We start from the raw sequence: 72,089 nt of genomic DNA on the forward strand, positions 1-72,089 counted from the left end.
AGAACTTTATGTTGAATAAATGTCATGAGCCTGGGTATCTTTGAGAAAAAGTGTGCCTTTTACCATTAAGTATGATGTTAACTGAGGCCCTGTCATATACAGCCTTTACTTTATTGAGATGCATTCTCTGTAGATCCACTTTTTGTGAGTTTTTATTATGGATGGATATAAAGGTGATTTTTATTCTTTATTTTATTAATATGCTGTATGATACTGAATGATTTGCATATAGTGAGCTATGTTTGCAATCCAGGAAAATCCCACTTAAACATAGTATATGATCTTTCAAAAAATATTTTTATTTTATTTTTATTGAGGTATATAGCTGACGTACAATTTCCTATCAGTTTCAGGTGTATATCCTTTTGATAGTTTTACACAATATAATCTCCATAATAAGTTACCATCTGTCACCATACAGAGTTATTACATTATTATGTTCACTATGCTGTACATTTTATTTTTTTAATGTTTATTTGTGAGAGAGGGAGACACAGAATCTGAAGCAGGCTTCTGTCTTTGATCTGTCAGCACAGAGCTTCACACAGGGATGAAACCCACAAACTGAGAGATCATTACCTTAGCCAAAGTCAGAGGCTTTACTGATTGAGACATCCAGGAACCCACTTATCACATATTTTAATCCTCAAGAGTTTGCACTTTATAATCCCCTTTGTGTATTTTACCTGTCTTCTAAACTCTAGGAGCCCCCTTCTGGTAACCAGCAGTTTCTTTTCTGCACCTATGAGTCTGTTTCTGGTTTGTTTTTTCAGATTCAAGATGTAAGTGAAATCATATGGTGTTTGTCTTTTTCTGTGTGGCTTGTTTCACTTTTCATGATACTCTCTAGGTCATCCATATTGTCATAAATGCCAAGATCTCATTCTTTTTTAATGATTGAGTAATATTCTATTGGATGGAGAAAAGATAGATATCTCTACATATAATCACACTTTTATTTTTCTATTGATTGATATTTGTTTTCATGTCTTCACTATTGTAAATGCTGCTGCAATGAACATAAGGATATAAACTCTTTGGATTGGTGTTCTTGGTTTTTGTTTTTTTTTTTCACATAAACACCCAGATGAGGAATTGCTGGATCATATGGTGTTTATGTTTTTCCATTTTCTGGAAACTCCATATTGTTTTCCATAGTGACTATACTACTTTTCATTTATACTAACTGTGTACAGGATACCCTTTTCTTCATAACCTTGGGGAACACTTTTTTTTTTTTTTTTTGTCCTTTTTACCAACAGCCATCTGACCAGAGTAAGGTAAGACCCCATTGTGGTTTTGATTTGCATTTCTCTCATGCTTAGTGATGTTGAACATCTTTTCATGTGCCTGATGGCCATTTGAATGTCTTTTAGAAAAACGTCTATTCAATTCTTTTGCCCATTTTTAAATTGGGCAGTTTGATATTTTACTATTAAGTTGTATATGTTTTTATATATTTTGGATCTTAACCTATTATTAGATACATGATTTGCTAATATCTTCTCCCATTCAGATTTCCTTTTCATTTTGTTTATGGTTTCCTTTGTTGCAAAAGTTTTTTGGTTGATATAATACCATTTGTTTAGTTTTTGTTGCTCTTACCTAAGAAGACAGGTCCCAAAAAAACATATTGCTAAGATAGATCTCAAAGAGCTTACTGCTTATGTTTTCTCCTAGGAGTTTCATGGCTTCAGGTCTTAATTCAAGTCTTTGATCCACTATGAAAAACTTACTTTCATATATGGTATAAAATAGCACTCTAGTTTTATGATTATGCAGTTTGCTGTCCAGTTTTCCTAACACTATTTACTGAATAAATATTCCTCATTTTATATTCTTGCCTTCTTTGTCATAGATGAATTGCTTATATAGGCACAGGATTCTTTTTGGGCTATTTATCCATTGACCTATACTTCTGTTTTTGTACCAGTATCATACAATTTTGATTACTATAGCTTTGTAGTATAGTTTAAATTCCAGGAGTGTGGTACCTTCAACCTAGTTTTTTCTCATAATTGCTTTGGTTATTTAGAATCTTTTGTGATTCCATACAAATTTTAGAGTTCTCTGTTCTAGTTCCATGAAAAATGGCTTTGATATTTTGACGCAGATTACATTCAGTCTGTAAATTGCTTTGGGTAGTGTGGAAACTTCTTTAATAATATTCTTCCAATCCACGAGCATGGACTATCTTTCCATTTATTTGTAATGACTTTCATTTCTTTCAATAATATCTTATTATTTTCAGAGTTGTAATAATGTAAGGTTGGTTGGCTAATATTTTTTGAGGATTTTTGTATCTATGTTCATGAGGGTTATTAGCCTGTAATTTTCTTTTCTGTAGTGTTTCTCAGATATTTGTATCCACACAAGGCTGGTCTTATAAAATAATTTTGGAAATGTTTCTTCCTTTCTATTATTTTGGAAAAATTTGAGGAGATTTTGTATTATTCTTTTTTGAATATTGGGTAGAATTCACCAATGAAACCATTTCATCCTGGACTTGTTTGTTGGGATGTTTGTGATTACTGACCAATCTCTTTACTATATCAGTCTTAGTAAGTTGTCTTTTTTTAGACATATAACCATGTTTTCTAGTTTGTCCCATTTGTTGGCATAAAATTGTTTATAGAAGTCTTTTATAACTGATACCACAGAAATACAAAGGATCATGACATCTCTTGTTTCTTATTTGAGTCTTCTCTTTTTCTTGGTGATGGTAGCTAAAAGGTTTGTCACTTTTATGTTTTAAAGAACCAACTCCAACTCTTAGTTTCATTAATGTCTTCTACGATCTTTTTCTACTAATGTTAGGCTTTGTTCATTTTTTAAAAATTCCTTAAGGTGTAAAGTTAGCATGTTTGAAAATTTTCTTTTTCTTTAGGTAGGCATTTATTACTATGAACTACCCTGTTCTGTTTTTGCTACATCATCAAAGTTTTAGTTTGTTGTATTTTTTTAACCCATTGGTTACTTACTAGCATGCTGTTTCATCTCTCTCCACAATATGGAGAAATATTAAGTTGTAAACAGACTTATTTTATATATATTCTCCTAAATAACCTATGAAACCTTCTTGTGAGTCAAAACACTTAACCATTATCCTTTACCATGTTAGAAATGAAATGTTGTAATATGATTAGCTCCTTTCATTTAATGCTGTGTTTTTCTATTTTATACAGTATTTGGTAAATTTTACCCTCAATTTAGCTTGACTTAAATTACTTTACTTGATGTCAAAATGCTATGTGGACTGTAAATATTTTGAAATGGAAGATAGTGGAGTAGAAGAACCCTAAAATCACCTCATCCCACCTTACAACGAGAGCTCACCCAGAATTGAGTAAATAAATATGAGTTATCCAAATACTAGCAGAACAAACTCTACCAATAATGTAGAAAAGAAGCTACATTGAAGAGACGAGGAAGGACAGAAACAGTGGGAGGGAGATGGTTGTGGAAATGGAGAGGGAAAATCAACAGTAAGCCCACATGAGGAAAAATAATTTTATAATGTATGGCCTTGAAAACCAGAGGGATTGATTTTTGTGAATTTGTATAACCAGTAGGACTTGGAGCCAGGACCTTTAAAAGTCAGCTGATTCCCTCTCTCTCTGACCCTCTCCTGCTCACGCTGTCTCTCTCTCTCTCCTAGAAATAAATAAAACATAAAAAATAAATTAAAAAAAAGGGGAGCGCCTGGGTGGCTTAGTCGGTTGAGCGTCCGACTTTTGCTTAGGTCATGATCTCGCGGTTCGTGGGTTCGAGCCCCGCGTCGGGCTCTGTGCTGACTGCCAGCTCGGAGCCTAGAGCCTGTTTTGGTCTGTGACTCCCTCTCTCTCTGACCCTCCCCTGCTCACGCTCTCTCTCTCTCTCTCCTAGAAATAAATAAAACATTAAAAAAAATAAATAAAAAATAAAAAAATAAAAGTCAGCTGATTTACATTGGACAAGCTAGAAGGGCAGTGATAGCTGGGTTCCTACCTTTAAAGAGAATAGCTTGTAGAAGTGACAGCACAACACCAGAGGGTAAATGGGAGGGAGATCTGTTCATACCGATTTCAGAACATGTTGCGAACTTCACTGAGAACAAAGTAATTGACAGGTGCCATTTTCCTCCCCTGTACCCCAGCATAAACACACACAGACAAACTTGATGCCTAACCTGCTAATGGTGTGCTCTACCAGGAGTTCTCCTGAAGACTCATCCACTCCAAGCCTGTTGGCCTTGGATCTGGGCTCAGAGCAAATTTTGTTAACAGCATATTCTTCCCATCCAGCTGCCACCTCCATGTTTCTGGCAGTCACTAAGCTACTGGGGATCCAGCCTAAGACAAGTGGTTCAGTGCAAATTCTGCTAGCAACGCTGCCCCACTCACTGAGCTCTCCTGTGGTCATGCCCCAGGAGTTGGCCTGCTTGGGTCTTATTTACACCACAAAGGGCAAGTACAGTTCCTAACTGGCAGAGAGTCAGTTCAGACATCTGAACTGAAAGCAAAGTGCCTAGACACAATAGCAGGCTGTAAGCAGCAAACATAGGAGATTCGCTGAAGTGCATTGTTCTGGTAAATAGGGGACACTGCACTGTAGTGCACTACAGGTTCTCTTCTTCATAAAAATGCTATTTTCAAGAGCAGAAGTTTTAGTTGACTGTCCTAAAACACAGAAACAGATAAAGAGAGGTAGACAAATTGAGGAAATAAAGAAATATGTCCTAAATGAAAGAACAAGCAGGAGATCTAAGCCAAACAGAAATAGGTAATATGCCTAATAGGAAATTAAGTAATGATTATAAAGTTACTCACTGGATTTCGGAAAAGTGTGGAGGACATCAATGAGACCCTCGAAAAAGAGATACAAAATAACATATCAGAGATGAATAACTCAATAACTGAAATTAAAAATATAACAGATGGAATAAATAGCAGAGGGATGTATCACTAACCTGGAGGATAGAGTAATGGGAAGAAATCAAGCTGAACAGGTAAGAATACTACAAAATGAGAATAGATATAGATAACTCAGTATGTCCATTAAGCATAGTAACATTTGCATTACAGAGATCTCAGAACAAGAAGAAAAAGGGGGAGCTGAAAACGTATTTGAAGAAATAATAACTGAGAGCTTCCTGAATCTGGGGAGGGAAACAGAAATCTGGATTCAGGAGGCACAGAAAGCCCTCAATAAATTCGACCCATGGAAGTCTGCACCAAGACACATAGTAATTAAAATGATGAAAACTAATGATGAAGAAATAATTTTAAAGGTTGCAAGAGAAAAGAAGACATTTACATATAAGGAAAATCTCATAAGGCTATCAGTTCATTTTTAAGCAAAAATTTTGCAGGCTTGAAGGGAGTGGCATGATGTATTTAAAGTATTTAAAGGGAAATTTCTGTAGCCAAGGATACTTTATCCAATAAGACTATATTCAGAATAGGAAAGTTAAGGAATTTCCCAAACAAAAATTAAAAGGCTTCATGACCACTAAACTAGCACTACAAGAAACGATTTTTGTTTTGCATTCACAGAATCCCCCTTAACATAAGAGTGAGAAAAATAGGAAGAAGAAGAAGAAGAAGAAGAAAAAAGTCCATCTGTAAAAATCAGTCAAGAAAGGAATAAGATAAAAGGATTTATAATAATTCAAATATCTAAAACATGGAGGGGAGAGTAGTAAAGAATGAATTCAAAATTAAGTGACCATCATCATAATATAGATTGCTATATGCAGATGATGTTATATATAACTCAAATGGTAACCACAAATAAAAAAAATGGTATGTAAAAATAGAGTAAGAAATCCAAGTATATCACTACAGAAAACTGGTATACTATGAAGGAGAGAAAACAGATCAGAGAAAAAGTATAAAAATAACCACAAGTAACAAAATGGCAGTAAATACATATCTATCAATAATTACTTTGCTTTTAAATGAAATAAATGCTTCTATCAAAATACATAGGGTAACAGAGTAGATTAAATAAAAGTCATATGTATATGCTAAAGACAACTGCAGATTGAAAGTGAAGGGATGTAGAAAAATTTTGTCATGAAAGTGGCTATGGAAAGAAAGCCAAACAAGACATATTTGTATTAGACAAAACAAACTTTAAAACAAAGACTGTAAAAAAAAAAAAGGGACAAAGAATATTATATAAAAATAAAGAAGACAATAAAAAATATAATAAATATAAATATTTAGGTACCAAAAATGGGAGTACCCAAATACACAAAACAGTTACTAACAAACATATAGGAAATAATTGATAGGAACACAATAATAAACATATAGAAGTAATTGATAGGAACACAATAATATCAGAAATCTTTAACACCCCACATACATCAGTGGACAGATTGCCCAAACAAAAAATCAACCAAGAAACAATGACTTTGAATAACACACTGCACCAGATGGATTTAACAGATATATTCAGAACATTCTACTGTAAAACAGTAGAATACATATTCTTTTCAAGTACACACAGGTTCTCTACCTGTTAGAGTAGAAAACAACCATCCACAAGTTCAAGTTGATCAAAGTCAACCATGCTTTTTTTTCTACACATGATGCTATGTAACGAAAAGTAAAACACAAGAAAAATAATCTAAAAGACCACAAATACATGAGGTTCATTAACATGTTACTAAATAATGAATGGGTCAACTAAGAAATCAAAGAAGAAATTAACAAATGAAAATGAAACAAATGAAAATGAAAACACAGTGTGCAAAATATTTCAAGTGCAGCAAAAGCAATTCTAAGAGGGAAATTTGTAGCAATACAGATCTGAGAGAGAAGATTATATCAATACAAAGCTACCTCAAGAAGCATAAATAAATAAATCACAAACAACCTAATCTTACACCTAAAGGAGCTAGGAAAATAACAAAATTTAAACCCAGAATTTTAATTTTGGCAGAAGGAAGGGAATATTAAAGATTAGAGCAGAAATAAATGACATAGAAACTAAAAATAAACAAACAAATAAATAAAACAATAAAACCAACAGATTGTTCTTTGAAAAGGTCAATAAATTTGATAAAACTTGTGCTATACTTATCCAAAGAGAGAGAGAAGAGTCAAATAAACAGAATCACAATGAAAGAGGAGAAAAACAACCAACACAGAGAAATGCAATCAATTGTAAGACAATATTATGAAAAACTATATGCCAACAAATTAGACAACCTAGAGGAAATGGACAAATTCCTAGAAACGTATAACCTACTAAAACTGAAGCAGGAAGAAAAAGAAAATTTGAATAGACTGATTACCAGCAAGGAGATTGAATCAGTAATCCAAAGACTTCTAACAGATAAAGTCCAGGATCAGATGGCCACACTAAAGAAGAGTCAATACGTATTTTACTCAAAATATTTGACAAAAAATAATAACAAAGAAAATAAAACTTCAAAGTTTAACTTATGATGTCGGTATCACTCTGATATCCAAAACAGATAAAAGATACTACTAAAAAGGAGAACTAGAGGCCAATATCCCTGATAATCATACATGCAAAAATCTTCAACAAAATACTAGCAAACCAAAACCAATAAGACATTAAAAATCACTCACTGCCATGATCAAGTGGGACTTATACCTGGGTTGCAAGGGTGGTTCAATATTCAGCAATCAATCAACTTGAAACATCACATCAAAGAGAAGAGATGAAAACTTCTGATTATTTCAATAGACACAGGAAAACCATTCCACAAAATAATTTTCTATTCATGGAAAGAAAAAAACCCTCAAGAAAGTAGGTTTAGACAGAACAAACCTATTTATAATAAATGCCAAATATGAAAAACCAACAACTACCATTATCCTTAATGGGGAAACCCTGAGAGCTTTCTCCCTATGTCAGGAATAAAACAAGATGTCTATTCTCACCAGTTTTATTCAACATAGTATTGGAAGTCCTAGCCATAGCAATCAGACAACAAAAAGAAATAAAAGGCATTCAAATCAGAAAGGAAAAATAAAACTCTCACTACTTGCAAATGGCATGATACTACACATAGAAAACCGAAAGACCCCACCAAAAAAAACAAAAACAAAAACAAAAAAACAAAACTGCTGTAACTGATACATGAATTCAGTAAAGTCACAGATACAAAATCAATGTACAAAAATTGTTCACTTTTCTATACACAATAATGAAGCAGAAGAAAGAGAACTTTAAAACAATCCTATTTACAATTGTACCAAAAATAATAACATACCTAAAAATAAATCTAACCAAAGAGTTGAAAGACCTGTACCTTGGAAACTATGAAACACTGATGAAAGAAATTCAAGATAACACAAAGAAATGGAAATACATTTCATGCTTATGGATTGGAAGAATAAATACTGTGAAAATGTCTGTATTACCCAAAGCAATCTACAGATTTAATGCAATGCCTATCAAAACCCCAAAGATATTTTTCACAGAGCTTGACAAACAATCCTAAAATTTGTATAGAACCATAAAAGACCCTGAAAAGTCAAAGCAATTTTGAAAAAGAAAAGCAAAACTGGAGGTATCACAATTCTAGACTTCACGTTACATTACACAGATGTATCAAAACAATAAGGTACTGGCACAAAAATTGGTATATTGATCAGTAAAACAGAAAACTCAGAAATAAACTCACAAGTATATGTTCAATTCATCTTTGACTAAACAGGAAAAAATAACCAATAGGAAAACTCTTTTTAACAAATGGTGCTGGTAAAATTCAAAATATGTGAGTTATATCCAAAGGAATGAAACTGGACCACTTTCTTAGACCAAACACAAAAATTAACTCAAAATGGATTAAGACTCTAAATATGAGGTCTTAGATCAAGAAAATCCTATAAGAGAACACAGGCAGTGAATTCTCTGACATTAGCTGTGACAACATTTTTTCTAGATGTTTCTCCTGAGACAAGGAGAATAAAAGCAAAAACAAACTATTGGTAATCAATATAAAAAGTTTTTGTACAGTGAGGGAAACAATCAACAAAGCTAAATGGCAGCCTAATTAATGGAGAAGATATTAGTAAATGATATATCTGATAAAGGGTTAGAATCCAAAATGTATAAAGAAATTATAGAACTCAACACCCAAGAAACAAATAATCCAATAAAAAGAAAATGGGCAGAAGACATGAATAGACATTTTTCAAAGATATCCAGATGACCAAAAGATGCATGAAAAGATACTCAACATAATTTAGCATCAGGGAACCTTCCTTCTTTGCTCATTGATTTTGTTTCTTAAATTTCAGTTACTAGGGGCTTAGATTTTAGTCAAAGCAATAGTAAATTAGGGCGCTTTTTGTGACAATTTTAAAAATCACAAATATTTCTATTTATCTTTTTTATTAATATCTATTATTGTCATTTGTGTATCAAACCATTTTGTTCTTTCATTTCCAATATTTTTATCCCTTCAGCATGTTCATTATTTTAAAATATTATATATATATATTTGTTTTTAATTCCAGTATACTGTATGTACAGTGTTTATTACTTTCAGGTATAAAATATGTGATTCAACAATTCCATACATCACCCAGTGTTCATCACAACAAGTACACTTCTTAATCCCTATCACCTATCTCACCAATCCACCCGCCCACCTCCCAACTGGTAACCAAGTTTGTTCTTTACAGTTAGGAGTCTGTTCCTTCACAGTAATTACATTATAATGAAGATTCTGATTCCATCTTTTGATATTTGATTGTTATTTTTGTATTAAGTCTCACCACTCTAAAAAGCCTGACTGCTACCTCATTTAGTGTGGATAGGCGAATCAACCATATAAGTGACTGGGTGCATAAAGAAACCCTAACACTGGTCATAGGCCCTGCAGCACAATTAAACACCAAAATCAGCCTCCTTTTCACATTTTTTCAAGGAATATTCACACCAGCTTTAGAGGCCTGCCTTGATCTCCCCAAGGGGGAAAAAAACATTATGTAAATACACCTTTTCGTAACTCTAGCTGTGTACATCTGTGGGTGGCATCATGAGTTTGAAAATCTGGACCAAATTTTGGGAGGGCTTCCATACTGCCTCTGTAGATAGCTAAACTTCATGTGCAAAAACTAGAGAATAGTATCATTATTTTGTTAAAAAAATACAGAAATAATAAATATTAAATAATAAATATTACCAAAGAATTTTCAAGGTAAATCTCCTTTATGAAAAGTAATGTGCTTTTTACCAACAACAACAAAAAAATTCCAGAATTTTTCTAAATATTTTTGGTCCAGACTTCACTTGTTAGCATTTTCTTTAGAGAAAAAAAATCTAGACTTCCTGAGCAACACTTCTTTTTCTTGAACAATTTCTTAACATTTCTGTTCTTTTGGAATGCAACAGGTTTATGCATCCTTAAAATAAGTTATATATATAATACTCTACAAAGAGTCGAGCACTGAAGGCACATTCATCCTTGCTTCCTATGACACACTTATACTATTACATTTCTGTAACAAATTAGAATTCTAAATAAAAATCATGTTCCACTTATGGCCTAATTATTTCTGATGAAATAAGTTCCAGTTAGACTTTCACATATTATGAGCATATTTAGTACATTTTTCTTCAGCACCTATTCATGTTGCTTTGCACCATTAAATTTGATTTAGCAATTTGGTTCTATCTGACATGCAATGGATAAAAGAAACTGAATGTATAAGTAATTACCAGTAAGAAAGATACTAACATGAACTTGGATGTAGTTCTAGAAGACATATTTTCACAGGAGATAAATCTCCATAATTGTGACAAAATTTTATATGAAAAAATACTTATTTGTTTTGATTCCCTATGGTGGAAATGTAGAAACTGGTATTGTCATGGGCCCCTGAAAATAGTTTCCCCTGAAATTTGGCTCATAGCATTTATCTTGCACTTATATACATGCATTGAAAACAACTTAAAAATCCCTGTTATGTCTTTTTATCAAATTTCTAAGAAACCTGAGGTCATAAAAAAATTAACAGGAAAACTAAAATCTAGAATAGTTGTTTTTAAACTTTAACATGTAAATATACATGAAATGATCTCAAAACTCCAGTGTAAAGCTGTTTATATGAGAGTTAGTTTGGGTGGAACAAACTGAAATTGTACACACAGAGAAAGATGAAACATTGTCAAGAATTCAGTCTAAACATGGACAATTGGTATGTCTACTACTGAGAATATATTAAGAATTTTTGTTACATATGTGTTTTAATGAACCAAGATCTGTGTAGATCTGTGCCTTGCCAGGTCCCTAAAGTTTGAGTTGTAAAACTCAGCCAGCCTGCCTGGGATAAAACACAGGTGCACTGTGCTGTCAAGCATGCAGATGGTCTGGACATAGATAGGGTGAAGGCAAGGATCTGATGGACACATTATCAGAGATTGTTTGCTCTTCTGTGAGGGCTTCCCAGACAGTGGTGGCTGCAAACTCCCCTCTCCAAGGATGAAGGTATGGACTGGCACTATTTCCCATCCCTGCCCCTCAGTATAAACTAACTTCAGTAAGCAGCACAGTGCCAACAATGATGGTCTATTTTTAAAATATTTTTAAGTTTATTTACTTGTTTTGGAGAGAGGGGGACAGAGAGAGAATCCCAAGCAGGGTCCACACTGTGAGCACAGAGCCTGATTCAAGGCTTAAAATCACAAACCTTGAGATCATGACCTGAGCTGAAATCAAGAATCAGATGTTTAACCAATTGAACAGCCAGGCATCCCAACAGTGGTGGTCTAAACTGCTTTCACCAAGCCCCACGCCCTGTGCACTGCAGTTACTACCAAAACACAGCAGCAGTGTGCACACAACATATATCAGAAACACTTCCTGAAGCACCAGCCGCTGGATAATATATGACCTCTTCTTAATAAAACCACTACTCTCAGGAGAAGGAAACTGAACAGACTTTCCTAACACACAGAAGACAGAGACCTAGACAAAATTCCAAGAAGGAGGAACTCATCCCAAAATAACAAAAAAAGACCACAGTTAGGTATTTAAACAAAACAGATTAATATGTCTGAATCAGAGTTTAAAACAATAATCATGAGAATACTAGGCAGGCTTGAGGAATGCAAAGGCAGCACCAAGGAGTCCCTTACTCCCGAAATAAAAGACCTAAAAACTAGTCAAACTGAAATTTAAAAAATACTGTAACTGAGATGCAAATGGATTGGTTGTAGATCACAAGAAAGGAAGAAGGGAATAAACAAGTGATACAAAAGATAAAAATACGGAAAATAATGAATATGAAAAGAAGAGGGAAAGAAAAATATCTGCTCATGAATGTAGATGTGGAGAACACAAGGATCCCATAAAGTGTAACCACATCTGTATCCTAGGAGTCCCAGAAGAAGAGAGGGGAAAAGAAGCAAAAGGTCCATCTGAACAAATTATACTGAAAACTTTCCTAATCTGAGGAAGGAAATTGACATTCAAATCCAGGAGACACAGAGACATCTCATCAAAATCGATAAAAACAGACCAATACCAAGACATTTTATAGTAAAATTTGCAAAATATAGGGAAAAGGAAATAATCGTAATAGCAGCAAGGAAAAAGAAATCCCTAACTTACAAGGGAAGACAAATAAGGTTCTGTTTCTCCACAGAAACTTTGCAGGACAGAGGGAGTGGCATGATACATTTAACATGCTGAATGGGAAAAATATGCAGCCCAGAATACTCTATCATTATAACTGTCATTCAGAATACAAGAAGAAATAGTTTCCCAGACAAATAAAAACCAAGGGAGTTTGTGACCCCTAGGCCAGCCCTGCAATATATATTAAGGGGGTCTCTTTGGGGGGGAAAAAAGACCAAAAGCAACAAAGACTAGGAAGGAACAGAGAAAATATCCAGAAACAACACATTTTCAGGGAATACAAGGGCAATAAATCTTTATCAGTAATCATTCTGAATGTAACTGGACTAAATGTTCAAACCAAAAGATGCAGGTTTCAGAATGGATAAGGGAGAAACAACAAAACAAGACTCATCTATAAGCTGTCTACAAAGGACTCATTTTAGACCTAAAGACACTTCCATATTGAAAGTGAAGGGATAGAGAACCATTTATCATGTTTATTAGCATCAAAATAAAGCCAGAGTAGCCATACTTACACAAGAAACTGGATTTTAAATCAAGACCATAATAAAAGATGAAAAGGTGTACTATATTTTAATAAAGGGGACTATCCAACAAGACGATCTAACAATTATAAATATATATGCCCCAAACATGGGAGTAACCAAATATATAAAATAATAACAAACATAAAGGAACTCATTGGTAATAATACAATAATAATAGGGGGCTTCAACAGCCCATTTACAGTAATGGACAGATCATCCAAGCAGTAAATCAACAAGGAAGCTATGGTTTTGAATGATACACTGGACCAGATGGGCCTAAGAGATACATTAGAAACATTTCATTCTAAAGCAGCAGAATACACATTCTGTTTAAGCACACATGGGACATTCTCCAGAATAGAATACAAATTGTATCACAAATCAGGTCTCAACAAGTACAAAAACTGTGACTATGACATGCAGATTTTCTGACCACAACGCTATCAAACCTGAAGTCAACCACAAGAAGAAATTTGGAAAGACCACAAATTCATTGAGGTTAAAGAACATCCTACTAAAGAATGAATGGTTCAACCAGGATATTAAAGAAGAAATTTTTAAAAATACGTGGAAAGAAATGAAAGTGGAAAAACAGTGGTCCAAAACCCTTAGGATGCAACAAAAATGGTCATAAGAGGGAAATATATAACAATATAGGCCTACATCAAGAAGGAAGAAACATCTCAAACATATAACATAATCTTAAACCTAAAACAGCTAGAAAAGGAACAGATGAAGCCTAAAGCCAGTAGAAGAATGGAAATAATAAAGATTAGAATAGAAATAAAATGATATACAAAAACATAACAGTGGAAAGGATTGATGAAACCAGGAGCTATTCTTTGAAGAATTAATATAATTGATAAACCCCTAGCAAGACTTATCAAAAAGAAAGATAAAAGAATGAAAAAAATAAAATCACAAATGAGAAAGGAGAAATACCAACAAACATGCATATTTTTTTAAAAAATTTGTAAATGTTTGTTTATTTTTGAGACAGAGACAGAGCTTAAGTAGGGGAGGGGCAGAGAGAGAGAAGGAGACACAGTATCTGAAGCAGCTCCAGGCTCTGAGCTGTCAGCACAGAGCCTGACATGGGGCTCAAATTCATAGACTGTGAGATCATGACCTGAGCCAAAGTCGGACACTCAAATGACTGAGCCACCCAGGTACCCTCAAACATGCATATTAAAGAGCATATTATTAAAGATTATATGAGCATTTTATACAAACAATTATAAGAGCATATTATGAAAAAATATATATGACAACAATATGGGCAATCTGGAAGCAATAGGTAAATCCCTATAAACATATAAACTGCCAAAAGTGAAACAGGAAGAAATAGAAAACTTGACCAGACCAATGACCAGCAAAATAATTGAATCAATAATCAAAAATCTCCCAACAAACAAAAGTCCAGGGCCAGATGACTTCCCAGGAGAATTCGGCTAACCATTTAAAGAAGAGTTAAGACCTATTCTTCTCAAATTGTTTCAAAAAGTAGAAACAGAAGGAAGACTTCCAAAATCATTCTATGAGGTCAACATTACCTTGATTCCAAAACCAGACCAAGACCCTACAAAAAATGAGAACTACAAAACAATATCCCTGGTGAACATGGATGTAAAACTCTTCAACAAGATACTAGAAAATTGAATCCAACAGTACATTAAAAGAATTATTCACCATGCTCTAGCAGAATTTATTCCTGGGCTGCAAAGATGGCTCAATATTTGTAAATCAACATAAGTGATTCACCACATTAAAAAAGGAAAGGATAAGAACCACATGATCCTCTCAATAGATGCAGAAAAAGCATTTGCCAAAGTATATCTATTCTTGATTTAAAAAACCCAACAAAGTAGAGATAGAGGGAACATATTTCAGTATAAGAAAGGGCATATATGAGACTCGCAGCTAATATAATCCTCAAAGAGGGAAAACTGAGAGATTTTCCTCTATGGTCAGGAACAAAACAGGGATGTCCACTCTCACCATTGCTATGTAAATAGTACTGGAAGTCCTAACCTCAGCAATCAGAGAACAAAAAGAAATAAAATGCCATCAAATCAGCAAGGAAGAAGTCAAATTTTCACTCTTCACAGATGACATGATATTCAATGCAGAAAACTTGAAAGACTCCACCAAAGAATTGCTAGAGCTGATACATGAATTAAAGTTGTAGGATAAAAAAAAAAATCAAATTACAGAAATCTATCGCATTTCTATACACCAATAATGAAGCAACAGAAAGAGAAATCAAAGAATCCATCCTATTTACAATTGCACCAAAAAGTGTGTGTGTGTGTGTGTGTGTGTGTGTGTGTTGTGTGTGTGTGTGTGTGTTGTGTAATGCAACATACCTAGGAATAATCCTAACCAAAGAAGTAAAAGATCTGTATTCTGAAAACTATAGAATATTTATGAAAGAAATTGAAGATGACAGAATAAAATGGGAAAATAGTTCATGCTCATGGATTGGAAGAACAAATATTGCTAAAATGTCTATACTATCCAAAGCAATCTACACATTTAATGCAATCCCTATCAAGATTTCACCAGCATTTTTCACAAAGCTAGAACAAATAATCCTAAAATTTGTATGGAACCACAAAATAACCAAGTAGACAAACTAATCTTGAAAAAGAAAAGCAAAGCTGGAGGCATCACAATTCCAGACTTCACAAGACAGTATGGTGTTGGCACAGAAACAGACATATAGATCAATAGAACAGAACAGAAAACCCAGAAATGGACCCACAACTATATGGCCAACTGATCATTGACAAAGCAGGAAAGAACATTCAATGGATGTTGTTTGGAAAACTGGGCAACAATAAACAAAACAAAACTGGACCACTTTCTGACATCAAACAAAATAATAAATTTAAAATGGATGAAAGATCTAAATGTGAGACAGGAAATCACCAAACTCCTAGAGAAGAACTCAGGAAGCAACCTTTTTGATCTTAGCCACAGCAACTTCTTACTAGACAAGACTCTAGAGGCAAGGGAAACAAGAACCAAAATGAACTATTGGACTTCATCAAGATACAAGCTTCTGCACAGTGAAGGAAATAATCAACAAAACCAAAAGGAAGCCAGTAGAATGAGAGAAGATATTTGCAAATGGCATATATGATAAAGGGTATCCCAAATCTATAAAGAACTTATCAAACTGAACACCCAAAAAACAAACTACCCAGTTATGAAATGGTCAGAAGACCTGAAGAGACATTTTTCAAAGAAGATATACAGATGGCTAACACACACATGAAAAGATACTCAACATTACTCATCATCAGGGAAATACAAATAAAAACTACAGTAATATATCACCTCACACCTATCAGAATGGTTAAAATGAAAAACACAGGAAAGAAACAGATATTGGAAAGGATGCAGAGAAGGGGGAACTCTCTTCCACTGTTGGTAGGAAGAGAAACTGGTGTAGCCAGTCTGGAAAACAGTATGGGTGTTCCTAAAGAAGTTAAAATTAGAACTACCCTATGACCCAGCAATTGCATTAGTAGGTATTTACCCAAATATATGAAAATACTGATTCAAAGGGGCAGATGCACCCTGATGATTATAGCAGGGTTATCAACAATAGCCAAATTATGGAAAGAGCCCAAATGTCCATGAACTTAAGAATGGACAAAGAAGTTGTGATATACACACAAAATACAATATTATTCAGCCTTAAAGAAGAAGGAAATCTTGCTATTTGCAGTGACATGGATGGAGCTAGAGAGTATTATGCTAAGCAAAAAAAAAAAAAAAATTACAGAAAAGCAAATACCATATATTTTCACTCAACTATGGACTTAGGAAACAAACAGATGAATTTAGAGGAAAAAAGAGAGAAGGAAATCATAAAATAGACTCTTGGCTATAGAGAACAAATGTGGGTTGCTGGAGGTGAAGTGGGTAGGGGAATGAGTTAAATAGGTGATAGGTACTAAGGAGGTCATTTGCTGGGGTGAACACCGGGTGTTATCTGTAAGTGATAAATCACCAAATTACACCTTAAACTAATATTACAGTATATGTTAATGAAGTATAATTTAAATAAAAACTTAAACAAACAAAAAATAAGTTCGCCCCTTGTTATACTCCCTAACTCTGCTAGGTAGAATTTGTTACTTTTCAGTTTAATAGCAATTTTTTTTCATAGTACTTAGTATTTTGTATTATAACTTATCTTTCTGTCTCCTCAAAAGGACTGACAGATTTGCGAAGAATAGATAGTATATATCTGCAGAGAAAGGGATCCTACTAAAATGATAATAACTATTATCTTTAGGTAGTGAGATTATTGGTGATCTCTTAAATTCCTTTTCTTTCTGTGTAAAAAAATATTAAAGCAAGATTGTAAAACATGTTTCAGAAATACAAACAATTATTTTAGCCGGCACCCAGCACATGTCAGGGATGTATATTAAGACAGAATTCAGCAGACTTGTGTCCAAAAGCCCAAAAGTGGACCGTTGCTTGTCTTTGATTGTCCTGTAAGTTAAAAAGATTTTTAAATTTTTAAATGGCTGAAAAAAAAAAGAATATTTTATATATTTTCTTGGCTGTTTTTCTACTTTATGGTAGAAAACACTCTTATAGAGTGGATTTGCATAATTGGTATAGAAAATATATGACCCACAAAAACTAAAGTATTTACTCTCAGGTTCTTTAAGAAAAGTTTGCTGACATCTATCTTAAGCCTATTGATGACAGAGTGAGAGTTTTAATGTTTAGTTCTAGCCATAAAAGGTGCTAGACTTAGCAAGGTAGCCATCAGCTATAATGTGATTTCTGGCTAGAGTCAGAGTAGAGAGCAAGGTAATTTCAGACATATGATTTTGTTGTTCATAAGAATTAAAATTCTTTTTTTGAAGGAATCTTTTCCTTGTAAAGAGGCCCAAATATTGTAAAAAATATCCTCCATTATGTAAAACAATAGTCATATGAAATGATAATTTAGAAAATGAATGTCTTAATCCAAAAGGTTATAATCAATTAATATAATAATTTCCTTATATATTAAGGCATGCATTAAACATAATAGCACTTCTATACATTTATAGAGGAGTGAAAAAAAGAACTGAAAAACTTTACCTTCATAAATACAATTGATGTAAGAGTTCATGATGGTTTAAATATCTGCTCCAAAATGTATAAGACATCCAGGTTCTAAAAAAAAAAAAAATGGTTACTCTTTCAAAGTACTTTAAATCTCATAGAACAATAAAGAAAAGAAATGTAATAGAAGTTCCAAAAGTTTTTTGTTTAGCATCCTTCCATGCTATGCAGTTTAGCTTTGTATGATTTCCCCACAGCCTTTGTAGAAATGTTATTAACTTCAGAAAATTGTTTCTCCTCCTACATGTTGAGAGAAAAAGCAATTTGAAATGTTTATTTTATGTTTGAAGTTTCTATTCATAAAGAAAAGGCAAAAATATTATTGTTGACTTCAATTTGTTGCTAAAACCACCAAAAGTGCACATTCATGCAATTATTTATTACAGTTTCAGTATGATAAATAAAAGTAATCTTATATTTTCTTCATTGATTAATACACATTGATACAAAAGGTACTTTGCATTTCCATGAAGAGAAAGGAAGCCATTGCCATTTTCATTTTCCCCTGGTGGTGGATTAAATACCTTGTTCCTAAGTGGAGGTCAAGAGAACTATTACACCCTAATAGATTCTAGTAGAGTTGAGATCATGCTCATTTACATTAAATGAACTGAGACCTACTGCTAATTACTAAATTTTTTGTACTGATACATAAACAAAGATACTCTGCAATAAAGAAGTAGATACACTATCTTGCAAATGTCCTTTTATGCACAGCTCAGTGGATGACAGGCTTGAATGGGCAACTGTATGTGGTAAAACGGCTTATTTTGTACTTTAGTATGGTTTATTGGCTAATCAAGTTACATACAACTTATAAAAGCCATTGGCTATTTACACTTTGGTAAACTGCAAACCCAAACACTCTCAATAAGGTAGCAAGTGTACATTTCTACATAAGAGTTCTATTGCCTCAGTAACTATACTCTCTGTGTAATGGCTTACACTCCACTGACCTGATTAAACTTCTAATTATACTGTATTGAATGTGTCTCTATAATGCTCACTCAAAAACAAAATCACACCCTTCTATAACTATAGTTATTAGGATTAAAACAGACTTGAGAAACTCTTCTTTTCAGAATTTATATTAATACAACTAGAAGCGTTTCACTATAAAAACAATGAAGAGGGGTTGTGGTTTGTGGTTCATGATGGTGACATGGGAAGACCCTGAAGTCACCTCCTCCCACAGGCACACTGAATCTATAGCTACAAATAGAAAATTAAAAAAAAAAACCAAAAACTGTAAATGACCTAAGTGACTCCTACACACACCAAGGAAACTAATATATATATTTCACATCAGGGCAGAAAGAAGAGGAGAAGAGAAGCAATCTCAGCATAGACTGCACCTTCATCATGGCCATTTATAATTAGGAAGAACACAAACCTTAGAGCTTCTCTCTGAGAGGTGAAGACCTTCTCCCACCTTGGACACCTCAACTTTTGGGACTTATGCCTGAGAGATGAAACATCTAACTTTGAAAATCAACAGGACCTATGTCCACAGGCTTCTAATTTGGCACACACCTAGAAGACTACTCCAGGGGCAGAGGTTAGTGGATATCACTTTTATGTTCTTCCTCTGCTTCACTCTGTGTTGCTGGTATCTCCTGGAAAGGTATAGTATACTTTTCTGGACTGATTTTTGTGACAGCCACAAACGGGACACATAGCTGGATCACCTGGATATGGTGGCCAGCAGAATTTATGCTTGTCATCCCATAGGATTCTATGTATTTGCATACTTTAAAAGCTGCTGCCTGTGGATCTGGATTATAATTGCTGAGATTCTCCCTTTGGGACACTGACAGGTCAAGGCACACTCACAAATACTGGGAGCCACTAAAATTAAAGTAGGCTGCTTGGGCAGTCAAAATGTTTAAGAGACAACCCAGAGCTAGGGCAGGATGGAATAATAAGGCTTATCTTCTACATGTCCATTTCTTTCAGAATGAGAGAAGTAGCTGTTTCATCTAGGCATAGACACCAATGCAGAGAGGCAAGAGATATAAATAGATAGGAATGTATTCTAAATGAAAGAATAAGATAAACCTTAGAAAAAGTCCTTAATGAAATAGAGATAAGTGATTTGGTGGCAAAGAATTCCAAAATGTCATCATAGAGATGCTTACTGAACTCTCAAGTATGGATGAACACAGAACTTCAAAAAAAGATAGAAAATATAAGAAAGTAATGAATAGTCACAAAGAATACAGTAATTGAACTTAAAAAATACACTAGAGAATTTGAACAACAGATTAAATTAAGCAGAAGAAAGAATACACTGAAAGACACATAAGTGGAAAGCACCAAATTAGAGCAGCAATAAGGAATAAAACATGAAAGAAAGTGAAAATAGCCTAAGAAATTTCAAGTGGCCTAACATTCGCGTTTTAGAGTTTCCAGAGGGAGAGAAGAGAGGGAAAGAAGCTGAAAATTTCCCTGGCTTGGAAAAAGAACTAGACATCTAGATTCAGGAAGCCCCCAGAAAGTTCCAAGTATGAGGAACCCAGAGAAATCCACACCAAGACACATTATAATTTAAATGTCAAAGCCAAGGAGAGACTCTCATAAAACAGCAAGAGAAAAACAACTTGTTATATACAAGGGAGTCCACGTATGACTGCCAGCAGATTTTTCAGCAAAAAATATGCAAGCCGTAAGGGAGTATCACTGTATATTCAAAGTGGTAAAAGAAAGAAAGCAAAAAAAAAAAAAAGGAAAAGAAAAAGAAAAAAATTCTAGACAAGAGTACCCAGCCAGATTGTTTTCAGAATTGAAGGAAAGAGAAAGTTTTCTAGACAAGCAAAAGCTAAAGGTGTATGTCATCACTAAGCCAGGCTTACAAGAAATGTTAAAGGGACTCTTTAAGTTAAAAAGAAAGGGTGCTTATTAGTAACAAGAAAACATATGAGGGGCACCTGGGTGGCTCAGTCCTTTAAGCATCTGACTTCGGCTCAGGTCATGATCTCGTGGTTCATGGGTACAAGCCCCACATCAGGCTCTCTGCTGTCAGAACAGAGCCTGGAGCCTGCTCCAGATTCTGTCTCCCTTCCCTGCTTATGTTCTCTCTCTGTCACTCTCAAAAATAAGTAAACACTAAAAAAAATATGAAAGTATAAACCTCACTGATAAAGGTAGATATGTATTAAAACTTAGAATAATCTAAAGTTAGAAAGGTTGTGTATTAACCACTTATAAAGTTAATATGAACATTAAAGGACAAAAGAGAAAAATATGGATGATCATAAATATAACATTAAAAACAAAAAGTGGGAGGCTCTTGGGTGGCTCAGTTAAGTGTCCAGTTGATTTTGGGTGAGGTCATAATCTCATGGTTGGTGAGATCAAACTCCACGTGTGGCTCTGCACTGACATCATGGAGCCTGCTTGGGATTCTCTCTCATCCTCTCTTTCTTCCCCTCCCCCATGCTCATGTGCTCACGCTCTCTCTCTCTCTCTCTCAGACGAAACATTTTAAAACAAACATAAAATGTGGGGAAGGGAAATAAAAATGTAGAGCTTCAAAATAAATTCAAACTTAAGTTGCTAACAAGTTATAATATGTTATAAATATGATTTGTTATATGCAAGCCACAATGTAGGCACAAAGCAAAAATTATAGTAGACAGAAAAAAGAATCTAAGCATACTGCTAAAGAAAATTTAAAAAATCATGAAAGAGGAGATGAGAAGAATGATACAGAAAAGAACTACAATACTGACAGAAAGTACTATCAATAGTTACTTTAAATGCAAATGGGATACTCCAATCAAATTACATACAGTGGCTGAATAATTTTTTTAATTCGTCTATCTACTGCATACAAGACAATCACTTCAGATATAAAGATACATACAGAATATAAGTAGAGAGATGGAAAATATATTTCATACAAATGGAAACCATAAGAATACTGGGGTAACTATATTTATATCACACAAAATAGATTTTAAGACAAAGACTGTAAAGAGGCAAAGAAGGACATTACATAATGGTAAGGTGTTCAACCAAGGAAAAAGTTATAACATTTGTAAATTTTTATGCACTCAACATAGGAGTGGCTAAAAATGTATATAAACTAATATCAACAAACCTAAAGAGAGAAATAGACACAAAGACTCAAATAGTAGGAGATTTTAGTAACCCACTTTTGTCAATGGATAGATTATTCAGATAGAAAATTAATATGGAAACATTGGCCTCGAATGATACATTAGACTAAATAGACTTAACAGATATATATAGAACATTCCATCCCAAAGCAATGGGATGCACATTATTCTCATATGCACATGAAACATTTTCTGGGATAGATCATATGTTAGGTCACAAAACAAGGTTTAAAAAGACTGCAACCATATCAAGCACCTTTTCTTACAACAACGGTATGAAAGATATGAGTTACATAAATTATGCAAAGAAATTTGGAAAATTCACAAATAAATGGAGACTAAATTATAGGCTACTAAGTTACCAGTAAGTGAAAAAACTCAAAAGATAAATGAAAAAAAAAAAAAACTCTTCAGAGAAATAAAATGGAAATATAACATACCAAACTTTATGAGATGCAAAGGGAAGTTCATAGCAATAAATGCATTCTACAAGAATGAAGAAAAGTCTTAATAAATAATATAACTTTATGCCTCAAGAAACTAGGGAGAAAAGAATATAGTCCAGAGTTAGTAAAGGGAAGGAAATAAAGATCAGAGTGTAAATAAATGAAGACTAAAAAAGAAATAAAATATATTAATGAAAGTATTTTGTAAAGGTTAACAAAACTGACAGACTTTTAGATAGACCCCTAAGAAAAAAAGAGGGGGCTCCAATAAAATCAGATATAAAAGAAGGGACATTACAACTGATAACACAGAGATAAAAAGATCTTAAGGTACTACTATGAACAATTATATGCTGAAGAGTTTGATTACATCTAGAAACATACAATTTCCAAAGACTAAACTATAAAAACAATAGAAAGTCTGAACAGACTGATCACTGGTAAGGAAATTGAATCAGTAATATAAAATCTTTCAACAAACAAAAGTCAAGGCCAAGATGATTTCTCTAGTAAATTTTACCAACCATTCAATAAGAATATAGCAATCTTTAAGAGTCTCCATGGGTTGATGGAGGGAGAGAGGTGGGAGGCAGCTAGGTTGGTTATGGGTATTAAGAAGGGCACTTGTGATGAGCAGTGGGTGTTGTATATAAGTGATGAATCACTGAATTCTACTCCTGAAACTAATATTGCACTGTATGTTAACAAGAATTTAAATATGTAAATAGATAAACAAATACAAAAATAAAAACTAAAAATATATAAAATAAATTGAACTATTAAAGAATGATACCAATCAAAAATGGGAATTGTTAAAAATTGCAGACTTATAAGTTACATGTAAATAAAATAATAAAAATAATAAAATAAAGGAAGAATTATATACCAATCTTCCTCAAACTCTTACAAAAAATCGAAGATGAAAGAATACTTTTAAAATAATTTTTTGAGGCCAGCATTATTCTGATACCAAATCCAGAGATGGAAGCCACAAGAAAAGGAAACTATAGGCCAATATCTCTGATGAACATAGATGTAAAAATCTTCAACAAAATATTAGCAATTTTAAATTGCTTTTATTTATCAATTTTTATTTATCAATTAAATTTGACAACACATGGAAAGGATCATGCATCGTGACAAGATGAAACTTTTCTAAGGATACAAAAATGGTCCAACACCTGTATGCCAATTGATGTGATACGCCAAGTTAACTAAAGAAGAATAAAAATAATGATCTCAATAGATGCAGCAAAAACATTTTACAAAATTCAACATTCAACATTTATTTATGATAAAAACTCTCAAGAAAGTTGGTACATAGAAAAACTCCCTCAGCATAATAAAGGTATATATGATGAACTTACAATTAATTCATATTCAACGATGAAAAATGGAAAGCTTTCCCTCTAATAACAGGAACAAGAGAAGAATTTCTTTTTTTTCCTTTTTCTCAACACAGAAGTCCTAGTGAGAGGACTAGATAAGAAAACTGTATAAAGCCACTCAAATTGTACAGGAAGAAACAAAAAGTAAGGAAGAAGTAAAACTGTCAGTATTTGTGGAATACATGATATTATACACAGAATACCTTAAAGACATTATCAAAACTGTTAGAATTAATAAATTCAGTAAAGTTGTAGGACATAAAATCAACATACAAAAATCTGTTGCTTTTCTATACACTAATAATAAACTATAAGAAAGAGAAATTAAGAAAACTTCCTATTTACAGTTTCTTTAAAAAGAATAAAATACCTAGAAGTAAATTTAAACAAGAATATGAAAGACCTGTACTCTGGAAATTATGACATTGATAAAGAAATTGAATAAGACACAAATAAATGGGAATATATTCTGTGCTCAGGAACTGAGAGAATATTAAAATGTTCATATAACTAAAAGCAAACTATAGATTCAGTGCAATCCCTATCAAAATTCCAAATGATATTTTTCACAGAAAAGGAACATACAATCCTGAAATTTGTAGAGAACCACAAAAGATCACAAATAGTCAAAGCAATCTTGAGAAATAACAAAGGTGTATGTGTTACACTCCCTGATTTCAAACTATATTACAAAGCTATAGAAATCAAAACAGTATGATATTTCTGGGTCAGAACAGAGAGCCCAGAGATAATTTCATCCACATATGGTCAATTGATTTATGAAAAAGGAGCCAATAATGTACAATGGGAAAAGGATAGTCTCATCAATAAATGGTGCTGGGAAAAACTGGACAGGCACATTAGAAAAAGGAAATTGGATCATTAACTTTCACCATATAAAAATGAACTCAAAATGGATTAAAGTCTTGAAGATAAACCCTGAAGTCATAAAATTCCTAGAAGAACATATAAGTGATAAGCTTCTTGGCAATAATTTTTTGTATACGACACCAAAAGTAAAAATAAACAAGTGGGACTTCATCAAACTAATAAGCTTGTTCATAGCAAAGTAAACGATCAACAAAATGAAAAGGCAACCTGTGGAATGGATGAAAATATTTGCAAAGAATTTATCTGATAAGAGGTTAATAATAAAATATATAAAGAACTCATACAATTCAGTAGCAAAACAAACAAAAATATCTGACAAATAAATGGGTGGAGGACCCAAATAAACATTTTTCCAAAGAAGACATGCAGATAGCCAATAGGTACGGGAAAAGGTAGTCAATTTTACTAATCAGGGAAATGCAAATTAAAACCACAATGTATATCACTTCATATCTGTTAAAATGGTTATTATCAAAAAGACAAGATACAGCAAGTGCAGGCAAAAATGTGGTGGAAACAGAACCTTGTGCTCTGTTGATGGGAATGTAAATTGGTACAGCCATCATAGAAATCAGCATGAAGTTCTTGAAAAAAATCAAAATAGAATTACCATATGATCTGCAATTCCACTTCTGAGAATTTATTTGAAGAAAATGAAAACACAAACTCAAAATAATATATGCTCCCTTATGTAAATACAGAATTATTTACAATAGCCAAGATATGAAAGCTACCTAAGTGTCCACTGATGGATGGATAAAGAAAATGTCATAAATTTATACAATAGGATATAATTCAGTCATAAAAAGAAGAAAATTCTGTCATTCATGATGGATGTTGAGGGAATTATGCTTGCTGAAATAGAGAAGGACAAAGACCTTATTGATTTTACTTATATGTGGAATCTAAATATAAATAACAAAATAAAAACCCAAGTTGATAGATGCAGAGAATAAATTGGTGGTTGCAAGAAGCAGGCAGTGGGGGTGTGTAAAATGGGTGAAGAGGGTCAAAGGGTACAAATCTTGAGTTATAAAATAAGTTATGGGGATGTAAAGTACAACATGGTGACTACAATTAGTAACACTATATAGCATATTTGAAATTTGCTTGGAGAGTAGATGATAAAATTTCTGATCACAGGAATAAGAAATTTGTCACGATGTATATATGGTGACTGATATTAATAACCCTTATTTCTTGATCATTTTGTAATATGTACAAATATCAATTATATCATTCACCTGAAATTAGTGTGTTATATATCAGTACTTTATTTAAAATGAAAATAGAATTCAATATACACTTATACACACATAAGTATATACATATATACTTATACACACATATACATATATGATATATATGTTAAGGCAATTATAAGTTTGCTTTGACTATTAAAATAACAACCATAAAGTCAAGGGCCTTATAACATACTGAAACTACAGTGCTGGGTGTAGTGTCTACTGATCGTAACTATTAACTAAGTGAATAATAGGTGAATGATAAAATAAAATATATTTTTATTTCAATGAAATTTTATTCTTTCATTCTGCTTTGCATTTCTTACCTTCTTAGTTATTTTGTTAATACTATTCATGTGTAAAAACAATTCCAAACATTTGGCTGAAATAAATTTAAAACTCCATCTACAATCTGGTGTCTAAAACTATCTGGATAATTCTTATCATATCTCAAAAGCCGTCATAATTTTATTTTTGTAGTCAATAATACATAGCCATTTATTATTGATTAGCCAATTTCTGGAGCACACTATGCTAGGTTTTGTTCAAACACAAAAATCTAAAGATTAAATCCCTGCTGTCATTAAGTCTATTACATAATTAAGGGAGGTAACATTTTCTAGAACTTATATGAAAATAAATCAAAATACTATGAAATGAATGAACTATATTGAATTCTTTATAAAAGTTCAAGTAGTTAATATCTATGATAACTAAAGATATATATAGCTATATGTTAATAAGTAGATATACAGATAATAATTTCTTGTAAGTTTGGATATAGCCATACAGATTTATATACACAAATAATTTTTTTAGCTGACCAAATTTTGTAACTGGACTTTGATGTTATTCCCTCCATATTATATGACACATTGCCCATTTTTTAAAAATTTTTTTAATGTTTTATTTATTTCTAGGAGAGAGAGAGAGAGAGAGACCGTGAGCAGGGTAGGGTCAGAGAGAGAGGGAGTCACAGACTCTGAAAGAGGCTCCAGGCTCTGAGCTGGCAGTCAGCACAGAGCCTGACGCGGGGCTCGAACCCACAAACCGTGAGACCATGACCTAAGCGAAAGTCGGACGCTTAACCAACTAAGCCACCCAGGCGCCCCACACATTGCCCATTTCTAATACATTCAATTGCAGAGGACAGAGAACAAACCTGGTAGTGTGGTAATAAATTTGAAACACCTGAGTTTGAATCTTAACTATTCCACATTCATCATCTGACTTTATAGAAAAGGGTTTAATTATCTCTAATCATTCATATTGAAACATATAATCAGATTTTAATGTATCAATATTAATTATTGTCAAATATAATAGGATGATATTCAGTGATCCATTTGTACATTTACCATTTTTATTTAGAGGATTGGTTTTGCTTTAAATTTGTTTTAACTTTGTTAATTCCATAGTTCTTTTATAGAACTTACTGTTAGGTGAAATATGTTCCTGTGATTATATTTATTTTTATTTTGCCTCTTTCCTATAATTACAATATGAATACAGAATTTACTGCTTCCTAAAAATATATATTATGAAATATTATTTCATTATTACATGTTAATTTTTTTTAAGTAGGCTCACTGCCCAACATAGTGCCCACTGTGAGGCTCAAAGTCATAACGCTGAGATCATGACCTGAGCTGCAATCAAGAGTCAGAAGTTTAACTGATTGCACCACCCAGGTGTCCCACTGCAGGTTAATTTTTACATCAACTATTAGGGAATAATTCTAAGCTTTTCATTTTTAGATTTTAAAATTAAAAAAATAAAGAGGTCTTAAAAGGTATACCCAAAACAGTTATCCTAGGCTAACTTAATTTTCTAAACTTTTTAGGCTTTTTGGTTACCTTTTTATGATTATCTAAGCTATTTAAGAATATACTATTTAGATACTACATAATGTGTGAAGCAGCAAGAAAAAAAATGATCCGCAATCACTCATTCCAGTAACAACCACAGTATTATTAGATCTTGGATGTTTTCTTACAGTATAATTTTCCATATTTTTCTTTTGACATACAATATTTTTCCAAAACAATTTTAAAATTTGTATGTCTGTTTTTTTTAATTTCATTTTTTAATGTGTATTGAATTTTGAGAGAGAGAGAGCAGGGGATGGACAGAGAGAGATGGAGACACAGAATCAGAAGCAGGCTCCAGACTCTGAAGTCTGACATGGTTCTCTAATGAACTCACAAGCCGTGAAATCATGACCTGAGCCAAAGTCAGACTCTTAACTGACTGAGCCACCCAGGCTCCTCTCAATGTCTATTTAGACATTTTGTTCACAAAATCAAGAGTTATATTAAAAAAACTATTTTAAATATTGAATGTAGACATTCTTAAATCAGAAATATGCATAAAGTAAGAAGAAACCCAAGAAAATTGTGAAAATATTACCAATGTATACACCTGTAAACATTTCAAACTTACTGTTGGGAAGAGCTGTTTATTTACACATGTACCCTAATGTTTATAGCAGTATTATCAATAATAGTCAAATTACAGAAAGAGCCCAAATGACCATCAACTGATGAATGGATAAAGAAAATGTGGTTTATATATACAATGGAATACTACTTAGCAATGAGAAAGAATGAAATCTTGCCATCTGCAACAACATGGATGGAACTGGAGGGTGTTATGCTAAGTAAAATAAGCCAGTCAGAGAAAGACAGATATCATATGTTTTCAATCATATGTGGGATTTGAAAAACTTAACAGAAGACGATGGGAAAAGGAAAGGGGAGAAAATAGTTTCAAATAGAGAGGGAGACAAACCACAAGAGACTCTTTAATAGAGAGAACAAACTGAGGGTTGATTTGGGGCAGGCAGCAGAGAGGGAGAAATGGTGATGGGCATTGAGGAGGACACTTGTTGGGTTGAGCACTTGTTATATGTAAGCGATGAATCATGGCAATCTCCTCCCAAAGCCAAGAATGCACTGTATGCACTGTATGTTAGCTAATTTGACAATAAATTATATTACAAAAAGAAAAAATAAAAAGATATACAAATGGTTAATAGCAACAACAATAGATAAAGAACACTTGCAAAAAAAAAAACATGAGAGAAAGCACTTGCAGGTGTATTCAAACAAATCAATCACTATGATCAATTTTTCAGCTAATTCCTGCACTCCTTTATACATCAAGACATGACCATTATAACTTACCAGCATCAATCCCTTCATAATTTGTCAATGCGCACTAGAATCAGTAGTAATTCAGTCTTTTATATTGAGTATTCCCAGTAAGTAGCCTGAGTTCTTAATCCTCAGGAATATCCTTTCCTTATTCTGGTATTGAATTTATTCACATGATTTCTATCACTCTTTTTAAAAATATTTTTAATGTTTATTCATTTTTGATACAGTAGGGGGAGGCTAGCGGAGGCAGAGAGAGAAAGGGAGACAGAATCTGAAGCAGGCTCCATGCTATCACAGAGTCTGATGTGGGCCTCAAACTCAAGAACCATGAACTCATGAACTGAATGAGCTTAAGTCAGATGCTTAACCAACTGACCCATCCAGATGCCCCAATTCCTATCACTCTTAAAGAAGAGCTTATGTGTTCTTTCCATTCTGAAAAGCACTCCTAAATATGTACTGAAGAGGACTAGGGAATGTGAATCAGAATACTGTAATTCTGTATTAGATAAAATCGTCAGACCTGGGAGCATTACAGTAAATAGGTTATGTATAAAGATTGGCCAGATTCAAGCCAGTTATTTCAAAAATAAAAAGTAAAGCTACTTTAGTAAGTATAATTTAAATAAAATCTTTGGAGACTAGAAAAGTAAATCCAGATATTCAGATAATCCTATCTTGGTCAAAAATTTACAATGCAGTTATAGTTATCATTTGCTACTGTTTGGTTGGGATCAGGTTGCAATGTGTATTAATCTCTTCAGCTTTTTGTTTGGTTATCAATGTTTTTTGTTTTTTGTTTTTTTTTAATATTTTTTAAATGTTTATTTTTTATTTATTTATTTTTTTTACAAATAGTTTATTGTCAAATTAGTTTCCACATAACACTCAGTGCTCATCCCCACAAGTGTCCTCCTCCATTTTATCAATGTTTTTTGAATCGAGGTTTTCATTTGCTAAATCTTTCTGAATACTGTGAACCTGGTTCTGTGATTATAATGTCTAGTTCCACTGAGTTATTTTCCCAAATCTCATACTGTGAAGTCTTTGGCAAAATGGATAGGTAGAAGTTTTTCAATGAAACAGATGCCAAGAATAGGATGGTCATTAAGACAGTAACTCTGTTCTCTATGTCTTTGACTAGCCCATTTTTTACCTACTAAAGAACACAGTGTCCTGCTAAGACATTCCAGAGACTGGGAACCCTCCAGTTTTTCTCATTCATATTCTCTCTGTCTGTCTGTCTGTCTGTCTGTCTCTCTCTCTCTCTCTCTGTGTGTGTGTGTGTAAGAGAGAGAGAGAGAGAGATTTATCTTCAGACTCAGGATATTTTTTAACCTCTTTCTGAGAATTGATAGTAATTGATTAAATAACATCATCCTCAATAGTGTGAAATAACAACCTCAATTTTCCTTAGGTAGTAACTGTAATGCCAGTTGTTCTGGTCTAGTTATTAAAAACATCTTATTGCCCTTTTGAAAGTGTCCTAGTTCACAAAATAAATTATATGGTATGTAGTTCTAGGCAATTACTGATTGGCCAACCTCCTCTGTAAAGGCTCTCATTCGTTGAGAAATCAAAGTTATCTTGAATTCCTAGAATTACAAGAAACTCTAAGAAACTAATCTAACCTTATATCTGATATTTAAACTTCCTAAACATCTTGACAACACGTAATTTTATTAAGAACAAAAATCATAATATAATTCAAAGTAAAAATTTATACTAAACTAAATTTATACAAAAATTGAATAGAGATTTTTGACAACGAGATAAAACTGAAGTAAATTCCTTTAATGTTTATGTATTTTCTTTATAACTTAATTGTATAACAAACTTGGAGAATTTCCTACTTTTGTGTATGAACACTGCAACTTATTGGGTGTTGGGACTAAGCTTAGGAATTACCTGGGCTTACACCAATGGGTTAACAAAGCATAAAGAAGTACAAAGCCATAGGGTGTTTACACCCAAGTTTGGGTAAAAATGATTAGGCATATGAGGACAGAGAAGGGTGGCTAAGGCTCCCAGAATAAAGTAGGGAGGGGCAAAGGCCCCAATATAGAACATAGGTATATGAAATAAACAAGATTAGGCATTCAGGGTGAAAGCACCCCCCAATTTAGAACTATAGCAGAAAGGTGCTTTCACAGAAAGTAAGGATCAAATTAGGTAAACAGGTAAATAGGGCTATTGACTGCTGGGCTGTGGGTGATGCTGCCCAGATGCTGATTTACAAAAGAAAAGGTGTCTTGTTGACACTGAAGTTATTTGCCCTGTCTTATCTCCTAGGCTAGTTAAGAGAAACAGACACTGAGCCTCCTGTCTGCCTTCAACGACCATCGGCCCATCTGCCGGGCACCAAGATTTTGTTTTATGTTGACCCAAACCCCAAACATCACTTATCTTCAAAACCCCCTTTTGCTCGTGCCCATGAGTTAAAGTTCACCAATTCATTATCTCTTTGTGCATGCCAATCATGTTTGTAAGCCTTCTGATCTTAATAAATACAGGGCAAGAATCCTTATTCCTTATTCAGGGCTCTTGTCTTTTCCTGGACATTAGCCATCTCTTGCATTTAATCCTGTATCCCAATTTCTTGCTAGACAAGAAAGAACTTTAGACCCAGAGTCTACAACAATTGGGTCTACATCAATACTTGCACAATGGTATTGAAAAAAGTTCTAATAATATACCTACTAAAAATTACTGAGCTCAGGGCACCTGGGTGGCTGAGTTGGTTAAGTGTCCAACTCTTGATTTCAGCTCAGGTCACTATCTTCTGGTTTGTAAGATCAAGACTGCTTCAGGCTCCATGCTCATAGCAGGGAGTCTGCTTGGGATTGTCTCTCTCCCTCTCACTCTGCCTCTCCACTGCTCATTTGCTCTGTCTCAAAATAAAATAAATTATAAAAAGGATTGAGTTCAATATTTGTCCAAGGTATTGGTCTAAATATTTATAATAAAATAATGAACAAAAAAGACACGTCTTGGCACTAATGCAGCTTGAATTTCATAGAAAAAGGCAGTATAAAATGAGCAAAGAAACAAAGGAGAGATGAAGGTTATTAAATCTAGAAATACACTCAAAATTAAAGCCTTTTTTTCTTAAGTTTATATATGTTTGAGAGTGAGAGAGAATGAGTAGGGGAGTAGCAGAGAGAGAGAGAGAGAGGTGGGGAGAGAGAGAGAATCACAAGAAGGCTTGACTTAGTGCAAAGCCCCACACAGGGCTTGATCCCAGTACTGTGAGATCATGACCTGAGCCAATATCAAGAGTTGGGCACTTAACTGGGTGAGCCATCCTGGCACCCCAAAGTTAAAGCCTTTTAATTTTGTAGCCCATACATTTTTTATAGAAGTAATACAAAAGTAATCAGAAAATGAACAATATATGGAAAAAGGAAGAGAAAGATCATTTTGTTTGCATTCTATTTACTCTCCTATTTCTTATATCAAGGGAGATCAGCAAAATAAGCTTCCCTGTCTTATAAGCTAGGCATCTTGTGAGACACTGCAATGAGAGGACCCTTCAGACTGAGAAGCACAGAGTATTACTTTATATTTTCAAAATTTGTTTTTCTCGTAGAAATCTTTAAAAATAAAGCTTTGTGGCAAAAAAATATATGTAAAACTGATAGATAACATTTTATCTTCCTCAAGCCTTCCCTCCCCCCCCTTATTTTCCTAATTTCCTAAAACTTAGGTCTTCTTTCTTGGAAAAGTACAGCCCAGGCTAGCTGTTTCCAGGCATAAGTATTTCCATTCACATGGCTGGACTCATCCCAGGGGTTTCACACTCAACTGCATATTGAGGTCAATTTATTTCACAGTTTCTGCTGTCATATGTATTTGGGAGAATGAAAATGTTTATTGAATTGCTTAGGGTTATGTTTAGTGAATCTGTGAGCCAGCATGCTATGGTATTCCATACCCTAATCAGGAAGCCCCTTTACAATCTGACGTATCCTTCCTTTCTACTCAAAATATACCTCGCCTGAGTTTCAGGTCTCCTCTATATTTTTAGGGGAATACTTTCTCCTTGTAATTATGTCACTATTCTTCTAGATGATGAGATGGTTATTGTTATAAGTGAGTATCTGTAACTAATTCAGTGTTCTTTGGGATATCTGATATTCGAATTTAATTGTGCTACTCCTGCAGGCTACCGGATAATTAGTAGAATATAATGTTTTAGTAAGTCAGGATTTCTCTGCTCTCTTAAATTAATAACTATTGGTGGTTCATCAGCAAGATTTCCAAAGGATGGTGAGAATTGTTTCAGTAATGCAACACGGCACTTTTTTGTTGTTGTTGTTCATAGGTGAGATGCTTTCTTCTATTAAGAAAATGAAATGGAAAGCTTATCAAATTAAACTTGATAACTTCCTCTTTGTAGTTGGTAATGGGCATTTTCCATGTTCCTCTCTTTTAAGGACACATAATGATTTAACCCTTTTCTATTTTTTCATGCACCCTTAGTATTTGACATACTTATGCGAACAATACATGTTTTTTAAAGATGTGATTGAACTCAAGCATCTAAGAATGGAGACTTGTAGTAAGAAGCATAAAACTTCGGGTGAACAGGGAAAGGTAAATAGTTATCAGAAGATGAAGATTATGGAAGAAAGATCTGAAGATCTGAAAGAAACAATCACCCACACAACTCAGACAATACAAACATAGATATGCATCACTCATAATATTCTTTTAAACAACGTTTTTTCATTTATTTTTTAGAATGAGAGCAAAAATGTGAGCTGGGGAGGGGCAGAGAGAGAGGGAGACACAGAACCCAAAGTAGGCTCCAGGCTCTGAGCTGTCAGTACAGAGCCTGATATAGAGCTTGAACCCATGAGACCATGAGATCATGACCTGAGCCGAAGTCTGACGCCTAATTGACTGAGCAACACAGACGTCCCATCATTTATAATATTCTTAAAGCTAGTACTCAAATACTGTAAGGGAGTGGCTTATGAAGAGAAATATTTTATTTATACATAGAATCATATTTTACCTATTGCTCACTGTAGCAATGCTGATTATCTGTCCCTTCAAGAGAAGTAATTCCTTAGATTGCTTTATACCCATGAATAAAGTACACACTCTGGTTATGGTTAAAGTATGAGCACCTATCTTTACATAATTCAAAATTCCACAATTCCAAACTGTTTAAACACCCCATGGAAACCAAAAATCTTTGTTTACATTTCATGGAAACAGGTCAAAATGATAGAGTTAATTCTAATCTCAATAAATGTTTTATCCTCAAATACCTATTAATTGGCACAGTCCTCAGAAGTAAAATAAATAAAAAAGAGGGGTACAAAAGCACTGGTAAAGATGTGTAATTACAATTGAAATGTATTGGAAGTTCATGAGGAAAATTTACATTTTTCACGTAAAAACTTGTAGGTGGTAGTTTTTTCCATATAAATGTTTCTGACTGCTCAAAATACCTCAGTATTCATATTTAAAAACCATTTGGCTACTTGTTGATTTTTAATCAGATAATACTATTCTTTTTATAAATCAATATGCTTTCGTTTTATATATTTTTAACAAAGATGTTTAAAGATTGGAATTTATATATCCTCAGTACTCATTAGCTTCAATAGAGTAATGTTCAGCTTACACTGGGATTTTTGTTAATGGCATATACACCCACAACTTTATATAGCACAGCAAGCACTTCTAAATCAAGAATCTCTCCCTTACTTTCTAAGATATGTCTGTTAATTGTCCGGTGTTCAGTTATTCAAACCAAAGAATAGTAAACATCAGTACTTTTTGTGAAAGTGTCCATGAACAATGATAGACTCATGTTCATTATCAATCTATGCATATATGGATCTTATAGATTCAATATAAGTAATGAATGTGAGGTCTACTTCAAGATGGTAGGCCAAAAATCCATATGTGATTCCATTCCTCATAACTCCATTGAAATGAGAGAAAATCAATTTAAATAAAGGCATGTTTGTGGAAGGAACTGCCTAAATAAGGAGATGCCAATAAAGGAGGTGTATGTTATTTTTGTAAACTAGAAATTGAAAACATTAGGGTAATGAATAAATCAGAATGAAGATATTTGTAACCAAAAAACAATTGCACCCTTCACTTAAGGGTTGTATACTTCTAGACAGTAACTAGAGAACAAAACTGGACTCAATTATTAGAAATACCACAAAAGTACTTTTTTCAGGAGGACTTCCAGAACATCAGAATAAGGCTTTATAATCCTTGGTAAAAGTTTACAAATACTGACAAACATTGTGAAAATCAAATGTTTTGGAACTGTGAATAACCACAGCTTACAACAATTTGAGGAGTATTTTTTCAAGAAAAGAGTTAAATCTTGGTAAGCATTTACATTTCTTATTACAATTTCCCACTCCCTAGTACCACAGTATCCTTAAAAAATAGCAACCTTGGAATAATTATAGCTGTGAAAATCAGGAGGTTAGCTGCCACTAGAGAGAGAAGATGGGCTTGGAGTCTCTTGAAAATATTCTGATAAGTGTCACTATATGACCTTGCTAGAATATTTCTAGAAAGGCTACATTTATGGAAATTGCCTTTATTTGACTTGACTCAAACATTATTCAGTGAGGGTATTTGTCAAAAACAATCAGCAGGAAATGTTTTACATCATGGCTGCCTGAGGTGGCTAAATTACATAGTACAGACAAGAGGCTGTTGAAAATCTTAAAAAACAAAAGCTGACCATTGAGCTAATTGAGCATAGATTTCAGTGTTCACCCATGACAAAGAACACAATTTATAGAACTGGTCCAGAAAAGTCACTATGCATACTAATGGTAATGTCAAAAACATGAAAAAATCCTGTGGGGGGGGGGATCTGTTTTCAAGTTGCACATTACATCATTTTAAATGACTAGTATTCTAGAAGAATTATATGAATGGAAATAAATAAAAATCTTTTGCTCATACACAAGAAGAAAATGACTCAATAGAAATTGTATCTAGTATGCCCAGATGTTGAAATTACTAAATAGGATTTTAAAGGAGCATTATAAATATGTTCAAAAAACAAAAAGAAACCATATGTAAAGAATTAAAAAAAAAAATACAGTAATTAGTAGTGACCAAATAGTGAACATCAAAAAAGAGATAGAAAATTTTAAAAATGAAAAGTTTCTAAGATTGAAAAGTATAATACTGTAATAATAATAATAAAAAGATTAGCAGCCTCAGCAGCAAATTCAATGGAAAGAAAGAAAGAAAAAGGAAGGAAGGAAGGAAGGAAGGAAGGAAGGAAGGAAGGAAGAAGGAAATAGGCAATTTAGAGATGTGCAATTGAGATTATTCAGTATGAGAAACAGGAATGAAAAAAAATGAACAGTGCCTCAGAGATCTGTGGGACAGGGTATTTGTTTCCTTAAGCCACCATAACAGAGGCTTAAAATGTTAAGCATAAAAAGGTGCTCAATATCACTAATTATTAGAGAAATCCAAATTGAAAACATAAGGACATATCACTTCATACCTGTTAGAATGGCTATTTTCAAAAAGGCAAGAAAATAAATGTTGGCAAGAACATAGAGAAAAGAAATCCTTGTTCACTGTTGGTAGGAATATAAAGTTTTGGAACTATTAGGGGGAAAAAAGAAGTTCCTCAAAAAATAAAAAGAGAATTACCGTATGATCCACCAATTCCACTTCTGGTTATTTATCTGAAGAAAATGAAAACATTAATTTGAAAAGTTATTTGTATAGCACATTGATTGTAGCGTTGTTTATCATGGGCAAGATATGGAAACTTCCTAACTGATGTATGACTAGAAAAAGAAAGTCCATGTTATATGTATATAATATATATAATGCTATATTATTCAGCCATAAGAAAGGGGGAAATGTTCTCATTTGACAACATGGGTGGACATTGAGGGCATTGTGCTGATTGAAACAAGTCAGAGAAAGAAAAATATTATAAAATATCGTATTTGGTATCTAACCCCCCCCCCCACAAAATGAGCTTATAAATACAGAAAATAGATTCGTGGTTGCCAGAATCAGGTGGTGGATGTGGATGTGTCTTTTCTTCTTCTACACTTTTTCTGACTTTTGTGATTTTAACTGATTATTTTATATGATTTCATTTTTCCTTCTTTTGTATCAATTATACTTTACTTTTGGTTGTACCTCTGGAATTTGCCATATTCATTTAAAGCTAACTCAAATCTATTTTGACTAACACTATAACCCTTCATGGCTAGTGTAAGTACCTAGTATCATTGCTGTCATTTATTTCACTTATGCATAATTACTTATACATATAAATGCATAAGCATTTATGATTACATATATAAGTATGCATAATTGAATACATTGTTGCTATTATCTTGAACTTATCTATTAGATTATGTTAAAAAGAATGTATTTTATCCTCACTTATTCTTTCCCTGATGATCTTATTTTCTTTATTTAGATCTGAGTTTTTGACCTATATTATCTTCTTTCTTTTGAACTTCTTTCAACTTTTTTCATAAGGCAAGTCTCTTGGCAACAAATACCTTCAATTCTTGTTTGTTTTACAAAGTGTTTTCTCTTTCAATTTTGAAGAATAACTTTGTAGAGTACAGAATTCTAGGTTGTGTTTTTGTTCTCAGAACAATTTAAATATTTCACTCCACTCTTTTCTTGCTAGCATGGTTTTGAGGAGAAGTCAGGTGTAATTCTTATCATTCTTCTCCTATTAGCTAAACTGTTGTCCCCTCTGGTTTCTTTCATAATTTTTTTCTTTATTGTTGATTTTTCAGAAGTTTAAACATGATATGGCTTGGTATAGGTTTATGTTGTCATTGTTTGGCTTTTGCTGTATTTTGCATTTACCCTGCTTGGTGTTCTCTAGACTTTCCAAATCTGTGGTTTGGAGTCTGATATTTATTTGTGGAAAAGTGTCAGTCATTATTGCATCAAATATTGCTTCTGTGCCTTTCTCTCTTCTCTTTCTGGTGTTCCTATTATGCATACATTATACTTTTTTTCTAGTTGTCTCACGGTCCCTTTAAAGTCTTTTAAAATTTGTCTTTTAGCATTGGCAGTTTCTATTATCAAACCTTAAGCTCAGAGATTCTTTCTTCACTCATGTCTAGTCTACTTATGAGCTGATTAAACCATTTTCATTTGTTACAGCATTTTTATCCCTAACATTTATTTTTGATTCTTTCTTTGAATTTTTATCTTTCTACTTACATTATCTTTTTTAAATTTATTACCTACATTTTAAAATATTCATTAGCAAATTAATTAGTTTTAAAACATTCTTGGTAATAAACTCAACATTCCTGACATATCTGATTCTGATTCTGATGTTCTTTCAGTCTCTTCAAACTGTGTTTTTCCTATTATTATGACTTGTAAATTTTTGTTAAAAGGCCAACATGATGAACTGGATAAAAGGAACTGAAGTAAATATGTTTTTACTAACATGTGCGGGAAAGAAAGTATTCGATAGTCTTTTATGATTAAGGTTCAGTCTTCTGGTGAATCTGTTCTTCTGGTCTATGAAGTTCACTGATTCTCAATTCTCTCCCTACCTTAGTGGTTCAGGATTCCTGCAGGGATCTAGAATTGTGTATTTTTCTTCCAACACATGGAAGCTGTGGCTGTGTTTTTCTCTTCCCTTCGGTAGGTCAAGTTGTGATACAACCACAGCATGTTAGGTTCTGGTAAAATAGTTTCTCCTGAGTGAAGACCTTGTTGGGAATAAAATGTTCTGGCATGTTTTAAGATGATTACTTTTCTCTTCCCACTGACAAAACACCAGGGAATTTTCTTTCCATATTCACCACAAGTACTCGGTATTCTCCAGAGGTAAATCCACATAAGTGTGAGGCATTCTGTTACATTGGATTGTCCTGGAGTTTTAATCTCAGACTTGTCTACACTAAGCCTCCAGCATCATTAAAGTTCAGATTTCCTAACCTGGCTCTACTTATCGTGGATGTTTCTTCTTGTGGGTATCTGATCTAGCAAATGTGATTTTCTATATCTGTCTTCAATTTAGGGAGCAATAGCTTGCTCTGTGACTTCATTTCTCTAACAAAGAGTTGTTGGTATTTATATTTGTTCTGCTTTTCACTTTAAATATTTTTATAAACATTTTCTGTTCCTATTCAATTTGAAAGATTACATAAAGAAAAAATTATGAAATTGTCTTGTTGGGGTTATAATATAAAAATATTAGGTGCTATTGGGGTGCCTGGGTAGTTCAGTCAGTTGAGTGTCCAACTCTTGATTTTGGCTCAGGTCATGGGATTCCAGGGTCATGGGATTGAGTCCTGTGTTGAGCTCCACATTTGGGGGTGGAGCCTGCTTAAGATTCTCTCTCTCTTTCTCTCTCTCTCTCTCTGTCCTTTTCCCTTACTCTCTCTCTCTGTCTCTCAAAAGAAATAAAGAAAAGTTAGGTGTATGGCAACAAGAGAACAAACAAGTGGAGTTTAATAGACCAATATTGCAGCAACTTTTTTGTACACAATTCAAAGTGAGGAAATATAATTGTGAACTTCACCATTTTAGGATAAGATGCAAATTGTAATTCCCAGATCAACCTCTAACAAATAACTCACAAAACAATAAAAGGGGGGAAAAGACTTAAAATTGTATACTACGAAGTATCTTTGTTTTTTTTAAATTTTAATATTTGTTTATTTTTGAGAGAGAGAGAGAGATACAGAATCCAAAGCAGGCTCCAGGCTCTAAACTATTGACACAGAGTCCGATGCCAGACTTGAACTCACAAACTATTAGATCATGACCTGAACCAAAGTCAGACTCAATCCACTAAGCCATCAAGTTGCCCCTAATTTTGTTTTCAAGAACATAGCAAAATGACAGATATAAATCCTCTTATCATTAACTATATAAAATACAAATAGATGAAACACTGTAATGAAAACTCAGAAATTGACAGAATATATTTAAAATATAAAAGAAAATATTATTCAATTATATGCTATGATATATATACTATAGGTTCAAAAACACATTCACAGGTAGAAGATATAATAATAATATTTATTACACAAACAATAATTGAAAGAGAGCTGGGGTGGTCTGAATTATTACCAGAAATAGATAGACTTTAAGACCAAAGTTATTTTAAAGACAGAGGGAAATCTTCCTACAATGATAAAACAGTTACCCATCAGAAAATGTTTATAATTACAAAAGATACGTACATCTAACAATACAGTCCCCAAATAAATAAGGCAAAGTATGACAGAAGACAGTAACAAACAATTCAGTGACACTTATAACATTATCCCACTTAAAACATTGATAGAAAACTAGGTAGAATCCCAACCAAAAAAAGTAATAGACTTGAATAACACTATAAACCTAGTCCTAATTAACAAATATGCAGTACTCCTCAGAAAAACAGCATGACACATGTTTTTCTGTCTGAAGTTCACATGTAACATTCTTAAAGATAAATTTCATGCCAGCTTAGAAAGCAAGATTTAATACACTTAAAAGATTGAAATAATAAAAATATGTTCTCTTACTACAATACAATTAAAGCTAGAAAAATAAAGCTAGATTAAGTAGTGCACTTGTGATGAGCACTGGGTATTATATTGAAGTGCTGAATCACTATGTTAGACACCTGAAACTAATATTACACTATATGTTAACTAACTGGAATTTAAATAAAAACAAAAAAATATAAATTCAGAGAACTCCCAAATATCTGGAAGTTAAACATCATATTCCTATTAAACCAATAGAACAAGGAAGAAATCAAAGGGAAATTAAAAAATACTTTAAGGTTAGCAAAAACAAAACACAACATACTGAATCTAATAAGATGCTTCTAAAACAGTGCTTAGGGGAAATGTGTTATTATAAATATTTATTTAAATATATCTGTGTGTCTCTCTCTCTCTGACCCTCCCCTGCTCACACTGTCTCTCTCTCTCTCTCAAAAATAAATTAAAAAAAATTTTTTGAAATATAAGAAACATCTCAAATCCGTAACCTGACTTTCCACATTAAGGAATTAAAAATGATCAAAGTACTGCAAAGCAAGGAGAAATAAAAGAAATAATATAGACTATATCATAAATTAGTGAAATAGGGAATAGAACACCACTGGAGTAAAGTAACAAAACAAAAAGTTGGCTTTCAAAAAAGGTTTAAAAATGATAAACCTATAGTAGATAGATCATAGAAAAAGAGAGAAAAAAAAGTATTACAATCAGGAATAACACGAAACACATAAAAATGACTTTATAGAAATGAAAATGATAATAAAATACTATTAACATCCATGTACAATCATTTAGATGAATTAAACATATTCCTAGAAAGACACAAACTAGCAAAACTGACTAAAAAAAAAAAGACAATAAAAAAGACATATAATAGAACATTTGTAACAAAAAAGTATTTTACTAAGAAAAGCCCAGATGGCTTCAATGGTGAACTCTAATAAACATTAAAGGAGAAATTAATACCAATTCTTCACGAAAGTTCTTCATAAAATATAAGAGGAAGGAATACTTCACAGCCCACTTTATGAGGATGGTATTGTCCTAACACCAAAACAAAACAAAGACATCATGAGAAGACAACCACAGTCCAATATTTCTTTGACCCTAGAAACAAAAATCTTCAACAAAATTCTAGCAAACCCAATGCAGAACTATAATAAATGCTACTTGATTACCATGTAGATTTATTCCAGGAATGAAGGTTGGTTTAGCATTTGAAAATCAATCAAGGCAATGCAACATATTTGTGCAATAAGAGCAAAAAATATTTGATAATCTCAATGACACATAACTATTTGACAAAATCCAATACCCTTTGTGATTGAAAAAAAAGTCAACAAATTCAGAAGAGATAGAAACTTCTTCAGTCCGATAAAGTGCATCTAATTCAAATCCTCAGCTAAAATATAGATCTGAAATGGTGAAAGACAGAACGTTTTTTCCTATATCAAGGAAAAAGTCAAGGACATTCACTTTTGCAACTTCTATTCAAAATTTTACTGAAGATCATAGCCAGAGCAATTAGGTAAGAAAAATAAATATTTCTAAGAAATAAGTATAACTATCTCTGTTTATAGATGGCATAAACATGAATATACAAAATATTAAATCTGAAGAAATCCACAGTCCTAGTAAGTCTGAAGTATGTAAAAGCAATATAAACATTAAATTGTATTTTATACCCCATCAACAAACAATTCAAAAGTGAAATTAAGAGGGGCGCCTGGGTGACTCAGTTGGTTAAGCTTCCGATTTCGACTCAGATGATGATCTCCCAGTTTGTGGGTTTGAGCCCCGTGTGGGGCTCTGTGCTGACAGCTAGCTCAGAGCCTGGAGTCTGCTCTGGATTCTTTGTCTTCCTCTCTCTCTGACCCTCCCCTGCTCGCGTTGCCCCCCACCCCCCAGAAATAAATTTTTTTTTTTAAATATTAAAAATTAGAAAAAGTGAAATTAAGAGGGGCGCCTGGGTGACTCAGTTGGTTAAGCTTCCGATTTCGACTCAGATGATGATCTCCCAGTTTGTGGGTTTGAGCCCCGTGTGGGGCTCTGTGCTGACAGCTAGCTCAGAGCCTGGAGTCTGCTCTGGATTCTTTGTCTTCCTCTCTCTCTGACCCTCCCCTGCTCGCGTTGCCCCCCACCCCCCAGAAATAAATTTTTTTTTTTAAATTTTAAAAATTAGAAAAAGTGAAATTAAGAAATCACCTATTCACAATAGCATCAGAAAGAATAAAATACCTGAGAACAAATTTAACAAACAAAAGTATAAAGCCTATATGTAAATCTATAAAATATTGTTGAAAGATATTAAAGAAAATTTAAATAAATGGAAAGATATCCCATAAGCACAAATTGTATGACTTAATATTGTTAAGATAGCAATGTTTCCATAATTGATGTATAAATCCAATGAATTTTTATAAGAATCTCAGCGGGCTCTTTTGCCAAATTAATTTTTTAATGTTTTATTTATTTCTGAGAAAGAGAGAGAGACAACATGAGCAGGGGAGGGTCAGAGAGAGAGGGAGATACAGAATCCGAAACAGAAACAGGCTCCAGGCTCTGAGCTAGCCATCAGGACTCGAACCCACCCACCAACCGTGAGATCATGACCTGAGCCGAAGTCAGATGCTCAACTGACTGAGCCACCCAGGCGACCCTCTTTTGCCAAATTAAAAAAACAAAACAAAAACAAAAACAAACCCCACAACTCTTTCTAAAATTCTAACGGCATTATTATGGACTCAAAAAAGCCAAAAACAATGTTGAAAAGGAAGAATAAAGTTGGAAGACTTACGATTCTCAATTTCAAAACTTACTACAGATTTACACCAATCAGTAAAATGTACTGGTGTCAGGATAGAGAGTGAGAGGGGCGCCTGGGTGGCTTAGTCGGTTGAGCGTCCGACTTTCGCTTAGGTCATGATCTCGTGGTTCGTNAATGAAAGCCTAGAAATAAACCCCTCAAAAATTCTGACAAATATGCTAAGGCTAATGAATGGACAAAGAATAGTCATTTCAACCAGTTATTCTGGGGCCCTTATATTCAAGGGCAAAATAATTAATCTGGACCTCTACTTCACATCACACACAAAAAGTTAACTTAAAATTGATTATAGACCCAAATGTAAGAGCAAAAACTTTATGCTCTTAGGAGAGATCATAGGGGTAAGTCATTTAGCAATGACTTATTAGATATGACACCAAAAGAACTAGTAACCATTGAAAAATAATTAGATTTCGGGGCACCTGGTTGGCTCAGGCGGTTAAGCGTCTGACTTCGGCTCAGGTCATGATCTCACAGTTCATGGGTTCAAGCCCTGTTTAGGGCTCTGTGCTGACAGCTAGCTCAGAGCCTGGAGCCTGCTTCAGATCCTGTATCTCCCTCTCTCCCTAACCTTCCCCTGCTCACACTGTGTCTCTCTCAGAAATAAATAAAACATTAAAAAATTAAAAAAAAAGAAAAATAATTAGATTTCATTAAAATTGAAGACTTTTGTATAATGAAGCATTCCAGCATGAGAGAGAATAAACATAACCTACATCATTGGAAAAAATATTTGCTTATCATATATTTGATGAGGGTCTAGCTTCCAGAATATATATAAAATATTTTTACTAAACAAAAAAGACGAAAGCTCATTTTTTATGGGCAAAGGTGTTTGAATATATTTTTTCAAAGAATTTACATAAATGGTCGACAAGCACATGAAAAGATGATCAACATCTTTAGTCACTAGTGAAATATGAATAAACAGGGTAATGAGATGCCATTTTATATCCATTAGGATAGTTATTTTCAAAAGGACAATAAGCCAAGTATTGGGGTAAATGTGGAGAAACTAGAACCCATACTATGCACCACTGGTGGGTAGGTAGAATGGTAAAACTACGTTGGTAAATAGTTTGGAAATATATCAGAATGTTAAGCATAGAGGTAGCATATATCCAAGCAATTCTACATCTGGGTGATACTTAACAGAAATGGAAACATGCATATGCAAAAATCTATTCATAATTAATAAAAGTGCAACAATTCAAATGTCCATCGACTGATGACTGGATAAACAAAGTGTAGTTTTTTTGCAATAGACTATTGCTTAACAAAAAAAAAAAAAAAAAAAAAAAAAAACTGAAAACATGCTACAACAGATACAACAGAGATGGGCCAAAAACATTATGCCAAGTGAAAAAAAAAACATTCACAAAGACCATAAATTTCTCTGTTTATAGGAACTGTCCAAGATAGGCAAATTTATAGTGTTAAATTATTCAACAAGGAGCCTATTAGACTGGGGCAGCCTTAATGCTTTGGTAGCAAACCAAAACCTAAGCCAGAGTAATGAACTCGAATCCAAGAAAATTAGAATTAAGAACAACCAACACAAACAGCTAACTTGCTATCCAAATAAAGCACCTGTTGGAACTATAGCAATTAAATAATGTTTGTTTTGCTTCTGTATCTTCACTACAAAAACTTCTCTCCTTCTTGTAGATGGAGAGCTCCTAATTTTTGGTTTGGTGCTGCCCAATTCTAACTGATGTACACTCCAATGAACTCTTGAAAGTTTTAATGAGCCTAAGTTTGTCTTTTACTGATAGAGACAGGAAGTGTACTGGTGGTAGCTCAGAAAGAGTAGTATGAGGAGTGATTTTTACTTTTAATGGGGTGTTTTGTGGGTATGAAGATACTTTAAAATCAGATTATTGAGATTAGCTGCACAGCTCTGAATATAAAATATGGTTTATAAGAAAAAAATCAACATTTGTGAGTTTCAGTGTATGTAAATGTTGCTCAAAACCCTTTAATATGTAATAATAATAAAGGAGGGAGATATGGAGTGGGTGAAAGTATAGATGAAACTTCATAATGTTAAATAGTATTACTATGTTTTAATAGCTCTGATGTGGCATAAAGTATATCAACTGCTCAAAAAAATTGCTTTGGGAATTATCATTATGATAATCAGAGAAAGTACTGTCTGTGGAATAGCTACGCAGATTTTCCCTGTGAATATTCAGAGCAGGTACTTAGATGTTTGCCTTCATGATAATAAAGCCCTAAGAACTGCTAAGTATCTCACTTTCCTAGAGAGAGCTCTCTTAGGGAGAACGGGTGATGAGATCAAACACTGAGGCAGATCCCAGTCAAAATAATTCAAACCATCTTACTGGATATATAGAAAGAATTTGTACATAAGGGAAAAAAAAGTAATTTTACTGACAAAATAGAGAAAACCACTTCACCTCCAGATTAAAGCTTTTCATGGTCATAATACAGTTGGGAATTCCCATATGCTTACATGATTTCCACCTACTTATCCTAAAGGACAGCTGGCTAGTTGGATTTCTCTGCTTAAGAAATAGATAAAAATAATTACAGAAGAAATTAGTGAAGTGGTTAAGATCAATTCTTAAGCCAGGTGCATCTATTCAAATCTATGATCTGCTGCTTGATAGTCATGTGGTCTTGGGCAGATTCTGACACTTTCTGTATAATTTCCCTAATGTAAAAGATTGTGATGATAACATGCCAACCTTCTGGGGTTGTTGTTAATATTAAATGAGCTAACATATGTTAAATGCCTTATATACAGCAAGAGCATTATAAGTATTAGCCATTATTATTAATGATAATAACAACTACCTGTGAAGAATTATGCATTTCCCATTAATAAATATGAATTACCAGTTAATAATTAACAGACATTTATAGTAAATAAGGAACATAAAATAAAAGGATCAAGATGAAAAAACAAAATGACAAATCTAAATATAATGCATACAAAATCAGGACCAAGAAAAGACCTTAAAACAACACATTTATTTAGTATCCCTAAAGCTATTTAGGAAAGAAAGTGGAAAAGCAAAAATAGAAAAAAACAGTAATGCTTAAGAAAAATCAAGAATAACAGGTTGCCTGAGTGGTTCAGTAGGTTAAGCGTCCAACTTCTGCTCAGGTCATGATCTCACGGTTTGTGAATTCGAGCCCTGCATCAAGTTCTGTGCTGACAGCCAGCTCAGAGCCTGGAGCCTGTTTCAGATTCTGTGTCTCTCTCTCTCTCTCTGACCCTTCCCTGCTCATGCTGTCTCTCCCTCTCAGAAATAAATAAAAAAACATTTTTAAAAATTAAGAATAAGAAAGCTTATGTAATTAAAATATGATTTCTGATATTTTTATCAATTGAGTACCATGTAATAAAATACAAATACATAAAGGTTGAATATATAATACAAAATTTATAATTAAGGAAGTGAGCCAAAGTATAAAGCACAAAATATAAGGAGGAAAAAATCCAATAAAATGTTACATAAAACCAAGGATTTAGAAAATTCAACATTTGTCTAATGAGAATTCTAGAAGATAAGAACAATTCCAGAAGAAAACCAATAAAAACGTAGGCAATGGTTTTAAATTTCATGTATAGAATAAAATGCACAAAAATATCCAAGAACATTTAAAAAAATAACTCTGAGTAAGAGAAAATAAACATACCCTAACAGATATCATAGTTACAGTAATTAAAAATGTGTGCTTTTGGTTTAAGGATAAAAAAATGCATTAATGGGACAGATTAAGTCTAGACAGAGAAGCATGTATAAATGATAAAGTCTCATATGGTAAAGATGATATTAAATTAGTGATTGTATGATAATTGGCTACACATATATATAATAAAAATGTAGACCTTGACTCCATAATAAACATATGCCCAAACATATGCATAAAAATTATGGTGGGTTTAAAATATAGACACTTTTGAAAACTATAGACTATTAGAAGAAAATATGGAAAATTAAAAAATACTTTATGGCTGTAAACTAATTAAGCATGCTATAACCCAGAAGCTATAAAGGCAAATATTGTTCTATATTGCTAATATCTAAAATAATGCATATCAAAAGACACTAGAATTAAAATTGAAGGAAAATAGGGGGGAAAGAAGGAGGGAATGAAGGAAGAAACCAAGCATTGTGAAGGAGGTGGAAGAACTTTAGCAGCAGCAAAACAGAGGAGCAATTGCTAGATTTATTTATTGCCTATTAAGTGCTAAGTATTATGACAGATTCTTGATATATACCATCTCTAATTCTAAAAATAAAAAAGAAATTGGTATTGTAGAATGAATTGTACTAGGGATTATTAGCTGCAGTTGAAAGAGAAGGGAAACAAATACTTTGAGGAAACCATTTGGTGTAAATGATGAAATATTGCAAGAAAAATGAATTCATTTGAGACAAATGTATATAATTGATCATGGGCACATTTTACAAAAATATATGCATTATTTGATAATCACCTTTCCAGATGGGTGATCATTCAATATGATAGCTAATGTCCACTGCCTTACATACTCTTATCATCAAATACCCATCAGTAGGTAATCAATTTGCAGGTAGTGGCACAGGCAAGATTCAGTATCCATGAACCTGTATTCTGAATAAATTCCTACTTTAACAATTTTATTATTCATACTAGACTTTGCCACAAATTTTAGAACCTTGTGCAGATTTTTTCCAATTAAATCGTAGATCATCGTGTCAGTAAACTTCAAGAATTTCAGCCACATCCCCCATGTAAGCATTAGTGTACATGTGTCATACACACACATACACACACACACACACACACACACATACACAAATACACAGAGGTACTTCATTCTGACAAAAGTATCAAAAGTATGTAATTATTTTACATTAATATAAATATATTTTATATAAATAAAAAGTATCAAAAGCATGTATTTTATATAAACATTTTATATTTATATAAATATATTTTATATAAATAAAGGAGCACATACAAAATCAAAAGATTTTCAGATCCATAGATGTGGATAATTGATTCTATGATGGTCACCAATAAACCATACCTTCTGGTACTTATACCCTTGGGTAGTCTCAAACCTGTATTGACCCTGAGTTTACGTATGTGACTTAATCTGGTCAGTGTGACATCAGTAAATGTAAGGCAAACAGAGATGTGATAAAATGTTTTGTAGACAGGTGGTTTATCACTTGAAGTACTGAGAAAAAACCAGATTAAAAATATTGGAAGAAAGGCCCTCTCATCTAAGCTATTTTAGTTAAGGGCCCCGCTGAATCACTAGGGAAATACAGTTGCAAAGTAAGCCCAAGTAAGACCTGCAGGAGAACCACTTGGTCACCCAACAGAATTGAGAGAAATTATACACTGTTCTTGTGTTAAGTCATTAAACTTTAGGATAATTTGTTATACAGCAACAGATAATTTAGGCACTTTATTATCTGTCTTTTACTCTGTTACTCACTAGTTGGGAAATGTTGGTTAATGCCCTTAAAATCTGAGAATTTTCCTCATCAATAAAATCAGGATAATAATTACAACCAAGATTTGCACAGAGGTTACTATTTCATCCTCTTTGCATGTAATCCTTATGGCACCTCTATGAGCAGTGCAGTTATCATCTCTATTTCTTGGTACTGGATGAGACATAAATGAAAGTGTCCAAAGTTACACATCTATTAAAAAGTAGCTTTAGGGCACCTGGGTGACTCAGTTGGTTGACCATCCAACTCTTGGTTTCACCCTAAGTCATGATCTCACAGTTTCGTGAGTTAGAGCTCTGCGTTGGGCCCTGTGCTGGGAGTGCAGAGCCTGCTTGGGATTCTCTCCCCTCGTCTCTCTCTGCTCCTGCCCTACTCATGCTGTCTCTGTCTCTCTCAAAATAAATAAATAAACTTTTAGCTTTAGAGTCTGTCCTTTCAGTTTTTATTTGGTACAGCTAGGTTTGTGCTAGTCTTTAGATAAGAAATGCTCTCTCTCTCTCTGTGTCTCTCTCTCTGTCTCCCTCTCCCCCCTTCTTCTCCCTCTCTTCTTTTTTCATAAGCATCTGCTTACCAGGTTTAATATCTATTAATTAAATTTTAAGTGTGAACAATAGTTATTTTTGCTCAGTTTTGGAATCTGTCTCTCTAGCTGTCTATATTTCTGTGGTTTTGCTAGTGGAAACTTTCTCTCCTATAAAATCCTACATTGCTCTATTGTACTCTGGAGAGTAGTCCATCTGCTTCTGCTGGTTTATACATAACAAGCTCTGCTCAGGAACCTAAAAGGACATAAATCTAGAACTACAGATCCATGCTTGTCAGTGCCATATAATACAGCTCCTGTTCAGTAATTATGTATGATAAACATCCTGATTATAATACATCTCATCCACTAAGGTGGTCTGCTAACACACACATAATATGGATTACTGACATAACTAGGCTATACACAGCTTTTTAATGTGCTATTTCCTGAACAGAGAGACTTCTTTTAATCTTTTTCAAGACTGTTCAAGTGATGGTGCCTTGCATACTGAATGTGCCATTTACATTCAATTAAAATTTGAGGCCTCAACCTCTCCAAACTAATTTGCTCCAAATAAGTTTGCTTTCATTTCAGTGGTCCATTAAGAGACATTTTTTTAGGTTTTCCAGATTTATTATTAACAAATTATGAAAATTATACTTCTAAATAATTTTATTCCTAGATTTTCTCTAAGCAGCCTTTACCCATATGTTATAGTAAGCAATTATTTGTTTATTAGTGTATGCAAAATTAGACTTCATAAAAGTGAACAAAATGAATTCACACCCAATGCAAGTGAATATAATGCTGGTTATTTGTGCCATAAAAATACGACTTGGTATGTCTTTGTAAGACTTAGTAAGACTAGGTAAGAACCTACCCACTCTAGGTATTTGGCAAGTTAAAAATATTTATTTTTAAATGTGTCAGAGAAAACTGATGAATTATAATGCTACATGGTTGTATGAAATTTAGAAAATAGGAATAAAACCCCTCTTCCTTAAAAAAAGATGTTAAGTCCAAGAAAGTGATCTGTATATATACTTTTAACAGTATTTGGAATCCCAGAAATATACTGCCTTTAAGATGCTGCAGTATTTAGTTATGACAACTAGCACATATAAATTTTTAATAAAAAATGCGAGAAAATCTTATACTTTTGAGGTATATATTTGAACTTGAAATGAATAGCTACTACTGGGAAAATGGAAAACCCAAAGTCTATGTAATGAGATTTTAACAAATATTACATGCAAGGTCTTATCCTTCTTCCTGTTCTCTTTTTCTCTCAAGGAGATACTTCCATATGCATGCAAAAAAAAAAAAAAAAAAAAAAAAACCTGAAACATTTCCTTACAGGATTTCTGGAAAATTTGAATTCTGATTTGCTCTTCTTTTGCCAAGAAAGACTTACCACATCTACTCGTAGTCTATACAAGATCCCTAACACCAGAGGAAGGAAAGAAAGAAAAACTAGAGAATAATATGGTTCTAAAATAATATTTACATGACTGTGTTTTCCTGTTCTACCATTAAAAATGTTTCCTAACTAATACATCTTAAGATGTCTATTTTCTAAATATGAACCTACTCTTTAATATTTCTAATTTAATATTATCCAAATAGCTATTCTTTTACTTTTTCACATGCTTCAAGAACATGATAAAAGTCATTCTATAAGCTATATGCATTTGTTATTAGTACATTATAATAAATACACTTTTAGAGGTGCCTGGATGGATAAGTTGGTTGAATGTCTGACTCTTAATTTTGGCTCAGGTCATGATCCATGGGCTCGTGGGATCGAGCCCCACATCAGGCTCCATGCTGAGCATGGTGCCTGCTTAAGAGTCTCTCTCCCGCTGCCCCTCTCCCTGACTCATGCTCTTGGTCTCTCTAAAATAAAAAAAGAAATACACTTTTAAGTACAGTTTTAATCAGAAGAAAATTTGACCAATAATCTTACCTACATTTTGTTAACAAATATTTGTTCATCATTATACACTAAAGAGCAAGTTAAATAAATAAATAAACATATAAATTATATGCATATATTAATAGAGGAATCTATAAATATATACATAATGTGTATACATACATGTGTGCATATGTGTGTATACTCTTTAATGTGCTTTTGTTTAAGAGCATCTTATAAAATCAGGGACTCTGGTTGGCTCAGTTGGCTAGGCATTTGACACTTGATGTCAACTCATGTCATGATGTTACACTTCATGAGATTGAGCCCCACATCAGGCTCCATGCTGAGAACGTGGCGTCTGCTTGGAATTCCCTCTCTCTCTTTCTGTCTGCCCCTCCCCTGCTCACTGCTCTCTGTCTCTTGCAAAATAAGTAAATAAACATTTAAAAAATAGTATCTAACAGGGGCGCCTGCGTGGCTTAGTCGGTTAAGCGTCCGACTTTCGTTTAGGTCATGATCTCGCAGTTCATGGGTTTGAGCCCCGCGTCGGGCTCTGTGCTGACTGCCAGCTCAGAGCCTGGAGCCTGTGTCTCCCTCTCTCTCTGACCCTCCCCTGCTCACGCTGTCTCTCTCTCTCTCCTAGAAATAAATAAAAATATTTAAAAAAAATAGTATCTAACAAAATTAATGGAGAAAAAATCTATTGTTGGCTAACATTTCAGAGCAAGAATAGAAATAATCTCTAGATATCTTTTACAACAATTATTTCAACAATTATTTCACATTTCCTGTGAAGAATTGGTAGTAGAAAACTGCACACATTCATTTACATGTTTTCCCCCACTGATAATCCTCTTTTACCATTTTTTAAAGATTTTAACTATTTTATGCTAGTTTATCCTTCATAGTTCCTGCTTTAACATAATCCTTACAGTGTATTCTTTTTTATTCATTTGTTTATCATTCATCTTTTCAACAGGCTCTGAAAATATATCATACATATTCTTATCCATTTGTTCCATAATAGAGATTCTATATAGTTAATCATTGTCAAACACTGCTTACTTCTCCTCCCAAGAGATTGCAGGTTGAGTAAACTTTTGGCCATTATAAGAAGACTGAAAGTGAGAGTATTGTAGGGAATCTCAAGGTACCTTCAGGTGAAGGATGGAAGTTAAATAACTTCAGAATCTATGCCATCTTATGTCTGGCTTCTTGCCTTAAATCTATAAATATGCTCCTCTGTATGTACATAAAACATTTATGTATATTGTTAACAGGGAAACCAATAATGGAGTATCTTATTGGACCCATAATTTAATTTATCACAAATTATGTTTTAAGTATTCTTTTTTATGTGTTTAGTTAACGTTAAGATTTCTTACTGAAATATTCATGATTGAAAACAATGATTGGTAGACAAACTTTTGGAAATACACCTAAATAAAAGCTTTTGTGCAGCAAAAGAAACCATCAACAAAATGAAAAGCCACTCTACTGAATGAGAGTAGATATTTGCAAATGACAAATTTAATAAGAAATCATTATCCAAAATATAGAAAGTACTTATACTACTTAACATCAAAAAATACAAATAATCTAATTAAAAGATAAGAAGACATGAATAGACATTTCTCCAAAAAGGACACACAGATGGCAAACAGACACATGAAAAGATGTTCATCACTACTTACCGTCAGGGAAATGCAAATCAAAACCAGAATGAGATATCAACTTACACCTGTCAGAATGGGTAAAATTAAAAACTTAAGAAACAAGTGTTGGTTAGGATGTGGAGAAAAAGAAATATTCTTGCACTGTTAGTAGGAAGGCAAACTAGTGCAGCCACTATAAAAGACAATACAGAAGTTTCCCACAAAAATAATAATACAACTATCCTACAATCCAGTAATTGCAACTTGAATATTTACCCAAAGGATACAAAAATACTGATTCAAAGAGATGTGTGCACCCCAGTGTTTATAGCCACATCATCTATAATAGCCAAATTATGGAAAGAACACAAATGTCCATTGACTGATGCATAAAGAAACGGGGCATGTGTGTCTATATATATATATATATATATATACACATAGAATAAAATATTACTCAGCCATCAAAAAGAATGGAATCTTGCCATTTGCACTGTCATGGATGGAGCTAAAGTATATAATGCGAAGCAATACAAGTCAGTTAGAGAAAGACATATACCATATGATTTCACTCATATGTGGGATTTAAGAAACAGATGAAAGTGGGTGAGGGGAAGAGAGAGGCAAGTCATAAAATAGACTCTTAACTGCAGAGAACGAACTGAGGATTGCTAGAGGATAGGCGGGAAGAAGGATGGGATAAATGGGTGATGGGTGTTAAGGACGGCACTTGTGATGAATACTGTGTGTTACATTTAAGTCACGGATCTCTAAATTCTACTCTGAAAATATTACAATATATGTTGATTAACTAGAAGTTAAATATAAACTGGAAATAAAAAATAATATAGATAAAAAACTTTTTTAATGTTTTTAAGAAACTGTTTAATAAGGAGTGCACTCACTTATCATGATGAGACCTGATAAATGTATAGAATTGTTGAATCTCTGTATTATATATCTGAAACTAATATACTATATAGTAACTATACTGCAATTAAAAATTTTCAAAAAATGCCTACATAAAACCATGAATACACTAAGACTCTTCCAGGAAATTTAAGAGGAATGTCCACCCAACCTATTTAGCTTATACGTCTTATATGCCTTTCCTTATTAATCAAATCCACTTGTCTGATTCTAATCCTATTTCAATATGGATATTTTATTAGGTTTGTCTTCCAAAAAATCCCATTTCTATAATTTATTTAACTATCATCTATTTTTAACTCAGCTACATGACATTTGGCCACCATAAATGTTCTAATAATTCACCACAGGAAATTCCCTGATGAAATGTATTAATCACAAAATTTTGATACTAATATTAATGTTCTCCAATGATATCTTTCCACTGTGTTCCAGTTATTTTCATTTTACCTCTCTCTGTTTCTTATCTTCACTTATTATTGTCATTCCCTCTACTAGAACCTGCACAATCTTTGACTTTTCCTATTTTCTCAGAACCAAACTCCCTATACAACATGCTTACCATCTGAATTCACTTTGATTTTTTTAATACATGGAAATCCATGAAAGATTATGTCAACTAATCTCTTGCTAAGATTTCATGTATTTTCCATCCATAACTATCTCCTTTCCTTTTTTTAAAAAAAATGATTTATTTATTTCTGAGAGAAAGACAGAGATGGTGTGAGCCGGGAGAGAGAGGAAGACACAGAATCTGAAACAGGCTCCAGGCTCTGAGCTAGCTGTCAGCACAGAGCCCGATGGGGGGCTCAGACCCACTAACTGTGATATCATGACCTGAGTTGAAGTCGGAAGCTTAACCAACTGAGCCACCCAGGTACCTCAACAATCTCCCTTCCTGTTTCATAACTTTAATAATATAAAAATTAAAATTATCATCATAATAATAAACTAGATAAACCGTTGCTTTTTCTCTGATGTTGTCTGGAACTAGCAAAGAAAGCCAGTAAAGGCTTTTCATGAGGGGGAGGGCCAGGATGCTGGCGAAGCATGGAAATTCTCAACTTCTCTTGTCCCTGAATGCAGCTAGAAAATTGATCTGAGGATTAACACAACAATGTGCTTAACTTGAGCCATGAACTTGGAAGGTATGTCATGTGGAGAGGTAAATGGGGGAGAGAGAGGCTGCAGAGAGTAGTGATCTGTTTTTGCAGAGAGAGGACAGAGAAAGTTGTGGGGGGAGTCCAGGAAAAGCTCTCTCCCCAAAGTAGCTGGAGAGAAAGGTAAAGAGTGAAAACACCTACAAGGGACTGGACAAGAAAAGGAGAAAGTAGAGGATTTCAATACCATTAGGACTCTACAAACAGGGGAGAAGTGTTGAAATTTCCACAGCAATGGCAGTGCTCTGGTGGAAAGAGCAAATGGCCAGGAGCAGGCAAGAAGATCCGATGGGTCTGCAAGACACACGAGAAGTAGTTCCCCTGCTAGGAGGGCATTTGGTAGAGGACATATGATCTCCCCACAGGCAAAGGTTCCAGCAGATCCTGGAGAACAGCCACGTTTGCTGGCATTGGAACAGAGATGTTAGGGGGCCGTGAAACCTAGTGCTGGCTGTGTGTTGTGTTTTGCCATAATATCTGAACCTCTATTGCTCTGTGATCATATGAACATTTTCTAGGGGATGCAGGCACACAGCTCTCTCTGAACCTCTGCAGCAGCATGACTGCATGAACCTTCCTGGGGCAAGACAGCACCTGGCCATTGCCCAGTGAGACCCTCCACAAAGGGTCAGAGCAGGTCCAAACCACTGGGCTCTCAGAATTGAGGAGTTTGGAAACACAGCCCCTTATGAGATATAATCCAAGATGGAGGTGCTGCCTTGCAGGCAGATGGCTTGGATGTGAACAGTGTAGAAGCAGGGAGTGGACAGAAGCTAGTGACTAAGGAGGGGTGATTGATGTTGTTCAGTGAAAGCACAGAGTTCTGGTACCAGAGAACTCAGTTCTGGGAAGCTGGGTGATGCCACTTTTACCTCTCCTACGCATGCAGATGCACTCAACATCAATCCACCTGAGTAAACTAAGCAGCACCACCTGGTGGAGAATGGAGCCATTATACCAAGCCCTATTCAACTGTGCCTACCAAGCACTGACCCTAGAGGACCACCAGAAGTCTTCCTACCTGCTTAGTGTACAGACTATAAACTGCTTCATAGTTAGACTCAAGGGGAAATTGGATGTAAATTCATGAAATGTGGATTTCATTGTGTTTACCAGACCATCTATTCATTTTTGTTTTGTTTTGTTTTTCTTTTCTTATTCTTGGATACAAAAAGAAAATTTTATTTTTATTTTCTGTTTTTAAAAAATAAATTTTATTATTTTACTATTTTTAATTATTTTTAAAAGTTTTTAATTTTATTTTACTTTCTTCATTTAATTTTATTCTATTGTATTGTGTACATTTTTTCAATTTTTAAATGTTTTCTTTTTTTCTTTTCCTTTCTTTCCCTTTTTTCCTCCCTATTTTATCAAACATCTTTCAACAAAACACACCTAGGAACTAGCTGCCTTTATATGATTTTTGTGTTAATTTTTTAAATATTTATTTTTTATCTTATTATTTTTCTTCCTCCAAAATGACAAAATGAAGGAATCCACCCCCAAAAAAGAATAAAGAGAAATGACAGGCAGGGACTTAATTAACACAGATATAAGCAATATGTCTGACCTATAATTCAGAATCATGATAATAAGAATAGTAGCTGAGGTTGAAAAAAGCAGAGACTCCCATTCTGTGGAGATAAAAGAAGTAAAATCTAGTCAGGGTGAAATTAAAAATGCTATAACTGAGATGTAATCTCAAAAGGATACCACAGCAGCAAGGATGGATGAAGCAGAGGAGAATCAGCAATATAGAAGACAAAATTATGGAGAATAATGATGCAGAAGAGGGAAACTAAGGCAAAAAAAATACAAGACAAGAATTTGAGAACTCCGTGACTCTCTATAAAGGAATAACATCTGAATCATAGGAGTCCCAAAAAATAAAAAGAGAGGAAAAAGGGTAGAAGGTTTATGTGAGTAAATCATAGTGGGAAAATTTCCTAACCTAGGGAAAGGTACAGGCATCAAAATCCAAGAATTACAGAGAACTCCCATTAGATTCAACAAAACCCAACCATCAACAAGGCATATCATAGTCAAATTCACAGAATACACAGATAAGGAGAGAATTATGAAAGCAGCAAGGGGGGAAAAATGTCCTTAACCTACAAGGGAAGAGAGATCAGTTTTGCAACAGACCTACCCACAGAAACTTGGCAGACCAGAAAGGAGTGGCAGGATATATTAAATGTGCTGAATCAGAAAAAATATGCAGCCAAGAATTTTTTATTCAGCAAGACTGTCACTCAAAATAGAAAAAAACGATAAAGGATTTCCTAGACAAACAAAATCTAAAAGAGTTTATGACCATTAAACCAGCCCTGCAAAAAATTTTAAGGGGGTATCTCTGAGGGGAGAGAAGACCAAACAAAACAAAACAAAAAGACCAAAAGCAACATAGAAAGGACAAGAGACCACCAGAAACTCCAACTCTACAGACAACCCAATGGCATTAAATTCTTATCTTTCAGTACTTACTCTAAGTGTCAATGGACTAAACACTCCAATAAAAAGACATAGGGTATCAGATTGGATAAGAAAACAAGATCCATCTATATGCTGTTTACAAGAGGCCCATTTTAGACCTAAAAACACCTTCAGATTTAAAGTAAGGAGATAGAGAGCCATCTATAATGCTAATGGTTGCCAAAAGAAATATGGAGTAGCCATACTTATATTAAACAATCTAGATTTTAATATAAAGACTGTAACAAGAGATAAATAAGAGCATTATATCATAAAAAAGGGGTCTATCTGACAAGAAGATCTAATAATTATAAATACTTATGCCCCCAATGTGAAATACACAAATATATAAGTCAATTAATCACAAACATAAAGAAACTTACTGATAATAACACCATAATAATAGAGGACTTCAACACCCCACTTACAGCAATGGACAGAAAATCACACGGAAACAATGGCTTTGAATGACACACTGGACTGGATAGACTTAACACATATATCCAGAACATTTCATCCTAAAGCAGCAGAATACACAATCTTTTTGAGTGTACACAGAACATTCTCCAGAACAGATCACATACTGAGATGCAAATCAGCCCACAAGTACAAAAATGTTGAGATCATACTGTGTATATTTTCAGACCACAATGCTCTGAAACTTGAAATCAACCACAAGAAAAAATTTGGAAAGAAAATGAATACCTGTAGATTTAAAAACATCCTACTAAAGAATGAATGGGTTGACCAAGAAGTTAAAGAGGAAATTAAAAAGTACATGGAAGCCGATGAAAATGATAACATGACAGTCCAAAACCTCTGGTATACAGCAAAGGTGGTCATAAGATGGACATATATAGCTATACAAGTCTTCCTAAAGAAGGAAGAAAGGTCTCAGATATACAACTTAACCTTACACTTTAAAGGGCTGGAAGAGAACAGCAAATAAAACCCAAAACTAGCAGAAGATGGGAAATAATAGAGATTAGAACAGAAGTTAATGGTATCAAAATAAAAAACAAACAAGCAGTAAATAGATCAATGAAACCAGGAGCTGGTTCTTTGAAAGAATTAACAAAATTGATAAACTCCTAGCCAGTTTGATCAAAAAGAAAAAAGAAAGGACCCCAATAAATAAAATCAAGAATGAAAGAGGAGAGATCACAATCAGCAGTGCAGATATACAAACAACAATAAGAGAATATTGTGAGTAATTATATGCCACTAAATTGGGCAATCTGGAAGAAATGGACAAATTCCTAGAAACATATAAACTACCAAAACTGAAACAAGAAGAAATAGAAAATTTTAACAGACTCATAACCAGTAAACAAATTTAATTAGTAGCCAAAAATCTCCCAAAAATCAAGGGTTCAAGGCCGGATGGCTTTCCAGGGAAATTCTACTAAACATTTAAAGAAGACTTAACACCTATTCTTTTGAAGCTTTTCTAAAAATAGAAATAGAAGGAAAACTTCCAAACTCATTCTACGAGGCCAGCACTGCCCTGATTCCAAATAAAGATCCCACTAAAAATAACTACAGTCCAATTTCCCTAATGAATATGGATGCAAAAATGCTCAACAAGATACTAGCCAACTGGATCCAACAATAAATTTAATGTATTATTCACCATGATCAAGTTGGATTTATACCTGGGATGGACGGCTGGTTCAATATCTGCAAATAAATCAATGTGATACATCACATTAATAAAAGAAAGAATAAGAACAACGTTACCTTCTCAATAGATGCAGAGAAAGCATTTGACAAAATATAGCATCCTTTCTTGATAAAAACCCTCACAAAAGTATGGATAGAAGGATCATACTTCAAGATAATGAAAGCCATATATAAAATATCACCACTAATTTCATTCTCAATGGGAAAAAATATTGAGAGCTTTCCCCCTAAGGTCAGGAACATGACAGGGATATCCACTTTCATCACTGTTATTCAACATAGTATTGGAAGTCCTAGCCTCAGCAATCAGACAACACAAGAAATAAAAAGCATCCAAATCAGCAAGGAGGAAGTCATACTTTCACTCCTTACAGATAAAGTGATACTCTATGTGGAAAACAAAAGACTACCAAAAAACTGCTAGAACTGATCCATGAATTCAGCAATTACACAGGATATAAAATCAATGCACAGAAATAGGTTGCATTTCTATACACCAATAGTAAAGAAAAAAAAAGGAAATCAAGGATTCTATTGATTCTATTTATAATTATCCCAAAACACATAAAATACCAAGCAGTAAACTTAACCAAAGTCATGAAAAATCTATACACTGAAAAATATAAAAAGCTTATGAAAAAATTGAAGAAGACACACACACACACACAAAAGGAAAAATATTCCATGCTCATGGATTAGAAGAACAAACATTGCTAAAACATCAATACTAAACAAAGAAATCTACATATTCAATTCAATCCCTATGACAATAACAGCAGCATTCTTCACAGAGCTAGAACAATCTTAAAAGTTATATGGAACCGTTAAAAAAAAAACCAAACCCTGAATACCCAAAGCAATCCTGAAAAGAAAACCAAAACTTGAGGCATCACAATTTCAGATTTCAGGATACATTACAAAGCTGTCCTCATTAAGACACTAAGGTACTGGAACAAAAACAGAACTTAGATTAATGGAACAGAATCGAGAACCCAGAAATTGACCCACAGATGTATGGCTAACTAATCTTTGACAAAGCAGGGAAGAATATCCAATGGAATAAAGACAGCATAGTCAACAAAAGGTGTTGGGAAAACTGCACAGTGACATGGAAAAGAATGAACCTGGACCACTTTCTTATATCATACACAAAAATAAACTCAAAATGGAGGGAAAACCTAAACATAAGATAAGAAGCCAACACAATTCTAGAGGATAAAGCAGGTTAAAACTATCTCTGAGCTTGGCTGAAGCAACTTTTTACTCAACATGTCTCTGGAGGCAAGGGAAACAAAACAAAAATGAATTATTGGGACCTCATCAAGATAAAAATCTTCTGAGGTGATTTTCCTTCTAAGGTGAAGGAAACAATCAGCAAAACTAAAAGGTAACTGATGGAAGGGGAGAAGATATTTGCAAATGGCATATCAGGTAAAGGGTTAGTATCCAAAATCAATGAAGAACTTATCAAACTTATCACCCCCCAAAAACCAAATAATCCAGTGAAGAAATAGGCAAAAGACATGAATAGATACGTTTCCAAAGAAGACATCCAGATAGCTAACAGATGCATGAAATGCTCAACATCGCTTATCATCAGGGAAATACAAACAAAACCACAATGACATACCATCTTACACCTGTCAGAATGGCTAAAATTAACAACTCAGACAATGACAGATGTTGGTGAGAATGCAGAGAAAGAAGAACGCTCTCGCACTGCTGCTGGAAATGCAAACTGGTACAGCCATTCTGGAAAACAGTATGGAAGTTCCTCAAAAAATTAAAAATAGAACTACCCTACAACAAGCAATTGCACTACTAGGTACTTATCCAAAGGATACAAGTGTGTTGTTTTGAAAAGCTCTTGTACCGTAATGTTTATAGAAGCGCTATTGACAATAGCCAAAATATGGAAAAAGCCCATATGTCCAATGACAGATGAATGGATAAATATGTAGTGTGTGTGTGTGTGTGTGTGTGTGTGTGTGTGTAATGGAGTATTGCTCATCAGTCAGAAAGAATGAAATCTTGCCATTTGCAACAACATGGATGGAACTAGATTGTATTATGCTAAGCAAAATTAGTCAGAGAAAGACAAATATCGCATGATTTCTCATATATACGAAATTTGAGGAACACAACAGATGAACACAGAGGAAGGGAAGGAAAAATAAGATGAAAAGAGAGGGAGGTAAACCACAGGAGATTCTTAATATAAATACAGAAAACAAACTGAGGGTTTTCACTTCCTTCTTTAAGACTACACACAAAACTATACTCCTAAGGAACTCCAAACTCACATTTGTTTGTTTCTAATTGCTTGAATTCTCCCAGAACATCATTGGAAATGTATTTATATTTATATATTTCCTTTTTCTTTTCCCAATCTCAGTTTTCTGAATTTAAAAAGTATTCTTAAGAACTCATAAAACATTGTATCACATATTTTACACCATCTTTTACTTTCTCATACTGTTTGGTTTATTTTTTAGGAGAAAAAATACTTCATACTTCCTACAAACCTAGGAAGATTTGAAATTTTCAAACAACTTAAAAATTATAAAAATATAACTTATACCAAACAAAGAAAAAGGCTGGTAAATTCAGTCTTCATTATCCATGGCACACTATTCTAAATTGATTTAAGATTAATTAGTAATATCACTGGAAAATAAAGAAAAATAATATGATCTTTTCTTAAATAGGGACATTGGAAATCCGATTGCTAAATATACTTACTGTCCGAAGAAGAATCCTCTTACATTTAAATGAAATGTTAATGATAAAGATTTGATGAATGTATAGACTGTCTTGATATTGCTTTCAATTTTTTATACCAAACTTAGTATATTAGTTCTACAGAGAAACATAACAGAATATTTATATTTATTGTATATAAACACTTATTACAAGGTATACAAGGCTCACATGATTACGGAGACTCAAAAGTTCCATTATCTTCTGCAAGTGAGAGACCCAGGAAGACCAGTGATATAGTGAACAGTCACAGAGCCCATGGTGTAGATTCCAGCATAGGTTTGAAGCCTGAGAATCAGGTATGTGGAGGGCAGAAGACTGAGTCTCAGCTCAAATAGGCAGAGAGTGAATTCAAGTTCCCTTGACCTTTTTTGTTATATACAGGTTCTCAATGAAGTGAATAATGCCTGCCTACATTGAAGGGGGTCATTGGCTTTGCTGAGTTCACAAATTCTAATTCTAATTCCTTCCAGACACATACAGAAGTAATGTTTAACCAATCTAGACATTCTGTGGACCACTCAAGTTGACACATAATAAAATTAACCTTCACACTCAAGTTCCCTCTTTCAAGGCCTAAAGATTAGTTCAGTGTCCAATACAGTTAATTTCAATACTTGTTAATAACAATGATTCTTCTTCAGCATTTATTATTATTCACTTTAATTTACTTTTCTAACCCTCTGATGTATGACACTATTTTTTCTTCACTCTTCTGAGAGTTTAAGGTCTAACTTCAGGAAACTGATTAACTTCCACCTGTTTTTCAAAATGCCTGTGAAAAAATATACCTATTCATTTCCTTTGGCTTTTGTTGTAGTGTGTTAGTTTTCTAAGACTACAGTAAGAAAATTACCACATGTTCTCTTTAAAAGCTCTACAAAGAAACTTTTCTTGCTTCTTCAAGCTGCTAGTGGCCCCATGTCTTCCTTGGCTTATAGCTGCACTGCTATAAACACTTCTATTGTCACCTGCCCTTTCTTATGTGTCTTCTCTGGGTATTTGTCTCTGAGTACCATCTTCCTTATAAAGATACATCATTGAATTTAGAGTTCACCTTAATCCAGTATGATTTTAACTAATTATATCTGCAAATACCATCTTTCTAAATAATGTCACATTCACAGCTACCAGATATTAGGACTTGAGCATATTTTTGGAGTGCACAATTCAACCCATTGCATGCAGGATGAGTTTCCCAGAAAAAAGACAGAGATTCGGTTAGGAGGTTTAATGTAGAGCACTTTTGAATTAAAAAATGGTGGAGACAGAAGGGAGCAGGATCAGGCAAAGAGAGAATCTGAACTGTGATGCAGTTACAACAGTGGCCACAGTCAAGTGGGAAACCCTAAAAGAGGGACAGTTCTACAGAATTATTCTACATTATAGCAATAGGACTAGGTCCTTATATATCCTGATTAAACAGCCATTGGATGTGAGTCTTTTTGGGGATGAGATTTGTAATTGAATAAAGCAGTCCTCTACAACCATAAGCAATTTCCAAAGAAAGCTTTGGCTGATAACTATCAGCCAACAACACACCCAGTAGCTAGGGGAATGAGTGCTTCAATTCTGAAAGAAGTATGGACAGAAGTTTTAGAGTAATCTAGGGCACTCCACTCTTATACCATTGGATCTACACTGTTTTGTGACATAAATTCTGGACAGACCTAACCTAAGATTCTGGTAGGACTCTTTATTAGGAGAATTTGTAAGATCGGTGAATAAACTGCATGACACTATAAGGAATGTTGGTGCTATAACTGACCCATGCTATTTCCCTCCTCTACTACTCAATATAGATTCCACTCATCTTCAGCTAGCACTTGTGCTAATCTGAATGGCCTTTCAGTTAAGGTTATACAGATTCTCATCTCTAAGAAGTATGGGCTCTCAGCGACCATACCATTTTCTTTTCCCATCCAAACTGGGCAAGGAAATACAAAAACATGCTTAAGTGAAACACTCATGTATAAAACAAATTCTTCTCTGTGCCATTGTCAAAATACTGATCTCCACTTGATCAGAGTTACCTGGTCAGGATGGTGACACCCTCTCTGTGCCTACTGCCCTCTTAGCACAGTAAGCCCAGGATATCTGCACTATATCTAAAGTTGAAGTTTAATAGGATTCTTGCTATATGCCCTGAGGAAAGTATTCCCACTCTGGGCACTAAAGGAGAACACATAGAAAGATCAATGTGTCAAAATGAGTCATTGAGAGTGATGGTACTTGGAGCCATTCCTTTTTCCACACCTTTGTTCTTAGACCCAAAACATAATGATACTGTGTGTGTGTGTGTGTGTGTGTGTGTGTGTGTGTACACTACATCTTTAAGTACAGTAGGTCATCCTTGTAGGTTAACATCTCTAGGTTGGTTCCTCACTACATCTTCAAAACGTGTTTCTATCAGGCTGGTAGTTTTCTTGGCAGTATAGTATATAATAAAACCAGGGGATCTAATGTTTATTTGGTAATTGCAAAACTAATTTTCCTATGAAATGCGACCTTGGATCACATTTAGGATCAAACATATAGTAGGCCCTTAGATAGTAATGTTGATAGAAGACCTATGGGAAGGAAATGCAAACCCATGCTTGGGATATGTGTTGACTCCAATTAAGATGAATTGTTGACCACCCAGGTTGAGAGCAGTTTAATAGTAGTAACTATAGCTTGATCAGTCATGTTAAAGACAAGCCTATGTACCTTCTGCCAGCTGTGGCCTACAAAGGATGCCTCACATAGCTTCTTAATAGTGTTGGTGCCCCTCTCATGAAGACATTCCTCATGCCTTTGCTAAGTGAGTGTTCTTGAAGTCCTCTTGGAGAATATATTCATCAAGATTTTTATAATGTAACATTATGAAATTACATAATGTGGTTACATAATGTAACCACTTTAACTTGTCTATTTAATATCTTGATTACAGTATTCAACATCTCTCAATGTAGCACTATCATTTATGTGATTTAATATGAACCATCCCTTTCTTCAAGCTCCCAAGAATCATTCTAGAACATCACCCAGATTCTTTAACAGGAAGGTATCCCCATGTCAATATAGTCTCCATTTTCCTTATCCGTAATGTAATGTGAATGAAATGCCTTTAAAGATTTAGGATGGGATGAATGAAGTGTCATCCCTTCATAGGGTAGTTCTAGTTATTCTCAAGGCACATACTCATTTATTTTAATTTGAAACATTGTCCCTTGATCTTGTTAGCACTCTAGCCACATCATTTTCCAATTTAGAATAATCCAATCTTATTTCCCTGTGTACTTGACCTAACACTTCAAGATTAAGTTTTGTAAATATTATCCTGATTCTAGCTGATAAATGTTAATTAGGTCTTATAGCTCTTTTAGTAGATCCAGGATATCTCTGGCTCAAATGTGTTGTTCTGGTGGTCATCAGGAGTAAAAAGGAAGATCTTTAATGTTAGAGTATGCTGTTTTACCAGGCAGATACATAGTAATTTCTTCAAATAAATGGAAAACATTAACTTAGTAGAAAGGTGTGGATGATTTATGCAGACTCAGAGTTCAGAGGAATCTATGGATTCAGAAATAAGATATTTCCATATCATGTTTTAAGACCACACTTCCTCCCAATCTGGACCTTGACCTTGCTATGCAGACTTGCCAGGATCTATAATTCAATCTTCAAAAAACTGGAGTGCATCTAACAACTGAAATCAACATATTGTTTCTTGACACAGTACATGAAGTTAACTTAAAAACTAAATACAATAAAATGTATATAATCTATTTCAGGATAAAAGAGAAAAAACTACTCAAAAGAAACCAAGATTTCCTTGAAATAATACTGTATATTACATTTATATATTATATTACATTTATATACATACATTATATATATTATTATATATATATTACATTTATATATCTTGTAAATACATACATATTATATACATATTATGTGTAATGTTATGCATACTTCTATATTACATATTTATTATATAATATTTGAGATATACAATATTATTTATTATAGCATACATAGTTAACAAGATTTACAGTAAACAACATTTGCTAATTGCTTTCTCATTGTATGTCTTTAAAGATTTAGGATGGCATGAATGAAGTGTCATCCCATCATAGGGTAGTTCTAGCTATTCTCAAGGCACATACTCATTTATTTTAATTTGAAACGTTGTCCTTTGATCTTGTTAGCATTCTAGCCATGTCATTTTGACTGTTGACAGAAAAGCAAACAACTTTACAGATACAACCATCTGTTGACTATTTTTCTGAGGTCTTTTTCCTTCTTGATAGAAAACAAAATTTTAAAAAAGTAATAATGCCACAGAAACTAATTTCTTTCTTTTAAAAAAAGTTTTAGCTTTTATTTATTATTGAGAAACAGAGAGAGACAGAGCATGACCAGGGGGTGGGCAGAGACAGGGTGAGACACAGAATCTGAAGCAGGCTCCAGGCTCTGACCTGTTAGCATAGAGCCTGATGTGGGGCTCGAACCCACAATTAGTGAGATCATGACCTGAGCCGAAGTTGGACACTCAACCAACTGAGCCACCCAAGCACCCCACTAATTTCAATTGACACATGCATCATGGCTTTCAGTCATAATACTACTACCAGACACAATAAAACATGGACTTTTAGTGGTAGAGTCCTCAAAAAAAATAGTCAACTGATGGCTCTTGGCTGGAAGGAAAGATGTGGGAATACATTATTATTAAGGCTTTTATATTATACATAAAGTGATACAGAAGAAATAGATAACACAAATAGGTGTCTTCCTTTTTAAAAAAAAATGCAATAGTAGCTTAAAAGTTTTCCAGAAAGAAAATTCAACGTCCAGGTGGTTTCACAGGTGAATTCAACTAAGAATTTAAGAAAGACTTTAATTCTTCAAAACCCCTTTTTGAATATTAAAGGTCTGGGGGCACTTTCTAGATCATTCTATAAAGCCAGTATAACATCAATACCAAAACCAAAGACATTACTAAGATAGAAATATTGCTATACACCAATATTCCTTATGAAAACAGTTGTTATAATCCTTGAAAAAACTGTATTAAAATCCACCAATATATAAAAATCATTTGGGGCACCTGGGTGGCTCAGTTGGATAGGCGCCCGACTCTGGCTCAGGTCATGATCTTGTGGTTTGTGGCTTTGAGCCCCATGTAGGGCTCTGTGCTTACAGCTAACTCAGAGCCTGGAGCCTGCTTCCGATTCTGTGTTTCCTTCTCTCTCTGACCCTCCCCTGCTCATGCTGTCTCTCTCTCCCTCTCTCTCAGATATAAATAAAACATTAAAAAAATTTTTTTAAATAAAACTCATTGTATGTCCTGACAAACTGGGATTTATCTCAGGAATATGAAGTTATTTTACCATTATAAAATCAACCTATATGTTTCACTTACATGAAGTATCTAAAATAGCAAAAGTAATAGAAGCATAGAACAGATTGATGGTTGCCAGGGTCTGGAAAGTAGAGGAAATGAGACGATAACTGTTCAATCAGTATATGGTTTTAGTTATACAAGATGGGTGGGTTCTAGAGATCTGTTGTAAAACATTTGGCAATAGTTACCAAACTATATTGTGTACTTAAAATTTTGTGGAAAGTGTAGATCTTGTGTTAAATTTCTTACTACAATTAAAAAAAAATACTAGTTGGTATATGTGATAGGGAGCAGAATGTGAAGTTGGCTATCTTGTTAATATGAACAGTAATTAAGTACTCAAGGGAAATTTAAAAACAACAAACAAAACTCAAAACTCAGCACACAAGGAGAAAGTTTACATTAATGGCTTTTTCACTGATTTGAGATTTTACCTTGAATGAATTCATGTCATTCAGCTTTGAGAAAATAAATTTATGTAGAATGCCAACAAAAATGGTAGAGTAAGCATCTCAAAAAGTTATCTCAATAAAAGCAAGAAGAACATTTCCAAAAAGTGTCGAAATCAACTTTTCCAGAATTGTGAAAATTAACTAAAGGTGTTTACCAATCTGGGAAGCATGTATTCAAGAACAGTTGACTTAATGTTAGTAAGTAGGATGAGTGTTATGGTAATTTAACTTGCTCCATTGTCATGCCCTCCTCTCTGGCTTTATTGTAGACTTGATAACCAATGCCAGACAATCATGGAGAACACAAGCATCTTATCAGTCAGTAGCTGGAGCACTGGATTAGAGGTCCTTTATTTAAAAACAAATTTTTTAATGTTTATTTTTGAGTGAGAGAGATAGAGCATGAGCAGGGGACGGGCAGAGAGAGAGAAGGAAACACAGAATCCAAGGCAGGCTCTAAGCTGTCAGCATAGACCCCAATGTGGGGCTTGAATTCACAGGACCTGAGCTGTAGTCTGATGCTTAACAGATTGACCTACCCAGGGGCCCTGATGTCCTTTAAAACCATAATCCCAGGGACTTGTTACCCTTAATATTTGTAATCTTTCTCTGAAAGACCATATGGGGAAAGAAATCTGATCTTGTAGAATGAGTATCTCAGAATGAATAGCATTGTGTCCAAGGGCATTTGTCCCACATAATCAAAGGCAATTGTTTAACATTGCCTGAGGCAGTCAGTAATAATCACAACAAAGGATAAGTTCATCCAAAAGCATAAGAAAGGAGGCTGAGAATGATAATTTAATAGGGATCTTTGAAAAGTTGTAACATATTCCTGGGAATAAGAATTGGGCTGTACTTATGAGCATGGTTGTGTACATACTTAGGAAAGACTAAAGAAGGCACAAAATTCATTCCTCTAACTTTAAATCTGCACAAGCAGGAAGTAAAGACTAAGGCAGAGTTGTAAAGGCTCTGGCTTAGTATTAAAGGTATAACCCAAAACACCCAGGAAACTCATTGGAAAAGATTGGTAGACTTTGTTTTCAGATCTCCAAGGAAATCTCTATGTCTATTCACTGACTGAACAGTCAGATAACTAAAGCAGAGACTTCAGGGCCACCACAAATGGCAGAAGCTACAGCCTTGCAGAATTAGTTCAGAGAAGTCACTAAACAAACAAGGAAGAGAAACAATAACAAAACGCTATGAAAGGGACAATTTTGATTTCTAGACTTTCCACATTATTTAAAATATACAGTTATCAACAACAAATTAAAAGACACATAAATGTGGCCCATAACAGGAAAGCACTAAACATGCAGTAGGAAATGTTCCTGAGGAAGTTTAGATGTTGGACTACCTTGAAAAAGATTTTAAATTAACTATTTAATATATATGCATATTTACACACACACACATACACACACACATAAGAAATACGGGAAACTGTGTCTAATGAGTTATGGAAATGTATACAAATATTTTTTCATCAAATAAAAATTACTAACAAGATAGATACTATTTTTCAAGTCTGTATTTTATTTTTAATGTTTATTTATTTTGAGGAAGAGAGACAGAGCATGATTTGGGGAGATAGACAAAGGGAGAGAAAGAGAGAATCTTAAGCCAGCTCCATAGTCGTGAGATCATGACCTGAGCTGAAATCAATAGTTGGACACTTAGCCAACTGAGCCACCCAGGCACTCCAGAAGTCTGTATTTTAAAAGTTAAAATGGCTAAAATGAAAATTTTTTTAGAGTATGTCAGTAGCAGTTTTGAGTAGTCAAAAGAGGAGAATCAGCATTTTTAAGAGCTAAATTGAGTTATACAGTCAAAATAATAATTAAAATATTTTGTGCATTTAAGAGAAGGACAAATATATGTTTGCACGTACAGGAGGATTAGGAGGAACTTAACTGAGGAACAAGGGGGAGAAGAAGGGGGGAAATGGTGGGGGAAAAGGAGAGAGGCAAACCATGAGAGACTCTTGAATGCTGACAAAACTGAGGACTGATGGATGTGGGGGGGAGGGGGGATGGGCATGGAGGAGGCCACTTGTGGGGATGAGCACTGAGTGTTATGTGGAAACTAATTTGACAATAAACTATTTGTAAAATAATATTTTGTGCATTTGAAATATGTGTAGAATTAAGCAATATGAGAACAAAAGGTAAAGATAAAGGAAATATATAGTGCTAAAATATTTTTAGATTCTACCATTACTGTGGAAGTAGAAAAATGAACTACTCCAGCACTACTGAGGAAGTGGTAAAGTAATTATTTGTATAAGACCATAATTAATCAGGAATTCTGGTTTTAATTCAAAGGAAGCAATCTTTAAAATGTTAACTGTATAACAGGCCAATATATGGTAATATTTTTAATAGGAAACAATAATTTCAAATAAAGCATATAAGGAAAGAAAAGTTATATTTTATAAACATAAAAGAAAGATGATGTAGCTATACTACATCAAATCCTTTAAAGCTATAAACTTTAGAGATAAAGACAAATATATCCTTGTGATTAAGGTCTCAATTAAATAGGAAAATCTTTATCCTTGTAAATTATCTTATTTTATGATATGCAGAGGTATATTGGCTAAATGTAGATCTGCAGAATCCATATTTGTGAGACTTTAATAAATTTTCCCAAACTATTAATAATGTAAATACAGTAGAATTAAAAAATATGATTAACAAATGATGTAACTTGTATGTAGATTATTGAACCCTATGTAAATGTGTATGACAGAATACACATTTTCAGATAAACAGAAAATTTCCAAAATTTGTTACATGAGTATAATCATACAAAATATATTTCTAACACAGTGGGATTAAGCTAGGAAATAACAAAAAGCGAAAAAGAAATCTAATAGGATGTCAATGAGAAGCACACACAAAAAAGAAAAATTCAGATTAGCCCTTCATGAAAGATACAGTCATAATTCCTTCCATACTAACTAGAAACCAGGAAAAAGAAAATAACCTATCTAAAGAAAATAATTGAAAAAATAATGTAATTTAAAGAAATAAATAATATTCATAAATTAATAGGTAGGCAGATCCAAAAGAAATAGGAGACATTTATTAATATCAGTTGCAAAATTAGGATATTAATGTTTCTGATAATAGAGTAGTAGAGATATTAATTAATTAATTAGTATATTAATTAAAGATTTTTGCCAATGAAATTGACAGTTTAGCCGAAATGCACAAATACTTTGGGAAGAATCTTTAATAAAGCTGAGAGTAAAATATAAAATATCAGTAATATGATTAATATTAAAGAAAATAAATCCAAGATTAAATATCTTCCCTTCAAAGAAATCTCCAGGACCAGATGGCCTTTCCACTAAATACTCCTAAGTATTTATTTAAAAAAAAATAGGTTTAACCTTACAGAGATTCTTTCAAGCAAACAGAAAATGAAGGAAATCTTAACATTTTCTTATATCAGGCAAGCATAAACTTGACCCCAAACCTATCAAGAATTTTTTGTAGATTTATTTATTTATTTATGTATTCAGTGAGACAGTGAGATTGAGCAGGGGAGGGACAGAGAGAGAGGGAGAGAGAGAATCCCAAGCAGGCTGTGCACTGTCAGTACAGAGTCTAATGTGGGGTTTGAACTCATGAACCATGAGATCATGACCTGAGCTGAAATCAAGAGTAGGATGAATAACCAACTGAGCCACTCAGGAGCCCCCAAACCTATCAAGGATAGTGAAAGAAAGGCATATTACAGAATAATCATTCTCAGAAGAA

Source organism: Crocuta crocuta, unplaced genomic scaffold (assembly GCF_008692635.1).
Source record: "Crocuta crocuta isolate KB4526 unplaced genomic scaffold, BGI_CrCroc_1.0 scaffold192, whole genome shotgun sequence".
In the NCBI taxonomy this organism is placed as follows: Eukaryota; Metazoa; Chordata; class Mammalia; order Carnivora; family Hyaenidae; genus Crocuta; species Crocuta crocuta.